The 69092-nt window shown below is 39.4% G+C and overlaps 7 protein-coding genes and 1 pseudogene across 13 annotated transcripts; 6 read left to right on the plus strand and 2 right to left on the minus strand.

The window, feature by feature from the left end:
- The first annotated feature begins 3158 nt into the window (after positions 1-3158).
- Positions 3159-5925, plus strand: LOC125472902. Its single transcript, XM_048574978.1, has 6 exons — positions 3159-3347; positions 3483-4038; positions 4296-5008; positions 5143-5211; positions 5331-5367; positions 5474-5925. Exons 1-6 carry the CDS (start codon positions 3159-3161, stop codon positions 5923-5925), a joined length of 2016 nt encoding a protein of 671 aa, XP_048430935.1.
- Positions 5926-8181: 2256 nt separating this feature from the next.
- Positions 8182-12796, minus strand: LOC103961796 (uncharacterized protein At1g76660). Of its 3 annotated transcripts, none has more exons than XM_048574940.1 (4): positions 12310-12796; positions 10500-11676; positions 9677-9893; positions 8182-8318 (listed from the first exon to the last, which is right to left on the minus strand). In XM_048574940.1, the coding sequence occupies exons 1-3, from the start codon at positions 12346-12348 to the stop codon at positions 9679-9681; spliced, it is 1431 nt and encodes a 476-aa protein (XP_048430897.1). In that variant the 5' UTR covers positions 12349-12796; the 3' UTR covers positions 8182-8318; positions 9677-9678. The 3 variants fall into 3 exon arrangements, with proteins under 3 accessions (XP_048430897.1, XP_009372683.2, XP_009372682.2); XM_009374408.3 differs by lacking the exon at positions 8182-8318 and adding an exon at positions 9467-9586; XM_009374407.3 differs by lacking the exon at positions 8182-8318 and having other exon boundaries at positions 9467-9893.
- A 1333-nt stretch (positions 12797-14129) lies between these two features.
- On the plus strand, positions 14130-19923 carry LOC103961795 (probable cellulose synthase A catalytic subunit 3 [UDP-forming]). Of its 4 annotated transcripts, none has more exons than XM_048574965.1 (14): positions 14130-14470; positions 14709-14895; positions 15033-15271; positions 15382-15493; positions 15621-15801; positions 15986-16252; positions 16345-16690; positions 16774-16911; positions 16999-17124; positions 17325-17537; positions 17635-17926; positions 18451-18647; positions 18735-19085; positions 19193-19923. In XM_048574965.1, exons 1-14 carry the CDS (start codon positions 14360-14362, stop codon positions 19775-19777), a joined length of 3345 nt encoding a protein of 1114 aa, XP_048430922.1. In that variant the 5' UTR covers positions 14130-14359; the 3' UTR covers positions 19778-19923. The 4 variants fall into 4 exon arrangements, with proteins under 4 accessions (XP_048430922.1, XP_009372681.2, XP_048430923.1 ...); XM_009374406.3 differs by having other exon boundaries at positions 15033-15229; XM_048574966.1 differs by having other exon boundaries at positions 14724-14895; positions 15033-15229.
- Positions 19924-23808: 3885 nt separating this feature from the next.
- LOC125472879 lies at positions 23809-31101 on the plus strand (annotated as a pseudogene).
- Positions 31102-39747: 8646 nt separating this feature from the next.
- LOC125472880 lies at positions 39748-40533 on the minus strand. Its single transcript, XM_048574902.1, has 3 exons — positions 40456-40533; positions 40076-40344; positions 39748-39979 (listed from the first exon to the last, which is right to left on the minus strand). The coding sequence occupies exons 1-3, from the start codon at positions 40531-40533 to the stop codon at positions 39748-39750; spliced, it is 579 nt and encodes a 192-aa protein (XP_048430859.1).
- Positions 40534-42924: 2391 nt separating this feature from the next.
- Positions 42925-47228, plus strand: LOC103961794. Of its 2 annotated transcripts, XM_009374404.3 has the most exons (12): positions 42928-43264; positions 43379-43462; positions 43576-43670; positions 43792-43840; positions 44216-44332; positions 44533-44808; positions 44968-45347; positions 45533-45632; positions 45943-45996; positions 46088-46174; positions 46586-46714; positions 46798-47228. In XM_009374404.3, exons 3-12 carry the CDS (start codon positions 43663-43665, stop codon positions 47098-47100), a joined length of 1503 nt encoding a protein of 500 aa, XP_009372679.2. In that variant the 5' UTR covers positions 42928-43264; positions 43379-43462; positions 43576-43662; the 3' UTR covers positions 47101-47228. The 2 variants fall into 2 exon arrangements, with proteins under 2 accessions (XP_048430826.1, XP_009372679.2); XM_048574869.1 differs by lacking the exon at positions 45943-45996 and having other exon boundaries at positions 42925-43264.
- Positions 47229-47966: 738 nt separating this feature from the next.
- LOC103961810 (AP-1 complex subunit sigma-1-like) lies at positions 47967-49589 on the plus strand. The gene is made up of 6 exons (XM_048574859.1): positions 47967-48222; positions 48419-48510; positions 48590-48698; positions 48781-48816; positions 48945-49031; positions 49425-49589. Exons 1-6 carry the CDS (start codon positions 48049-48051, stop codon positions 49494-49496), a joined length of 570 nt encoding a protein of 189 aa, XP_048430816.1. The 5' UTR covers positions 47967-48048; the 3' UTR covers positions 49497-49589.
- A 7871-nt stretch (positions 49590-57460) lies between these two features.
- LOC103927546 (tetratricopeptide repeat protein SKI3) lies at positions 57461-66441 on the plus strand. Its single transcript, XM_048574897.1, has 20 exons — positions 57461-57604; positions 57689-57772; positions 57945-58364; positions 58471-58521; positions 58829-58921; positions 59331-59471; positions 59547-59627; positions 59828-60075; positions 60153-60324; positions 60700-60815; positions 60921-60978; positions 61273-61338; positions 61482-61694; positions 62140-62191; positions 62450-62823; positions 62922-63016; positions 63336-63575; positions 63935-64578; positions 64929-65132; positions 65909-66441. Exons 1-20 carry the CDS (start codon positions 57593-57595, stop codon positions 66085-66087), a joined length of 3543 nt encoding a protein of 1180 aa, XP_048430854.1. The 5' UTR covers positions 57461-57592; the 3' UTR covers positions 66088-66441.
- Positions 66442-69092: the final 2651 nt, after the last annotated feature.

The raw sequence follows: 69092 nt of genomic DNA on the forward strand, positions 1-69092 counted from the left end.
ACGTTTTTTGTTCCAGCTCCCTCAAGGTGCTCTTGTACCTGTCTTGGGTGCGAGAAGGCTCACCTTTCTTTGTCTCCTTTGCTTTCTTCTTGGAGGAGATCTTGATGGGCGCTGAAGAGGTCTTGATGGGGGAAGTGTTGACGATGAAAGCTTCCTTAGCGGGTTTCTTCCCAATCTTGTCTATATTTGGGGCAAACACTTTATCCTTCTTGAAGCTAGTGATTGGCTCATTCTTCCCGTGATTGGCGATACTCAGCTCCATGTCGTGGGAACGAGTTGCCAATTCCTCAAATGTTCTCGGTTTTATGCCTTAGAGGATGTAATGTAACCCCCAGTGCATGCCTTGAACGCACATCTCAGTGGCGGAGGTTTCAAAAAGACGATCTTTGCAATCCAGACTTAAGGAACGCCATCTATTGATGTAGTCGACAACAGGTTCATCCTTCCCTTATTTCGTACTGGTCAACTCTAACATGCTTACAGTGCGGCGAGTGTTGTAGAAGCGGTTGAGGAATTCCCTTTCTAGCTTATCCCAACTGTTGATAGACTCGGGTTCGAGGTCGGTGTACTAGTCAAAAGCATTACTTTTCAGCGAATGCACGAACTGTTTGACGAGGTAGTCTCCCTCTGTCCCAGCATTGTTGCAAGTTTCAAAGAAATGAGCGACATGTTGCTTTGGGTTGCCTTTTCCATCGAACTGCATGAATTTTAAGGGCTGATAACCCCTTGGCATCTTCAAAGCATCAATATTCTTGGAGTAAGACTTTGAGTACAATACGGAGTCAAGTGAACTTCCTTCGTATTGTGTCTTAATGGTGATTGCGATCATCTCCTGTAGTTGCTGGATAGAGAGAGATCCTATGAATACCGTTGCTTGGTCTAGCCTCAGCTTCTCTTCGACTTTCTCCACTCTAGGCTCCTCTTCTTCATCGACTTCTTTCTTCAATGGACTAACATTTCGACTTTCACGTCAAGCCGCGCATCTAGTTGGTTGATGAGTGCGGCGATCTGCAAGTCCTTCTCTTCCACAGTCCGTGTGAGATTTGTGATTGCTTCATTCATCTAAGCTAGCTACTCATCAATTGAAGTTGCTCCAGTGGTCATGACTTGCATAGTTATACTGCCACTCGAGTTGGCATCGGAGAGTAGGGATTCTGGGTATTTCCTCAGGTTCTCCCTCCTTGGCGCCCTTAGCAAGGCTAGGGTGATCACAGGCTCGTGCCTCATGTGCTCTTGTTCCTTTGATAGAGTTAATGCAAGGTCGGAAGCCACGGCAAGAGAGCTCTTGCCTTGCTTCAGGTTGTGATGCCCGAAATATCACCACTTGCGGCAATGATGTTCTTGTTCTTTGCTTTGATTGCTGGAACAGCTTGATCTTTTCTTGATGCCATTTGCGCTTTTTGATGATTTGAGGATAAAGATGAGAGGTACATAGGTCCCACTGGGCATGCCAAATTTGTAAACACGAATTTTCCTGAAACAAGAATACGTGTACAAAAATAATATTTTATATTAATGATTTTGGGGTTACAATCTCTTTGTAATTTGGTCCTCTGATTCTATCTTCGTAAGGTGTGGGTTTGTGGATGAGTTGTTGATCCAAAGGGCCTTCGGGGCTTGATATAGGGATGAACCGTTGATGAATGGATCTTCAAGGAGGGCTTTTGGGCTTGATCTTGAATAATGGTTGTGCGGATTTCTTCAAGGGCCTTTTGGGCTTAATCTTAAAGGTTGATGGATGAGAGAATCTTCAATGGCTTTTGGGCTTAATCTTGAAGAATGATTGGATGTGTGGATTTGTTAAGGTTGTTGATCCAAAAGGCCGTTAGGGCTTGATCTTAGGATGAACGGATGATGAACACTTTCTTCAAGGGTCCGTCAGGGCTTGATCTTGAAGGAGAATTTGACGAAGAACGAATAGAACTTTCTTAATCCTTCAGGATTTGCTTGAGAGCTTTAGAGTTCCAAAGCTTCAAGGTTTTGGTGTGATGTCAATTCCTTTTTCTTTTTCTCTTGATGGAGAAGCCTATTTATAGGCTTTGAAAGTGAATCACCACCATCCATTTTTTTGGTGAAGTGAGTGGATGTTGTAGGTGAAATAAATGGAGTTGGTAGGTGAAGTAAGTGTGTGATGTAGGTGAAATAAGTGTGTGAGGTTGGTGAAGTAAGTGGAAGTTGTAGGTGAAATGAGTGTGTGATGTAGGTGAAATAAGTGTGTGATATAGGTGAAAAAAGTGTGTGAGGTTGGTGAAGTTAGTGGAAATTGTATGTGAAATGAGTGTGTGATGTAGGTGAAATGAATAAAGGTTGTAATTTTAATACATTGATCAATATTTATTTCACTGAAATTTCAATGTCTATCATCGTTGCATTGTTGCTTCCACATTGCAACAATGCAATGTGTGTGTGTGTTTGAAGTGAAAGTAGTCGTGAATGCCATTTTATTACCAGTTCAATTCGATCACCCAAAATGGCAATCAGAAAGCCAAACCAAGACCCTTTTTTGTGATGTTATCAGCAAAAACCCTGCGTGCATACTTAACACTCTATCATTACATTACTCTTCTACGCGTGCTTTTAAATTGGCGTTCAATTTCAGTCGTCCAAGTCGATCTTACCGGATCAAATCCCATTTATAAATATTTAGTCTTTGTTTGTAGGTAGTCCCTTGTCTCTAGCTAATTTATTAAAAGACTTTCTTTCTTATTGTGAATTGTGATACTCAATATGCTTACAATCACTCTCGATGCACAAAATAACATCCACTTCGGAATTCATGGAAGAAGGAGCCTTATTCCCCTATTCATTGTTATGATCTTGTAATTGTTTGGGGTTTCATTGCAATTTGCATTTCTTTCTAATTCTATTTTTAATAGTTGATTGTTATTGCCTATGTGGCTGCTCACATCAGTATATCGGGCTATTATATAAAGCTCCACTTTCCATTCCAACGATATGAGGAATTAAAAATATACTTTTACAATAACAAAGTACTCATCTTCTCCATTTCACCATTCTCCATTGCTACACCCTGCATCTGTGGTTAAGGTTGAATAGGTTTCTGGAATTGGAACCTATCATTAGTATCACCCATTTCCTCGATCCCGGTTCCCTTCCGTTGTATGCCCCGCCATACTAGCAATTCCCAACTCTCCATCATGGATAGTCGTGTCACTGCCCTTGAGGCCTCCATGGCCAACCTTGATTCCAAAATCGATTCAGCGGTGTCTAACCCCTTCGATCATAAACTCCCTCTTTACTTCGAGCAACTTCGCCGCGAACTTCAATTCGGTGTTCCTGGTGCCGGTCCTTCTGTTTCTGTCGTCTCTTCCAACACCGATCTGCAGGCGATTGAGCATCTCCATCCACCTCCTGACTAGATCCTTGCTTCTGGGGTCTCCAATCCTTGACCACCGTGGTCTCCTCGTTGTGATTTCCCTCGTTTTGTGAACGGTGACGACCCGTTGGCTTGGATCTATAAGGCTGAGCAGTTCTTCGCCTTCTATCAAACCCCTGATGCCCAGCGCATCCTCACTACTTCTTTTCACTTGGAGGGTGAGGTTTTGCAATGGTTTCGCTGGATAGATTGCACCCCTTCCACTCCACATTGGGAGGATTTCACAAAGGCCTTCTGTCGTGAATTCGGACCTCTGGAATTTGAGGACAGTGCTGAATCCCTCTTCAAATTACGCCAAACAGGTACTTTTAAGGATTATATCAGTGAATTTCACCGTTTGGCCACTCGTACTTGTGATTTAGGTCCTGTGTTACTCAAGAGTTGTTTCTTAAGGGGCCTAAAGAAGGAATTGAAATTCGATGTGAAATTGTTAAAACCAATGACTGTTCATGACGCTATTTCAATTGCTGTTCAGCTTGATGCCAAGCTTACTGAGTTGAAACCTTTTATCCCAAAACCCTTCCAACCCCCTAAACCTCCTCCACTGTTACCCACTCCGTCACTCCATCCACCACCTAAGCCGGGTAACTTCGGTGTCAAGAAATTGTCTCCTGCGGAAATACAACAAAAACGAGAGAGAGGTGAGTGTTGGTTCTGCCTTGATAAATGGATTCCGGGTCATAAATGTGGGCTTAAACAGTTGTTGATGCTTGATGTGGACGATAATTGCTATGTTCAGGGTGACACTGATGGGGAATTGAGGAGCTCCCCCCCGAATTGCTTCATATGCAACTAAGTGAATACGCCTTCTATGGCACTACTGCTAAACGAACATTCCACATAATGAAAGTGCAAGGAGTTATCCATGGCCACTATGTTACCATTCTTATGGACTCAGGCAGTATTCATAACTTTATTGATTCTAAATTGCTTAAACAATGGGGATATCTTGCTCTGCCAACAAAACCTTTTGAGGTTATGATAGCTGATGGTGGCAAGTTTAAAAGTTCAGGTTGTTGCAGGGCAATGGACTTGAATGTTAGGGGTTATTACTGTGTTGTTGACTTGTATTCTTTACCATTAGGGGGTTGTGACATTGTGCTCGGGGTTCACTGGTTATCTACAATTAGTCCTATACTTTGGGACTTCCAATCCCTTACCATGGAATTTACTAAGCATCATCAACACTACAAATTGTGTCATAATGCACCTGCCACTCCATTGATTCAGGAGGTATCCTTACAACACATCGATAAAGACCTCTCGAATTCCAACTTGGGGCTGTTTCTATATTCTATGGCGGGTCCGCCACTTGATGCTGGCAATCTCAACGCTCACCAGTTGCAGGATTTGCATACCTTATTAGATGCATTTGGGGACATTTTCGCATTACCATCTCAACCTCCACCCTCATGGCCTCACAACCATCATATACCTCTATGTCATGGAGCAAAAACCCCAAATATCAGGCCCTACCATTATAGACCCTTGCAGAAGTCGGAGATTGAAAAAGTTGTGCATGAACTACTCACGGCAGGGTTTATTCGACCCAGTCACAATCCGTTTCTTTTCCTGTTTTGTTGGTTAAGAAGGAGGGCATATGGAGGATGTGTATTAATTACCGAGAGTTAAATGCATTGACAATCAAGGATAAATATCATATTCCCCTTATTGATGATTTATTGGATGAGCTTTTTGGTGCCACTTATTTCTCCAAACTTGACTTAAGATCTGGATACCATCAGATTCTAATGCAGCCACAAGATGTTGAGAAAACTGCTTTTAGGACTCATGAGGGTCACTACGAGTTCTTGGTGATGCCTTTTAGTCTTACTAATGCCCCTGCCACCTTCCAAAATCTGATGAATGACATATTCAAACCTCATTTTAGGAAATTTGTACTTGTTTTCTTTGATGATATATTGGTTTACAGTCAATCATGGGAGGCTTATTTAAGTCACTTGCAGAAGGTTTTCTCAATTCTAAGGCACCAACAATTATTTCTTAAGAAGTCAAAATGTTCTTTTGGCCAAGGGAGTGTTGAATACCTTGGTCACATTGTGTTTGGGCAATAAGTGGTTGCTGATCCCTCCAAACTACACGTCATCAAAGAATGGCCCCAACCTAGAACTGTTAAGGAGCTAAGAGGCTTCCTTCGTCTCACTGGGTACTATCGCAAATTTGTATCTGGTTATGGGAGGATTTGTCAACCTCTTTATAACCTTACCAAGAAAACTGGATTTCTTTGGAATGATGAAGCCAACACTACCTTTACCAGCCTTAAATCAATCATGTCCTCACCACAAGTATTGGCTTTGCCAAATTGTTCCCAACCTTTTACACTAGAGTGTGATGCTTCAAATGGGGGCATTGGCGCAGTGTTGCAGCAACATAACAGGCCTATTGCTTTTTCAAGCAAAGCCTTAGGTCCCAAGAATCAAGCTCTTTCTACTTATGAAAAGGAGCTTATTGCCATAGTCTATGCAATCAGGAAGTGGCAGCACTATCTCCAAGGAGACATTTTATAATCAAAACTGATCATAGCAGCCTCAAATATTTTTTGGGACAAAGGGCAAATACACCATTCCAACAGAAATGGGTCTCCAAGTTGTTAGGATTCGACTATGAGATTCAGTACAAAAGAGGGGCTGAGAACTTGGTGGTAGATGCATTATCAAAAGTTCATGTTAGTGAGGGGAAAAACACTGATGATGGTACCGTGGAGCTTTCGGCCATTTCTTACCCCTATTTTGGGTGGATAGATGAGCTTCGAAGACATAATGAGAAGGATGAATGGGTGAAGGAAAAATTCAAAGAAGTTTCAGATTGCATTTCTAGGGGCAACACCACTCCTAGCCTTGCCAAATACTCAATTGACAATGGGTTTATATGTTACAAGAGAATAATGGTTTTAAGCCCTTCATCGCAATGGAAACACAAGATTCTGGAAGAACATCACTCCACACCAGTTGCAGGCCATCAAGGGGTGGTGAAAGCTTACCATCAAATCAAGAAAGGTTTCTATTGGCAGGGACTGAAAAAAATGTCGAAGTCTTCATCAGTGAGTGTGCTATGTGTCAACAGAACAAATTCGAAACCATTTCATCACCAGGTCTCTTACAACCCTTACCAATTCCACAGCAAGTATGACATGATGTGAGTATGGACTTTGTAGTGGGACTGCCTAATTATCACGGAAAAACTGTTATTATGGTGGTTGTTGATAGATTAACCAAATATGCACACTTCATTGCACTCTCTCACCCTTACACTACCACTAGTGTTGCCCAAGTGTTCATTGACAATGTCTTAAAACTGCATGGGTTGCCTAGCTCTATTATGAGTGATAGAGATCTTATTTTTGTGAGTGCTTTTTGGAAGGAGCTCTTCAAATTGCAAGGGACAAAGCTATGCATGAGCCCTGGATATCATCCTCAGAGTGATGGCCAATCTGAGGTCATGAATAGATGTTTGGAGATTTACCTAAGATGCTTTGTGGGAAGGCAACCTTGAAAATGGGTTCAGTGGCTTCCCTGGGCTGAGTGGTGCTTTAACCCTCTTATCACACTTCAACCAAGACTTCCCCATTTGAACTGGTCTATGGATACCCCACCCCCAACAACACCCCCCCCTCCCCCACCACAAAACCACCACTTATGCAACCTTATGAAGGCACTGCAAGGCTGGAATCAGTGGAGCAAAAACTCAGAGAAAGGGATAATGTATTGTCTGTGCTCAAGAGTAATCTGGAAATGGCTCAAAATAGGATGAAATTGCAGGCAGATAAGAAGAGGACTGAGAGACATTTTGAGGTAGGAGATATGGTGTACTTAAGATTGGTACCTTACCAACTTCAGTCACTAGCTCCCCACAGTTACCACAAGTTACAACCTCGTTTCTTTGGGCCTTATAAGGTGCTGGAAAAAGTGGGAACCGTAGCCTACAAGCTCCAATTACCCCCAGAGACCAAGGTTCACTCAGTTTTCCATGTGAGTTGCCTTAAAAAGCAACTAGGGGACAATGTGATCCCAAGTCCCACACTACCAGTGAGCACTGAGGATGGTCTTCAATTGGTGGAACCTGTTGCAATTTTAAATCGCAGGATGTATAAGAAAGGGATGGTTGCTGGGGTACAACTCTTGGTGCAGTGGAAAGGACAAGATGCTGTCGATGCTACTTGGGAGGATTATGAGGCATTTAAAGCTCGATTTCCAGAATGTGCAGTGTAATCTTGAGGACAAGATAAGTTTTGAAGGAGAAAGTATTGTTATGATCTTGTAATTGTTTGGGGTTTCATTGCAATTTGCATTTCCTTCTAGTTCTATTTTTAATAGTTGATTGTTATTGCCTACGTGGCTGCTCACATCAGTGTATCGGGCTATCATATAAAGCTCCACTTTCCATTCCAACGATATGAGGAATTAAAAATATACTTCTACAAAAACAAAATACTCGTCTTCTCCATTTCGCGATTCTCCATTGCTGCACCCTGCTTCTGTGGTTAAGGTTGAATAGGTTTCTGGAATTGGAACCTATCATTCATCTATATATGAGATCTACGAGGGACCAGAGGACAACTCACATTAGTTGCAACAAGGAAAGGATAGAGTGTATGGTCCTGACTCCCGAGTCCTCCATGTCCATATAGGAAATTTGGAATTCTTTAGCCCCAAATCTTAATACCCTCGACAACCAAGGAGTCAGAGATACTAGATAAGGATTCCAAACGAAACTCTTTCTATTTCCTCCAACTATCGTTGACACCTGCAAGTGGACGTGGTGCAAGTGTCAACAAGGTCGGGACAAGTGTCGATATGGCAGAGCTATTGCAGCCGTAGGCTCCTCTGAATAACTCCGAGACCACCCAACACCATTACCAGAAATCATAAGCTCCTTCAAAATTCAATTTCTGATTCAAACCCTTCAGAACACCAATCAGGAAGAACAAATTGGTTGAGATTGTTGTAATAGCCAAACAAAATAGTTATTAGTTACATAGGAAAATGATCGTAGGTCGAGCCAGACAAACAGTAGAAGCATGAGAATCAATATTGCATAATCAAGACACTTGAACAAAATATTGGAATCGTCTTTGATGCATAACTACACGGGAAACACTATATAGCTGATAATCTTCCTAATCTGTATGCCGTTTGATTCGGCCCTCCCAGCTTACTTTAGCAAGTTTTCTCTGTTTTTGGACCTTGGGCAAGGAAAAAAAAACACAGCACTCAAAGCGAAAAGACCTTATATCTCCCATTATCTGACCACGTACATCGAAATGGTTTAGGGTAGAACAATAGCTAAATTGACTTTAAGTTTTAATTACAAAATAAAGGATAAAGTGAATAGTATTAGGATTAACTTTTTCGTGTAAAAATATAATTTTTTGTTAAAATAAACAATATCAAAAGTTTTTCGTTAAAGTTTCCTATAATATAATTATATATAGGAAGCCTTTAAGAAAAGAAAAGGATCATCTCCAGATTCCTTCCACCAAATCAATCCAATCACCTAATCGAAGCCCTTGAAATTTAATCTAATGGTTAAAGCTATTATAACTTATAAATGAATCTCCTATTTGTAACCGTTGAATCAAATTTCAAAAGTTCGAATTGATTGATTGAATATATTTGATGGAAGGGATCTTTCCTTTAAGAAAAGGGATTTCCATTTGTTTTTAAATAGGGATTAATTATGAGATCCACACCACATCAAACTTTAATGATCCTGTGTATTTTTCAAGTTACATCTTATACATCATCCTTGCAAAATATTAGCTAAATCAGAAATATTTAAAACATCTAATTGGGTTCAAAAAATTAACAAATACTTTGTTATATAAGAAACAATGAAATTTTATCTTAATAATTAAATAGCCAAATGGTTTTGGATTAAATTGAATTTTTGCAAGGATGATCTATGAATCAAGAATTACAAAATAGACAATTCGGATCGTTAAAGTTCGATGTGACATGGGTCCCACACCTAATCCCCTTTTGTTTTTTTTTAAATTGGGATCCCTTTGCATAAAGGGTTTGTGTGTGTGTGCGTGTGTGTCTAACCACATTTCACCAAACACATATACCATTTGTTTCATTCACATACAGCAACAGCATTCATCAATCACAGAGACCGGATTACACACCATTGAAATAACAGGTTACATAATCGGTTAGATCATTCCACCTATCACACAACACCAAACAGAAACGTAAGCAAAAACACAACATCAAATTAACACACGTGAAACAACTAATAATGCGCTTTATTGCTTACTCTTAGTCATTCCACGCAAATTCTCCTTTCCTCTCTCGTAAGCTTCTTCCCCTTCTATAATCAATTTCTGCATCTGAGCTAGATTGACCCATCTGATACTTTCTGCTCAATTTAGAAGACCCCATCTTTGAAAAAATTTCCTCTTCATTGGCCATGATGCGGATTCCAGGCGTACTTGATCGAGAGACATCACCAGACTGCCTCCATGATTTGTGATCTGAGTCATACAAGAAAGGAACATTACTATCTAAAATAAAAGAGGAACCAGAGGGGGAAGAGAGAGACTTCAAGTGAGATGAAACACTCATTCATCCCACAGAACTCTCGCCCTGATTACTTTTCTATGTCTGCCCTTGACTTTCTTCCATTTCAAAAGCACCCATGACAACAACAGGCGCTTTGGAAAAAAAATAAAAAAAATAAAAAAAATAAAAAAAAATATTGCAAAATGAATAGGGTAAATGCTAGTCCCCTCCAAAATCTCGATAAAGAAGCGTGAAAGGCACCAACAGCATAAATTCCAGTTCTTTTGGCGAAAATGAAATCAATCAATGAATAGGACTTATTTAGATGTACATGAATGAAGCTGAAAGAGATATACTAGAATCACACTTAAACGAGATTAATACCTCATCCGGTGCTTAGAAAACATGTATAGATTAGAGGCTTGTGATTAATTCAGGTTGAAAAAGCAGTACCAGCAGTCAAACAGTGACTTTTCTTAATTGAGAACTTTGTTTATTTAGTTGTTTACTTCATTACCTACTTGATTTTAAAACTAGAGAAAAATAGAGACATTTAAATAAAAGTTATAACAGTTCACCTTCGGATCCAGTACACGACATGAGCGAGTCACAACGTCCACCCTCATCAAGATCTGATTCAGATTTATGACTCTCCTGACTCTGCAAGTTTGTTTTTGTCTTATGTGCCTTTAGTCCTTCAATGACAGATGTCGGTTCCATACTTTCTTCTGTAGGTAATTTATGAGAGGGAAAAGGTGTCATGGTAAACGAGTCCTCCATCACATCAGAAATCTCCACATATTGTGTTGTAGTGATAATTTCATCAGCACTGAACCCAAAGGATGCTCTATACGCTTCTATTTCTTCCACATCTTGCTTGGGACTTCTATTGTGTCTGTTCTGACTTCCATTCCCACCAGTAGAGTAAACATCTGAATCCTTGGACACGCTTAACCTTCCAACAGCATGAGGAAATGGCGGATTATCCAGATAGAATTGTGCAAATGTAGCAGGACAAAAGAAATTTGAGTCTTGAGATGCCACAGAAGCTCCAGCTGTGTCATGCCCAAACATCCTGGCAGAACCACCCCTTGGATATGTACCATTTTGGGGAGAAGCTGACGGATCCCAATGTGGGGGGAAATCACGCTCAGGAAAAGATGATGATGAACAATCGTTTGATGCCCTTGAAATTGGTGATCTGAGACTACTAGCAGGACTTCCAGGATAGAGTGAATATGTTGAATGAAGATCATTTGCAGCAATGTAATTGGCCTTCTCAGCACTTTTAATGTCTGCAGAAGATGAGAGGAAACGAGCAAATGGCACATCTGGAGAAGATGGAGTAGTTAGGTGAGCCAACTCTGGTGGGGGAGTGAGAGGAGCAGTGGACGGCTCAGTTGTGAAGGTTGAGAAAACAGGAGGAGAGACAAGTTGTGTTTCGTTGGCATATGGCCCAGTGGCATACATGGTGGATGAAGGACCTCCAGGTGAGTTGGCAGACAAGAAACAACTAGGAGACTGCGCTGTTGAAGGAAGGGCCGAATTTGTAAATGATGCTGGAGAAGAAGGCGGAGCAAGAAGAGAAGGAGCCAGCGACGTTGTTTGGTTGGTCAGGCCAACTGTTTGGGGTCCATTTGGCTGATTTGCTGATGCATTGCCTTCAGGAATGCGAGTTGCAGGCACTATGCGCTTTCCTCCTTTCTGTGAGGCAAAGCAAGAAAATGCACCCCAACATCCTCCCCATCTCTTTCTCTGTAAAAATGCAAATGGGCATTATCAGTTAGATTTAAAATTGGTCTCAAATATAAAAAAACAAACTCAGAAACATTCTGGATGTTATGCATCCGTTCCATTTAACTACGCAAAGCAACCAACATCTAAATGCATAAGGAAAATCAAACTTTGTAGGGCCCTTTTTTGGGGATAATGCATTGGTATAGATTGTGATCCAAGCAACAAACTATGGGAGAAATTATTTCGAAATTGATGAATAACAACACTCAGAAATTGGAAGCACGCACTAGCATTATATGAGAGATAATGACAACCGCAGCTAGATAAAATTGGGTATGATGTTGTAACTGGAAAATGATTGGCAAGCAAGAAACATGCACATCCTAACTTATATTTTACTAAAGCAGATCCGTCCACACAATGCAAATCAAGTCAAGTCATCCCCAGATCTGACACTGACACCCACAAAACAAAACCCAAACACTGCAAAATGGCCCCAGATCTAACACTCTTCTCTCCTCTCCTCACTCCCCCATCCATCAAAGAGCAGCACCAGCGTCAAGACAGTATCTATCTATTCTCTCTTAATCAAACAGAACATAGAGTCTAGAGAGAGAAAGAGGTAATAGGGGAGAAAGAGAGAAGCATTACCAGCTCCTGCTGAGGGAATCTGTGCTGCTCGGACCCCATTAAAGCAGTGTGTGTTGTGCTCTTTCAACTACAAGCTCATTACTCTTGCGCGACTCCAGCACTCCTTGTGCCAGCTAATCAGGAGCAGCAGACGCCGCTGACTGCCACCAGGAACCACCGACCGCCCACCACCACCGCTTCTGTTTGTTTCACTCCCACTCTCACTCTCAAGTGACCAATATATTGTCTCTTTAAAATTGGATAAATATAAGGAAAAGATGAAGTCTCAAAGAAAAGGATGAAACAATCAATCAAGGATGCGATCCCGATGCCATTCCCATTCCCATTCCCATTCCCAATTGTAAATGGAAAATGGGAAATGGAAGAAAAAGGGAGAATTGCAGTGCAGATCAAAGACAGGGAAAGACAAAAGCGAAAGCAAAGCAAAGATCCAAGTGAAGTGATAGGGAAAGAGGGACGACTGAGACTGCCTGCGAGTCTTTTGACAATTCACACCTCTCATCTTCTGTTTTTCTCTTCTTTTTTTATATTTTATAATATGCTAACAAAATAAAAAGAAAAGAAAACCAAACGGTGCGTTCTAGTTTTTAGTTACGAGGGATAAGGGATTAATAAGACAAGGAAGGAATTATACGACAAGAATGGCATGACGGAAAGAGAAAGACGCCACCAAAGTTAGACCTGCTGCTTAACATTATTTGAACGAGGATTGTGGGGATCCTAAGGATCCTTGTATTTGTTTATCGTATATCATGAAATTAAAAATTATTTTAAATATGAACAATACCTAACGAAAACTGATTGTACAATATACGATTTGAAGATCTCCGGGATCTCCACGAAGAGTATCCGGAGAGAATTCTCGTTCTTTAGATAGGATTCCTAATTGATATTAATCCCACGTAATCTCGTGTAATCCCGTTAATCTCATGTAATTTCATGTAATTAACATGTCTTCCTTTTTACGTTAGGGTTGTAAACCTATAAATATTATGTTGTCTTGGGCCAATTTCAAAGATTTTTTATAATAAAAACGAATTACATACACCAACAATACAGCGAAATATGTCTTAACGACACTGCAATTTTTGCAATTGTCAATATATTTACATTAATTTGAACACACTCATTGTAGTTTACTTGGGTGTGATTCCTATTGTCATTGGAATTTCTTCTATTTTTCATATTTCTTGTAATTGTTCTTTACTATTTTAATTTACTCTATTGACAGACGAAGAATGAGAACTTGAAATACTGTGACATTAAAGAGAAAAACTCTAGCAATCAGAGCAAATATTTGTTATTTATTATTGTTCTTGACCTCTTGTTATACTTTTTTTAAAATTTCTTTAATATCTGTAAAAATAAAATTAATAAAAAAAGACGAGAACGATGAAAATGGTTGTTGAGTTGTGGCTGATTTCTTAAAGTCATGAAATAATAGGCCTTGGTTTAATCGGTGATTAGTCATCTGTCGTTGTTGATCCCGCCGTTGTCCGTTTTGTGTTTGGTTTATTAATGTTGCAGCTGATGCCGGGCGAATGCGATTATCAATATTCACTCACGCTCACAGTTTCGTTTAGTTTTGAACAGGCAGACTCAGTTGTTAGTTGTTACCGTTAGGAATAGTACTACTGTAGAAGTATGAGTGTATGAGGCTCGCTATGGGCTGTGTGTGGCGGCTGAGATATTGATAAGACGATGAAGACAACTTATCCCACAACAATTAACATGATCCACCAAGACCATCCAAGGAGAAGAAGAGATTGAGTTCATGTCTTCATGGTTGCTAACTGGTTGAGTAACCATGTATAAGGATCTGAGGGAGGGAGATTTTGTTTGTTTATTTAATTTTTATATGATTTCTTTCTGATTAAGTCACTTCAAAAAGGATGAGCGGTTGATTATTACTGCATTTATAATTGAAATGCAGACATCAACTAAAGTAGCTATCTATAGTTAGCTACCATCGGCCTGATAGTATAGTGCGTAATAGTGTAGCAGCAGAGCAGCAATATTTCAATTTTCAAATTCTAAATTTCGATCTGAAATGGAGGTAAGTGGTGGTTTAGTTGCGGGATCTCACAACCTGAATAAACTTGTGGTCATCTGCGGTGATCGTGATCGTGAACGTCATGATGGGGAATCATCTTCTCTAAATGTAAATAATGCTCTTTGCCCTCCCTCCCTCTTCCTACCTGCTACCTCCTACTTCACTTTCATATTTATACATGCATGTTTTCATTGCTAATTTATGACTTAATCATTTCTTTCGTTCACTGATGAACTATGTTATTGTCAAATTAATATGACCTATAGATGAATGAACGAATGACTCGTTGTATTTGTACTATTTGGTCGGCAATCAACCGGCATGTGTTGGTTCTGCTATTGTACAGGCCAAAGTGTTGAAGGGGCAGATTTGCCAGATTTGTGAAGACGATGTAGGCCTAACTGCAGACGGGGAGCTGTTCGTCGCCTGTAACGAGTGTGCCTTTCCCATATGCCCAACTTGCTATGAATACGAGCGCAGTGAGGGTACCCAACTCTGTCCTAAGTGCAAGACCCGCTTCAAAAGGCTTAAGGGTGGATACCTATTACCTAAACGCTAAACCAGTTCTATTACTACTTCTAGTACTATACCATTGCTGAATAATTAAATCATTTATACAACTTTATCAGTTTATTTAATTAGTCTCACCGATGTTCTTTTTGGCCGGCAGGGTGTGCCAGGGTCCAAGGTGATGAAGAAGAAGATGGCATCGATGACCTCGAGTACGAATTCACTTTTGATGCAAGGAGCAGACAAGATATGCAACATGCGCTTTCTGCAGACGGCCACATGAGCTATGGTTGCGCTTCTGACTCTGGTTTCTCTCATCCCATGTCCCAACTTCCACTCCTTACTAACAGTCAAATGGTACTCACAAATTCAATTGAATTCGCTCAATTGTGTAAAATTGCTTTCTTAATTCATTGATCCATACTTCACGGCTGTACCACTCTTTTTTCTTTCCTTGTTTCTTTAGTTGTTTGCTTTTTTCTTTTAATGGTTGTGAGTTTTTCACGCAGGCTGATCATGATATCCCTCTTGAACAACATGCTTTGATCCCTTCTTTCATGGGAACTGCTGCTGGAGGAAAAAGGAACCACCCCATTCTTTCCTCAGACCATGTCCTTCTAGGTAAATATCTTACTCCTCACGAAATTCACATGCCCCAAATTAATCACCTTACTCTCACACTTACCCATCTTGGGTACTCATCCTCTATTTGTTAGCTTGAATGGGTTCACATCTACCTTTTTTGCAGTACAACCCAGAGCCATGGATCCTTCCAAAGACATGGCTGCTTATGGCTACGGTAGTGTTGCTTGGAAGGAGAGGATGGAGAGTTGGAACCAAAAACAAGAGAAATTACAGATGATGAAACATGAAAATGGTGCCAAAGATTGGGACTATGACGGGAATGACAATGGCCCTGATCTACCACTGTAAGTGCTCCTATGCATGCAGCATTGCTCATGTCTTTTGAGGTTGTGACTTGCTGCATTTAAACATTTTAGTTACGCGATTTTCTCTACTATAAAGTTAGTTTTAATATTTCCAATACCGTAGTGTTTGAAATATCCAAGGATTGCTGATCAATGAAAATTCTTTGTGCCACTCATGGATCAGAATGGATGAGGCAAGACAGCCCTTGTCAAGAAAGTTGCCTATTCCATCGGGACAAATCAACCCTTATCGAATGATCATCATTATTCGACTTGTTGCTCTTGGATTCTTCTTTCATTATCGGGTCATGCATCCTGTAAATGATGCATATGCATTGTGGCTCATCTCAGTAATTTGTGAGATTTGGTTTGCTGTTTCATGGATTCTTGATCAGTTCCCAAAGTGGTTTCCCATTGATAGAGAAACTTATCTGGATAGATTATCCCTAAGGTAAGCCATTTGATTATCACATGTTAATGTAACTTTCCTTTTGGTCCGACTGTGAACGTTATCACAATTCATGCTAATTCTCCTTTTTCCAGGTACGAGAAGGAAGGCCAACCTTCACAACTTTGTCCAGTTGATATTTATGTCAGTACAGTTGATCCACTGAAGGAGCCTCCTTTGGTGACTGCAAACACTGTACTTTCTATTCTAGCAGTGGACTACCCTGTTGACAAGGTGTCATGTTATGTTTCGGATGATGGTGCATCTATGTTGACATTCGAGGCACTGTCAGAAACATCAGAATTTGCTAGGAAGTGGGTCCCTTTCTGCAAGAAGTTTAGCATAGAACCACGGGCACCTGAATGGTATTTTGCAGAAAAGATAGATTATCTAAAAGATAAGGTGCTTCCATCATTTGTGAAAGAACGAAGAGCAATGAAGGTAATGAGGGTTACTAACAGTGGATACTTCCTCATCACTCATTGCAGAGAACATAGTATATATTCTTGTCACTATCTTTGCAGAGAGAGTATGAAGAGTTCAAAGTTCGAATAAATGCATTGGTTGTTAAAGCTCAGAAGGTTCCAGAAGAAGGATGGACAATGCAGGATGGAACTCCATGGCCTGGAAATAATGTTCGTGATCATCCTGGGATGATTCAGGTATGTCACATGGGAATTTGATTTCTTTATTGTGCATGTAAAGTTGTAATGCACTTTGGCATATAACAGTTATATGCACCTTTTTAGGTTTTTCTTGGCCAAAGTGGAAGACATGAGACAGATAAGAAAGAATTACCACGCCTGGTATATGTTTCTAGAGAAAAAAGACATGGGTTTAATCACCACAAAAAGGCTGGAGCAATGAATGCTTTGGTAAGTAAATTGAAAGGGAGAAAGAGAGGCTTCTTGAGCTCCACATCGATAGCAGTTGATAGAACTATGTGCTCTCTCTCTCTCTCTCTCTCTCTCTCTCTCTCTCTCTCTCTCTCTCTCTCTCTCTCTCTCTCTCCCGCCCCCCCCCTTTTTTTTTACTCTGGAGTTTCATTTTCTTGTCATCTTGTATGTCAAAACAGGTAAGAGTCTCTGCTGTTCTAACAAATGCACCTTACTTGCTGAACTTGGATTGTGATCACTACATCAATAATAGTAAGGCTCTTAGAGAATCAATGTGTTTCATGATGGATCCGTTGCTAGGAAAGAGAGTGTGCTATGTCCAGTTCCCACAAAGATTCGATGGTATTGATAGGCATGACAGATATGCCAACAGAAACAGAGTGTTCTTTGATGTAAGTATCTGTAGACAGTGAGATTGCTTTGTTGCTTTTTCCATTCATTTTTCTTCTATTTCAAAGTTAACATCTAAGTCATCATCACCAATAACAGATTAACATGAAAGGTTTGGATGGGATCCAAGGGCCTATCTATGTTGGGACTGGATGTGTCTTCAGAAGGCAGGCTCTCTATGGTTATGATGCTCCAAAAACAAAAAAGCCACCAACTAGGACATGCAACTGCTTGCCAAAATGGTGCTGTTGCGGAAACTGTTTTTCTGGAAAAAGGAAGCAGAAGGCCAATAAACCCAAGACTGAAAAGAAGAAGAGAAATTCCAGGAAGGAAGATACAATAGTTTTGATAAATGTCTCTGATCAGGAGGGTGTCGAAGAGAACAATAAACGTAATCCCTTGCCTTCCACAGTATGAGGGAAAATAAATAAGTTCTTTTTAATGGCATACTTTATACTGTGGATGCGTACTGCACTAGACTCCTTTGTGAAAATATCTCACCATTGCAAAAGCATAGATTTTTAACTCTGTTTTCAATTGGTTACTTACAATCTGCACTTTTCACCAAGCTTCAAATCCGTCTTTGGTATTTACTTGTCTGTTTTTATACTTCAGGATTATGAAATGCAATGTGTGTACATCCAGCATGTGCAAATGCAAAGGACAAACTTCAGTACTGCTCACTTAGGAAAATGTGTGTGAAAATCTACTTTATAAGTCATGATTGATTTGTATTCCTTAAACTAGGGAAGGTTTGATATTATCTTTTCTGCCAGCGTTGTTGGCAGATGAACACTTGCTACCTTTGTGGAGATAGGTTCTTTATTATGTATTATGGATATAGATAAACCTAAGTTTTCCTTGTTTCCCACCAATCTCGGTTTTCCTTTTGACTTGAGAACATCTTATCTTCAGGTGTTGAAGTTGAAAACTTGACTCTAATGTCTGATGATGAGCTGAAAAAGAAATTTGGGCAGTCTCCGGTGTTTGTTGCATCCACCTTGCTGGAGGATGGCGGGACTCTGAAAAGCACTAGGCCAGCATCTCTGCTTAAAGAAGCCATCCATGTAATTAGTTGTGGCTATGAAGATAAAACAGAATGGGGAAAGGAGGTAAGATGGTGATCCAATTCATGAGTTGATTAACCGTATAGCCCTTTTTTTCTCTTTGCTTGCTCAATACGCTTCCTCCCAATCCAGGTCGGCTGGATATACGGTTCAGTTACAGAGGATATCCTGATAGGCTTTAAAATGCATTGTCACGGTTGGAGATCGATATACTGTATCCCTGCAAGGCCGGCATTTAAGGGATCAGCCCCCATTAATATTTCCGATCGTTTGCACCAAGTCCTTCGGTGGGCCCTTGGATCAATTGAAATATTCTTGAGCAGGCATTGCCCTCTCTGGTATGGGTATGGACGGGGTCTGAAGTGGTTGGAGCGTCTGTCTTACATAAACGCTACTGTGTACCCATGGACATCAATTCCACTTCTTGCTTATTGCACTCTACCTGCTGTATGTCTGCTAACAGGAAAGTTCATCACTCCAGAGGTATAAACATACAGTTTGATGGATCAAACCGACCTCATCTACTTGTTGGCTTGCCTGCCTAGGCGATGATATATGCATCTAATGTTGATTTTTTTACTTGTGTGCAGCTCAACAATGTGGCTAGCTTGTGGTTTCTGTCTCTTTTTATCTGCATTTTTACAACGAGCGTATTGGAAATGAGATGGAGTGGAGTTGGCATCGACGAATGGTGGAGAAATGAGCAGTTTTGGGTGATTGGTGGGGTGTCGGCGCATTTGTTTGCCGTGTTTCAAGGGATTCTAAAGGTGCTAGCCGGCGTTGATACAAACTTTACGGTGACATCAAAAGCTGGGGACGACGCAGATTTCTCAGAGCTGTATGCATTTAAGTGGACCACATTGCTCATCCCACCAACGACGTTGCTTATTATAAACTTGATCGGAGTAGTTGCCGGAGTGTCGAATGCAATAAACAACGGTTATGAGTCATGGGGGCCACTGTTAGGTAAGCTCTTGTTTGCGTTCTGGGTGATCATTCACCTCTATCCTTTCCTCAAGGGTCTGCTTGGTAGGCAGAACAGGACTCCTACAATCATTATAGTGTGGTCAATAATGCTGGCTTCCATCTTTTCGCTTTTATGGGTTCGGGTTAATCCGTTCTTGGCCAAGTCAGATGACCCAACCCTGGAGGAATGCGGATTAGACTGCAATTAACAGCACACACCCAGGTCCCAGTCCAATCCAATCCAATCCTTGTGTACCGGCCAAGTCCACAGTGACTATTTTTTTGGTAAATTGATAATGAACCATACAAATTATAAATGGATGAAACACACCTCGTTTGTGTATTATTGTTCTCATTTGCAACTGCGAAAACCATTTTTGTGGAATGGTACGATGGGTTTTACCTTTTTGCCCTTCTCATTTGATATCTAGGATTTAATTGAATTGGATAACTAATTAGAGTTAATGAAATAATGAATGAAAAAATGAGTATCAATCTGCATATTTTATTTAAATTTGAGGCGATAGATTAGTCATGAAGAAAACACATTCTTCCCAAACTTGTATATAACTTGTCATTTATGGAAATTTTGACACACCTCAATCCCGGTTTCCAATGACACCGAGATGGCCACGTGTAGTGGCGGATCCAGAATTTTAAACTCAAGGGGTCCCAATTATAAAGGTCAAAAAATTTATAGACAAAAATAACATTGAAAATTTAAATATAATACATTTCATTCAAAAATCATATGCAAAGCAATATTACAAATTATAAAAACATAATTCAGGCGTCCATTACGAGGTTTCATAAGTTACTAGGGAGTACCTAAGTTATTGATTATCTAATATGAACCACTAAATTTAAAACACCGGTCAAATAAAACTCTCCCCAAACTCTCACTATCTTTCTAACCAAACACACCATTTTTCTCTTTTACTAGTTTCCAAACATCCACTTTCTCTCTCACTAAGAATAAAGTGTCATACCTCCACCAACCGCCTCCCTCCCCATTCTCTCGAAGCCATGGCAGCTCCACCTCCAAAATTCACCAACCCATTATAGATCATATCCATCTTACTAACCTTATGAAGGAAATTTCACCCATAAGAAAAATTACTAAGATGGTTGAAATAATTTGGAAAAATTTGGGCTTATGTACTGCCCCCGCTAGACGATAGAGAAAGGTTGGAGGAGAAGTGGGTGGCACTGATGAATGAGACCATGGTAGAAGCAAGGAGGAGAGAGGCAGGAAAGGTCCCTATTTTCTTTCTTCTCCGTGTGCGGTCATTTTCTCCGAGAAGAAGATAACCACTGCAACTTGCAACCTACAACCTGCACAGACCTCATGCTCGAGTATAAGGGGTCCCCGGAAAATTTATAGCAGCGATTTAGGATTGGCGATGGGTCCTGGGACCTCCCAGGTCCTTATGTGAATCCGCCCTTGGCCACGTGCTGACCGACACCCAAGGGTGACAAAAGCTATTTAATTATAGGAAAATTAATGAAAATTGCTTGAAAACTTTGAATTTTAACGATAATAACAAAATAAAGGGTAAAGTGAATAGTATCAGGATTAGCTTTTTAGTGTAAAAATGTGGTTTTTTGTTTAAATGAACAGTACCGAGAGCTTTTCGTTAAAGTTCCCTTTAATTATACATATGCCAAGAACATGTAAACCATGCATATAAAATTTTCGCCGAAACCACCCAATGATAAAATGAATACAAACTTTAACGAAATAATAATAATGTACTAATCACTAATAGAAAGGGAATATTCAACTGTCAACATTTAAAAGAAGTGATGATGCACGAACATTGTGACATCCCGTCCCGGGATTTTTAGATCGCACGTGTGAAATTACTTATTTGCCCCTAGTTCATTTTCGTCACGTGTGTTGGTTGTTTTGTGTATTGTGGCATGTGTTGGGCCACACACACACCTGCACATTCATTGTCTCTCTCTACCCTTTCTCTGTCTCTGTCTCTCATCTCTCTCTCTCCCTTCTCGTTCTCACCTTATTACGTACGGACAAACCCATAACCCACCAAATCCTCACATATCGAAGAAACTAAGGGTACCATTGGACTCGTGAGGTCGAGGCGAGCACAGCCATACCATTTTCAGGTAAGGTTGTAGCCGTTTTCACGTCGATTCGACGAAGTCCGTTTTAGTTACTATTCATGCAAACTTATTCTAGCATGTTTTTGGACTTTTGAAGCTTGTAGTTGTGTTTGTGAGGTCCCAAGGAACCTCGGAGTGTATCGTTGGACGGAAGTGGACGTCAGAATAGCCTGGTTCGAGCTTGGCCGATTTTGGAGTTTTTGGACAGGTATAATCTTGTAGTTTTAGACCTTAAAACTTGTTTGGACGTGTTCTACTAGTTCTAAGGTTTAATTTGGTGCAAGAAACGTGAAAAATGGTGGAAAAATGAGCGAGAAAACCCAAGTTGCAGGTTTTTCCAATTTCCGGCGCCGGCGACGTCGCCGGAGACTGAACGGAGAAGGTGACGGAATATTTCGTCAATTCTGACGGAATATTCCTGATGCCGTTAATGGAATCTGTCAGTTTTGACGGAATATTCCTAACGGCGTCAGTTGACGCCGTCAGTGTGCGCCACACGTGCCTGCGCGTGGCCGGCGCGTGTGGCCGTGCCTTGGCCGGCGCGTGGGGGCGCGTGCGGCGGAGGAAAATTTTTCTAAAAATATGGTTATGATCCTGAGGTTGTGTAGAGCGCGTTGGTATATTCAATTGTCTATTTTGAGCAATGTATGAGAAGTTATTACGAGAAGTTGATTATGTGCTTTAAAGTTAACATTTTTATAGTTATTTCGCATATAGGTGACACGTACCCCGAGGAAGAGCGTTCGCACTCGAGGCAGGGGGGCTACGACCCTTCCACGTACCAGTGAGTGGGCTTTTGTTTTCCATATATACCTATATACTATATTTTTCCCAGAATTTAATAAATGTTTATTAGTTTATGCCATGCATTACTTCATCATTATTCTTGCATCGATGGTTATATTAGTAGTTGCATATATTTATACATATGCATATTGGGTGCTGTGGACGCACAGGTAAGTGTCAGGTAAGTGGTATTTATATTTACATTCAGCAGTAGTTTGAGATGATTAGAGAGCTCATAACCTGCACCCCCGGTGTTAGTGCTCCCGCCCAGAGTAGGGCACAGTCCTTCACGTGATGTTCACCTCCCGCACCACACGCTCAGCTTGGATCCAAGTTAGGTGCACAGTCCTGTCGTACAGACCACTTTAGGTGGTTCCGACTCGTAGGTGACCCGCGATTATTCGCACAGCCTTCACATGATCGTAGCACTAGAGCGTATATATATGTTACACCCAGGCCTGTCGTACAGACCACTTTAGGTGGTTCTGACTCGTGGGCAGGTTCAGATATTGAGATTGAGATTTGAGCTCTAGATGCAGCCGTACAGGTCACGCTAGGTGACTCCGGCTGCCAGATGTTATGATATTGATATGTTTATACCTGGGCACTTGCATATCGTTGTGAGATTTCGGCATGGCATATTATCGATCATGATTGACATACCTTTGAGCATGTTTGGCATATTTATACATACGTATACATGTTTATTTTCTAGGAAGTATACAGGTTTTACGGCGAGGGGTTAGAAAGTATTTCTATAAATGGTTTTCGAAAGATTTGTTTTTGCCCACTCACGCTTTTGTTTTGCGCCCCTCCAGGTTCTAGTAGATTAGCAGTTTCGGTGGTATTCCCAGAGGATTCTTCCGGCTTTTCTGACAGATACTCACCAGCGTAGGGTCACCTTCGAGTGTACTTTTATTCGCAACTTTTCCTTTGGGCTGCTGTAGACCTGCTTTGAAATTGTATCTCACTTACTAGCACTTGTTTTAGTACTTTGTATGCTAGTTTTATTTTATTTCGTACTTTTAAATTACTACTTTATTAGCTTCCGCACGTGCACATGGCTACGTCACCTTAGTGTGACGGCCAGCACGCTCCGACCTCGGTCGGGGTGTGTCAGTTTGGTATCAGAGCTTAGGTTTGGCAGTCCTGTGTCCTTGTGAGTATTCTAATGGTTTTGGTGTCTTCTGTCAGAATTATGCCGCCTCGTCGGGAACCACGTCGTACTTCTGAGTCTAGCTTCCCCGATGTTGCTTAGTTGGGGGAGGTTTTTGCTACAGCCCTTCAGTCAGTGATGCGCCCTCCCCAGAGGACTCCTCTGGAGACTATGTACAATCTGAAGTTAGATAAGTTTAAGGGCAGTGAGGGGCATGAGGGCGCAGAGCGCTGGCTGGAACACATAGAGAAGACTTTCCGTGTGCTGCATAATCAGGGGAACTTGCCTATGGAGAGGTGGGTCGAGACGACCTCGTGGTTTCTGGATACGGAGTCTGCAGCTTGGTGGGAGCAGAAGCTTTGTAGGTTGACTCCAGATCAGAGGACGGATTGGAATGCCTTTACGGATTTGTTCAAGAGGAGATATGTGCCCCCTGAGTACATCGATAGGAAGAAGCAGGAGTTTACCGAACTGAAGCAGCGGAAGATGTCGGCGAATGAGTACTACCGTAAGTTTACTGATCTGTCCCGCTACCATCCTGATGTTGCTGGTAATCCAGCAAAAATGCTCCGTCGTTTCCGTTTGGGCACCAGGAAGAGATGGCGTTCTATGGCGACTGCTGTCCACAGCGAGACTTACCAGGACTTCTATGAGATACTGTTGAGGATCGAGGACTCTGAGAATATGTCGAGCGACAGTGATGAAGAGAAGGACGGCAACCAGAAGAAGGATGACAAGGGTAAGGGTCAGGCATCGCTCGGGCCCCGTCAGACCCAGAACTTCAAGAGAGGTGGAGCTAGTTCTAGTTCTTCGAGTGGTGGCTTCAGTGCCACTGGACAGGGTCGTGGAGGTAGATTTTCTGGTGGCGCCAGAGGCCAGAGGCAGGGCGATGGTGGGCGAGGCAGAGCCCCAGTTTGCCGTAGGTGTAACAACCGGCATTTCGGCGAGTGTAGACGTGGTAGCAGTGGTTGCTTCACGTGTGGACAGGTGGGACATAGAGCGGCGAATTGTCCCCAGGGTCAGCAGCAGCAGAAACCGCAGCAGGCCTTTATGCCACCACCTGCACCACTCCAGCAGATCCAGGGTCCTAGTAGCTACGGCCAGAAGGGTCGAGGTGGTGCTTACCAATATCAGGGTGATGCTGTCCCTTATGCTCCGGGGCAGTATCAGTACCCTCAGGACCCCTATTCTCAGGGTGGCTATCCTCAGTATTCGGGCGGCTATATGCCGTATCCTCCAGCTCCAGTGGGTGGCTCTCAGTGGTACCAGGGAGGACAGTATCAGCAAGGTAAGATTGCCACTAGCAGTGCAGGGTCTTCGAGACAGTCGGGTCAGCCCAGTCAGAGGCGTGGTGCTCAGGGACGCGGTGTTCGGGCGAGCGGAGGCCGTGGCGGGCGTCAGCAGGGACAGGGGCGTCTTCACAATATTTCTCTGCAGGACGCTCAGAACAACCCAGACTTGATTATGGGTACGTTGAACATTCTTGGTTGTTTTGCTAGAGTCTTAATCGATTGTGGAGCTACACATTCCGTAATTTCTCATACATTTGCTCAAGTGACGCAACCTCGCCCCACACCTCTAGGGTACGATTTAGAGTTCGCTATGCCTAGAGGAGAGAGATGTGTTGTAGATTGTGTGTACCCAGGATGTCCAGTGATCGTAGAGGGTGTTGCTTTGTCAGCTGATCTTATCCCGTTAGATATTGTGGACTTTGATGTGATTCTGGGCACGGATTGGTTACACTTCTATCGTGCCAACATTGACTGTTACGGGAAAGTAGTTACATTTCACCGACCTGGACTACCTGTGGTTACTTTTGTGGGTGAGCAGAGTGGGGTGAGACACGGCGTTATTTCGGCGCTGCGAGCGAAAAAGTTGTTGTCGAAAGGTTGTCAGGGTTATCTAGCTCACGTGGTGCTAGATAAGGCTGTTCTTAACAGAGTTGAGGATGTGAGAGTGGTCAGACACTTTCCTGATGTTTTTCCCGAGGATTGACCTAGTCTACCCCCAGATCGAGACGTGGAGTTCACCATTGAGTTGCTTCCAGGTACTAATCCTATTTCTCTAACTCCTTATCGTATGGCTCCCGCAGAGTTGAGGGAATTGAAGGTTCAGTTGCAGGAGTTAGTGGATAAGGGATTTATCCAGCCTAGTACTTCGCCTTGGGGCGCTCCAGTTCTGTTTGTGAGGAAGAAGGATGAAACTTTGAGGTTGTGCATCGATTACAGGCAATTAAATCGGGTGACGATTAAAAACCGTTATCCATTGCCTCGTATCGATGATTTGTTCGATCAGCTGAGAGGTGCTTGTGTGTTTTCCAAAATAGACTTGAGGTCTGGTTACTATCAGTTGAAGATCAGTAGGGATGATGTCCTTAAGATGGCATTCAAGACTCGTTATGGTCATTACGAGTTTCTGGTTATGCCATTTGGGTTGACGAATGCACCAGCCGCCTTCATGGATTTGATGAACCGGGTGTTCCAGCCTTACTTGGATAGATTTGTCATTATCTTCATTGACGATATTCTGGTGTATTCTAAGTCGAAAGCGGAGCATGTTCGACATCTTACCTTGGTGTTGAAGAGGTTGAGGGAACACCAGTTATATGCTAAGTTTAGCAAGTGCCAGTTCTGGTTAGATCAAGTTGCGTTTTTGGGGCACATCATTTCTGCTGAGGGTATTTTGGTGGACCCTCAGAAGGTCACAGCTGTGGAGAGTTGGGAGTAACCACGAACCGTCACAGAGGTGAGAAGTTTCCTTGGCTTGGCGGGGTATTATCGGAGATTCGTTAAGGATTTTTCGGTAATTGCCTCGCCACTGACGAGATTAAAGAGGAAGGATGTTAAATTTGAGTGGGATGATAGATGTGAGCAGAGTTTCCAGCAGTTGAAGCATTGTCTCACTCATGCACCTGTTTTGGCACTCCCAGACGATAGTGGTGATTTCGAGGTTTATAGCGATGCTTCCTTGAATGGTCTGGGATGTGTATTGATGCAGCATGGTAGGGTGATTGCTTATGCTTCGCGGCAGTTGAAACCCCATGAGTTGAATTACCCTACACATGATTTAGAGTTGGCTGCTATCATCTTTGCGTTGAAGTTGTGGAGACACTATCTTTACGGAGAGAAGTGTAGAATCTTTACAGATCACAAGAGTCTCCAATATCTTTTTACTCAGAAGGAACTTAATCTTCGTCAACGGAGGTGGTTGGAGTTGCTCAGCGATTACGATTGCACGATTGATTATCATCCTGGTCGTGCAAACGTAGTGGCTGATGCACTTAGCAGGAAGTCACAAGGCCGCATTAATGCGTTGTACGCTAGTCGTGTTCCTCTTTTGGCAAACTTGCGTGCTACGGGAGTGACGTTAGAAGCAGAAGATCGAGAAGTGGCGTTACTTGCTAATTTTCAAGTTAGGCCAATTTTTATTGATCGGGTACTTGAAGCTCAAGTAGCTGATCAGGAGACTCAAGAACTAATCCAAGCTCGAGATCAAGGAAGGAGGCGAGACCTCAGAGTACGTGATTCGGATGGCATGTTGATGCTTGAGGGTAGAATGTTCGTGCCTAATAGTGTGGAGTTGAAGAAAGAAATCCTCGATGAAGCACATATCTCGGCTTATGCCATGCATCCAGGAGCTACTAAAATGTATCATACCATTCGACCCTTTTATTATTGGCCGGGTATGAAGAGGGAGATAGCCGAGTATGTAAGCAGGTGTGCTGTGTGTCAGCAGGTTAAAGCAGAGAGGAAGAAGCCGTTTGGGTTGTCGCAGCCGCTTCCCGTTCCAGAGTGGAAATGGGAAAATATCACCATGGATTTTGTGTACAAGTTGCCGCGTACACAAAATGGCTTTGACGGCATTTGGGTGATCGTTGATCGACTCACTAAGTCGACTCATTTTATTCCTGTAAGAGAGAAGTATTCTTTGAGCCGTTTAGCGGAGTTGTTTATCTCGAAGGTGGTGAAGTATCATGGTGTCCCAGTGAGTATTGTCTCGGATCGTGATCCACGATTCACATCGAAGTTTTGGGTGGCTTTTCAGGAAGCTTTGGGCACGAGATTACTTTACAGTACAGCGTATCATCCACAGACTGACGGACAGTCAGAGAGAACTATTCAGACTTTGGAGGATATGCTGCGAGCTTCGGTGTTACAGTTTGGTGATGCTTGGCACCAGCGGTTGGATTTGATGGAATTCGCTTACAACAACAGTTTTCACTCGAGTATTGGCATGACGCCATTTGAGGCATTGTATGGCAGAGCTTGTCGCACACCGTTGTGTTGGTCAGAGGTTGGCGAAAGAGTCTTAGTGGGTCCGGAGATTGTCGAGGAGACTACCCAGAATGTTCAGGTAATTAAGTCTAACCTGAAAGCAGCTCAGGACAGACAGAAGAGTCTAGCGGATCGGCATGCTACGGACAGAGTGTATGAGGTCGGAGACTGGGTATTTCTGAAGCTCTCACCGTGGAGAGGTGTCGTGCGGTTTGGAAAGAAGGGGAAGTTGAGCCCCAGGTACATCGGACCATACGTGGTCACAGAACGAGTTGGCGAGGTAGCTTACAGGTTGGAGTTGCCTCCGGAGTTGGCCAGAGTGCATAACGTTTTTCACGTGTCCATGCTCCGACATTATGTTGCTGATCCATCTCAAAAGATACCTCCTCAACCGTTAGAGATTAATCCAGATTTGACGTATGACGAGGAACCGGTGACGATCATCGATTGGAAAGAGAAGGTTCTGAGGTACAAGACGGTGAACTTAGTGAAAGTTTTGTGGAGGAATCATTCAGTCGAGGAAGCTACGTGGGAGACAGAAGATCGGATAAGGGATTTGTATCCTCGTTTGTTCTATGACCACTAGGGGTTGCTGCTTTGTTGTCTTGAATTTCGGGACGAAATTCTTTTAAGGTGGGAAGGTTGTGACATCCCGTCCCGGGATTTTTAGATCGCACGTGTGAAATTACTTATTTGCCCCTAGTTCATTTTCGTCACGTGTGTTGGTTGTTTTGTTTATTGTGGCATGTGTTGGGCCACACACACACCTGCACATTCACTGTCTCTCTCTACCCTTTCTCTGTCTCTCATCTCTCTCTCTCCCTTCCCGTTCTCACCTTATTACGTACGGACAAACCCATAACCCACCAAATCCTCACATATCGAAGAAACTAAGGGTACCATTGGACTCGTGAGGTCGAGGCGAGCACAGCCATACCATTTTCAGGTAAGGTTGTAGCCGTTTTCACGTCGATTCGACGAAGTCCGTTTTAGTTACTATTCATGCAAACTTATTCTAGCATGTTTTTGGACTTTTGAAGCTTGTAGTTGTGTTTGTGAGGTCCCAAGGAACCTCGGAGTGTATCGTTGGACGGAAGTGGACGTCAGAATAGCCTGGTTCGAGCTTGGCCGATTTTGGAGTTTTTGGACAGGTATAATCTTGTAGTTTTAGACCTTAAAACTTGTTTGGACGTGTTCTACTAGTTCTAAGGTTTAATTTGGTGCAAGAAACGTGAAAAATGTTGGAAAAATGAGCGAGAAAACCCAAGTTGCAGGTTTTTCCAATTTCCGGCACCGGCGACGTCGCCGGAGACTGAACGGAGAAGGTGACGGAATATTCCGTCAATTCTGACGGAATATTCCGTCAATTCTGACGGAATATTCCTGACGCCGTTAATGGAATCTGTCAGTTTTGACGGAATATTCCTAACGGCATCAGTTGACGCCGTCTGTGACATCCCACATCGCCCAGGGGAGTGATCCTTATATGTATATTCCAATCCCTACTTAGCACAAGGCCTTTTGGGAGCTCACTGGCTTCGGGTTCCGTAGGAACTCCAAAGTTAAGCGAGTAGTGCGCGAGAGCATTCCCAGGATGGGTGACCCATCGGGAAGTTCTCGTGTGAGTTCCCAAAAACAAAACCGTGAGGGCGTGGTCGGGGCCCAAAGCGGACAATATCGTGCTACGGTGGTGGAGCGGGCCCGGGAAGTGGTCCCGCCCGGGCCAGGATGTGACAATTGGTATCAGAGCCTAACCCTGGCCGCGTATGTGCCGACGAGGACGTCGGGCCCCTAAGGGGGGTGGATTGTGACATCCCACATCGCCCAGGGGAGTGATCCTTATATGTATATTCCAATCCCTACTTAGCACAAGGCCTTTTGGGAGCTCACTGGCTTCGGGTTCCGTAGGAACTCCAAAGTTAAGCGAGTAGTGCGCGAGAGCATTCCCAGGATGGGTGGCCCATCGGGAAGTTCTCGTGTGAGTTCCCAAAAACAAAACCATGAAGGCGTGGTCGGGGCCCAAAGCGGACAATATCGTGCTACGGTGGTGGCGTGGGGGCGCGTGCGGCGGAGGAAAATTTTTCTAAAAATATGGTTGTGATCCTGAGGTTGTGTAGAGCGCGTTGGTATATTCAATTGTCCATTTTGAGCAATGTATGAGAAGTTATTACGAGAAGTTGGTTATGTGCTTTAAAGTTAACGTTTTTATAGTTATTTCGCATATAGGTGACACGTACCCCGAGGAAGAGCGTTCGCACTCGAGGCAGGGGGGCTACGACCCTTCCACGTACCAATGAGTGGGCTTTTGTTTTCCGTATATACCTATATACTATATTTTTCCCAGAATTTAATAAATGTTTATTAGTTTATGCCATGCATTACTTCATCATTATTCTTGCATCGATGGTTATATTAGTAGTTGCATATATTTATACATATGCATATTGGGTGCTGTGGACGCACAGGTAAGTGCCAGGTAAGTGGTATTTATATTTACATTCAGCAGTAGTTTGAGATGATTAGAGAGCTCATAACCTGCACCCCCGGTGTTAGTGCTCCCGCCCAGAGTAGGGCACAGTCCTTCACATGATGTTCACCTCCCGCACCACACGCTCAGCTTGGATCCAAGTTAGGTGCACAGTCCTGTCGTACAGACCACTTTAGGTGGTTCTGACTCGTAGGTGACCCGCGATTATTCGCACAGCCTTCACGTGATCGTAGCACTAGAGCGTATATATATGTTAAACCCAGGCCTGTTGTACAGACCACTTTAGGTGGTTCCGACTCGTGGGCAGGTTCAGATATTGAGATTGAGATTTGAGCTCTAGATGCAGCCGTACAGGTCACGCTAGGTGACTCCGTCTGCCAGATGTTATGATATTGATATGTTTATACCTGGGCACTTGCATATCGTTGTGAGATTTCGGCATGGCATATTAGCGATCATGATTGACATACCTTTGAGCATGTTTGGCATATTTATACATACGTATACATGTTTATTTTCTGGGAAGTATACAGGTTTTACGGCGAGGGGTTAGAAAGTATTTCTATAAATGGTTTTCGAAAGATTTGTTTTTGCCCACTCACGCTTTTGTTTTGCGCCCCTCCAGGTTCTAGTAGATTAGCAGTTTCGGTGGTATTCCCAGAGGATTCTTCCGGCTTTTCTGACAGATACTCACCAGCGTAGGGTCACCTTCGGGTGTACTTTTATTCGCAACTTTTCCTTTGGGCTGCTGTAGACCTGCTCTGAAATTGTAGCTCACTTACTAGCACTTGTTTTAGTACTTTGTATGCTAGTTTTATTTTATTTCGTACTTTTAAATTACTACTTTATTAGCTTCCGCACGTGCACATGGCTACGTCACCTTAGTGTGACGGCCAGCACGCTCCGACCTCGGTCGAGGTGTGTCAAACATGTTCAAAGCATACTACTAATCCGGAAATACAAGCAGAATGGATAATATAAAAGTGTGATTACAAGAGAGCTTCACACAGAGAGGAGGACATAAATTCATTGATATGGGAATGCCTCAAAGTTCAGATCATATGCCTCGTTCATAGGTCGAGGGCGCAAAACAAAAGGTGAGTGAGCCAAGTTTAATATAAATAATAACTAAAACCAACTTTTCTTCAAACGTACTAACCCCCAGTTTTAGAAAACTCATATAGTATATTATGTAGTAGGTTTTCTAAAAACCTTAGCATGTCATAAAACCTTCGTAAAACATATACAATATATAATGTGCTCAGTAGTGGTATCATAGTCGCCCAAAGGCATATCCATCACCTGAAGGTGAATATGTACGACATTGGGTTAGGCCAGTGGAGAAAGTATAGTCCATCACGCGAAGGTGAAGCTGTACGACTCTACGTTATGCTAGTGAAGAAATACGACACCGAGTTACGCCAATGAAGAAAATATGGTCCATCACCCGAAGGTAAAATTGTACGACTCTGGGTTAAGCCAGAGAAGAAAACATAACACACCAACACTAGTCGTGGCTAGTGAAGCTTGAAGTCTTGTAAATGAATGCCAAGACTTCTGGTTTTTCATCAAGTTTTGGCTTGAACTCTTGTATTAGTTCTGCAAAGGCCAAAAGATTCAGTTTTATTTGAACATACTTATCATTTGTTGCCCGACACTTTATAGCATGAGATTTTGGAGCTGATTTATTTTTTGTTGCAAAATGTTTTACTTTTGGTGTCATCTTCATAAAAAAAATGAAATGATAATGAGTATAATTTTTAATCAAATAATATGAAGTCATATAAACGACAAACTAAAAGAAAAAGGGCAGATGCTAGGCACACAAGCTAGATATAGCATCACTTAGCGCACAAGTAGATGCAGCGTCATTTAGTTCACAAGTAGATGCAACATCAATTAGCAAACAAGGTAGATGCAAAATTGGTTGTTTACGCACAATGTAGATGCATAATTGTTTTAACACAAGCTTGATGCAAATTCTTTTTTTTTTCTTTTTCTACAACATATTTATGTGCAAAACCAATTTACAAACAGAAAGTAGAACCATAATTAATTTACAAAGTGCAGCATCAGTTCAAAGTGCAGCATCGAAACTAGACGGTTAATGTTTTTATTCACAAAATTTAGACGCATATTCATTTTCTTTTTCAGATGTTATTGAAGAGTCAGTATACATATAAACTAAAAAAATGAAACCGAAACATCTAAAACACTGAATTTTTTGTAAAATCAAGTGCAAAAAACACTTGATAATGCATGCGTTTTTTATAGTTTTGAAAATTGTCTTTTGCAAAAACAAGTGCAAAAACACTTGATAATGCATTCGTTTTTGATAGAGTTCGAAATATAATTATGCAAAAGGATGATTTTGAGTAGTAGGAAAACCTTTGAAACACTGATCTTTCTCGAAATCCGGTTGAACTTTGTGAATCACTTACTGAAAATCCGGCTTGAAAGTGTCAGAAACTATGGATATTTTAGGGTTTTATTTTTTTTTTCTTTTCTGGAGAAGTATCTTTTGCGTGATAGGAATTTGAAATGATAGGTTTGGGGAAGATGAAATTGCGGGTATTGAATAAGGGAAAAGGGAAATCAGTTAGTTTTTATGATTTTTTGTCGTGTAGTGGTTAACGTGTTCGTTTATTAACAGTTATAGTCGAGAGGCATAAGCCGTAATTTAGTTGGTCCGTTTCTTTTTTAGTTAGGCTTGGTTTTCTGTTATTGGATTTTTTATCCCTCCTTGTAAAGTTTTAAAAATTGTGGAGTTGTGTGAAATATGGTATATATTTATGTCTCTATAAGTAAGGCTCCCTAAATCTTTTTTTTTTAACAAATAATATTAGGAAAGTAGACTAAACCTCACAATGAGCGATCAATAAAGTAGTTTAATTTTACTTTTGATAAGAATCGAACACTCTTACTTACAATTGAAGAGAATAACACTCGATCATAATAATAGTGGTTATAGTATTCCCTATTTTGAGAGAAGAAAACGTGTCGAGAAGCAATTGAGAAAAATGTTGGGCAAAAGAATTTTCGTGCTGCATACCTCTAGGGTGCGTTTGTTGTATTAGATTATTTTGGACTGGCCTAACTTATGGGACTAAGCCGGACTGGCTTGGCTTGGACTAAAGTGGATAAAAATATTGAGGTGTTTCATGTAGCGCCAGACTAAACTATGGACTAAATTATTTTTTGAATCCAAGTTAGTTTTTTATCAATTTTAATTTACAGTTTTTTATCATTTTTAATTTACTTTTGCCTTGAAAATGAAAAACAAACAAATATTATAGTTATAAAATATTATTATGTAGCTATTTAACTTTTAGAACCCTAATTAATGTTTCATCCAGAAGCCTGCAAAAGCTTTCAGAAGAAGAGAACCAAATATTTTGCAAATCTCTCTCTTCCTCTTCACTGCAAATCTCTCTCTGCCTCTTCTATTCCTCTCACAAAATCCCTTGCAAATCTTAAAATCAAACCAAAGAGCAAGAAAAAAAAAATGAAAATTTAGGAGTTGGATGCAGGATGCATGTGCGAATGGCTCAAAGGTGGGATATGGTGTTGAATCTGCTTTCGGTTTCTGAGTTTTCTGGATTTTTGGATTTTTTGGGTTTTTTGGGTCTTTGACTTTTTGGGTTTTCTGGTTTTCTGGTTGAAATTTTGGGAGTTGGATCTGGTATTGAAAAGGGAAAGGCTGTAGAAATCCACAAGATGAATTTACAAAACTCCACGAAATAGGTTTCTCAGAGAATCGAGTTTCTTACCACATATCCATGGTGGCTTCGCTGGAAGATAAGTCTTATGGAAAAAAAAATAGCAATCGGGTGGGGGAAAGCAGAGAATTGACGAAGAGTGAAGCGGAAAGGGGCGAAAGGGAGCTGGTCTTAGCAATCCACCCAATTTCGGGGGACCTCGTTAAGACCGCCTAGACGAGTCGCCTTTAATCCCATTAAACATAGTCCCAACTGCTAACAAACATGGGATTTCACTCACTATTAATCCTAGCTAGTCCAATAAAATTTAACGAGGCCAAACAAACACTCCCCTAAAGTCTAAATTATACACAGAACACAACACATTCTGAAATTGACATTTGACAGCACGTGACCTAATATTCGTAATTGATTAGGGGCTCATGCAACTTCTCCTATATTTATTTATTTAGTTGTGTGCCCTTCCTTTTTTCCCCCAATTTCATAAAGCCTTTTGTTGAAGAATGTAGAGTGTAGACATTTTAACAACTCTACAGAAATTGAATTTTTTTTTTTTTTAATGTAGAGTGTAGACATTTTAACAACCTACTGAAATTGATTTTGTTTTTATTTGTACAACGATATATTACACTAAAGGAAATGAGGAGTTCAACTAAATTACACAATAGACAATTTAATTTGACTTCACCGTCTACAAGATTCGTACCTAAGACATTTCACTTATATGCAAAAAGGAATACCACCAGACTGTAGTACTGAATGATTATGAAAATTGATTGTTTGAAAATGTAGAATTTTCATTCATTGAATAAGTGCAATTACAAAAATATATTGGGCCGTCTCCGACATATCAACTTAAAATTAGCCTCCACTTTGACTTGGTCTAAGAATAGCCCAAGTTAAAACCAGGCCCATACAGCTTTAGCCTATAAACTTTACTCTAGGCCGCATCGCATACTCCAAACTTAGAGCATTTTCCATTACTGTCTTTCAATATCTCAATCTCTCTATTCAATTGAAGATGGCAATCAACTCTCATGAGGTCTTGCAATTCGAAGTAATCATATTGAGACCTAAAATGGTAGGCTTTGATTTTGACTTCGTGACATAAAGAATTAAGCTTAATAGACCTATTTAGAACTGTGGCTTTACTTTAAAAGGCATCGACAAAATTAAAAAAATAAAAGCTAACTACCACTTTTGTCATACTTCTTCGTAGACAATCGTTTACATTTTTCCTCTTATATGGGGTTGTATACATAAGTGATGCCGTATTTGTATTCTCCTTCATTTTATGAGGTCGTCGTTTTTTAAGCAAGTGAGAGATTTTTGTACGATACCATTTTTAATTTTGTTATGAAAAAAATCTCTAATTTGTTATAAATAGACAAAAATTAGAGAGATAACCTTTCTAAGGACAGGAGCGAAGCAGGTGCAAAATATCACACTACAACTTTAGTAGCTATAACACAAAAAAGGATGGCAGATAAAGAGAGAGAGGGATATTGATATTATTTCTCTTGCTTTCTTTCGCAGTGCATTTGATAACAAATCGAATGCTCTATTTATAGAGTGACTCTCGTAACTACAACCATCAAAATACAATGATGATACTTTTGAAAGTATCAAACACTATTACTCACAATCATTAAGTCTTTGAGCATTCTTTTGAGTGGGCATTCACTCACTAATTCTATAACACTCCCCCTTGGATACCCACATATCAACATCAGTTGCCTCGTTAAAACCTTGCTCGGAAAAACCCAGTGGGAAAAAACCATAGCAAAGGAAAAAGAATACAACTTTACTTGGATTGTTGATATAGTGTTAAGTATGCTTATGTTGCCTTGTTAAAATCTTGATATGAAAAACCCTGTGAGAAAAATCCTAGTCGAAAGAAAAAGAACACAACAAGCATGTATCATGGATGCTTCCCCTGATTTCGCATTTTTCAAATTTAGCTGATTGGTAAGTCGACGTAATCTGATACTCTGCACTAACTTCTAAAACGTGCACTTTGGTAGAGACTTGGTGAACAGGTCTGCCAGATTTTCATTGGAACAGATTTGTCTGATTTCAATAACTTTAGCCTTCTGAAGCTCATGTGCACTGAAAAACTTTGGCGATATGTGTTTAGTCTTATCGCCCTTAATGAATCATTCCTTCATTTGGACAACACATGCTGCATTATCTTCATGGATGACAGTTGAATTGTCAGTCTTCGAAGGTAGACCATATGAATTTCGGATATGATGGATCATTGATCTTAACCAGGAACATTCACGACTTGCTTCATGTAAAGCAAGTATTTATGAGTGATTTGAAGATGTAGTAACTAATGTTTGCTTTGTTGAGCGCCGTGAGATTGATGTATCTTCATTAGTGAACACATATCCAGTTTGTAAGCGGGCTTTATACGAATTAGAGAGGAAACCTTCATCTGTATATCCAGCAAGGATCTGGTCATTTGTGGATTTTCCTGAGTAGAAGAGACTCATGTCTGTTGTCCCACGAAGGTATCACAAAACATCTTTGACTCCTTTCCAATGACGCATTGTTGGAGCAGAGCTATACCTTACTAACAAGTTAACTGAAAAAGCTATATGTGGTCTAGTACATTGCGCTAAGTACAATAAAGCACCTATTGCACTCAGATATGGTACTTCTGGACCAAGGACCATTTCATCATCTTCTTTTGGATGGAATGGATCTTTCTTAATGTCCAAAGAATAAACGACCATTGGCGTGCTGAGTGGATAAGCCTTGTTCATGCCAAATCGCTTTAGGATTTTTTCAATGTAAGATGATTAGTGGACCAAAATTCCATTAGCACAATGCTTGATCTGCAGGCCAAGACAATATTTTGTTTTCCCGAGGTCTTTCATTTAAAATTTGCTTTTCAGATATTCAGCAGTTTTATTGAGCTCTCCAAGAGTTCTAACTAGGTTCATATCATTAACATATACTACCATTATAGCAAATCCATAATTGGATTTCTGAATAAACACACAAGGGTAAATGACATTGTTGATATATTCTTCTTTGATCAAATATTCACTGAGACGATTATACCACATTCGTCCAGATTGTTTCAGCCCATACAATGATCGTCTTAATTTGATTGAGAGCATACCTCGTGGTTTGTTAGTTGTTTCAAGCAACTTAAGTCCTTTTGGGACCTTCATGTATATGTCAGTATCTAATTCTCCATATAAATACGCAGTGATGACATCCATAAGTCACATGTTAAGCTTTTCTGAAACCACTAAACTTATTAAGTAACGGAACGTAGTTGCATCCATTATAAGAGAATATGTCTCCTTATAATCAATTCTAGGTCTGTGTGAAAAGCCTTATGCAACGAGTCGTGCTTTGTATCTTGCATTCTTATTTTTCTCATTGCGTTTTCTTGTGAATACCCATTTGTAACCCACAGGATTTACATCAGGCAGAGTTTGGACTACCGGTCCAAAAACACTCTGCCTTTCCAAGGAATTTAATTTTGCCTGGATTGCATCTTTTCACTTAGGCCAATTGTCTTTGTTTGCATTCATCAACAGAGCGAGGCTCAATATCATCACTTAATATGATTTAAGTGGTTACTGTGAATGCAAACATATCATCAATGATTATTTCATTCTAATCCCACAATTCATTTGTACATGCATAATTTATGGACATTTCTTTGCTTTCATGTACTGCTGTCTCTTCAGGAACATGTGTCTCATCAATGACATTTTCTTTTTCTGGAAGTACAGAATCATGAATTGCAAATTTTTCATTCACTTTCTTTTCCTGAATGATTTCATTTGGATTCAGATGTGCCCTTGTCTTTCTCTTTCGAGGGGCTGAATCTTTTGAACCTAGGGGTCTACCACGCTTCAGGTGTGCACTAGATGAATCATTTGCTGCCACTTTATTTTGTCAAATAGGGACATCAATTCTTGCAGGTGCATTTGCAGTTAGTATATGTGATTTTGTCACTTTCATAGCATCATTAAATGCATCTGGCATTTGATTGGCAATACTTTGAAGATGAACGATCATTTTCACTTCATTTTCACATTGAGTGTTACGTGAATCAAAATGAGACAAGGTAGGTACAACCCATGTCAGCTCTTGCTGTTCTTCTGGAACGATCTTTTCTCCTCCTAACGACGGGAAGACTGTCTCATCAAAGTGACAATTAGCAAAACGAGCTGTAAATATATCACCTGTCAGGGGTTCCAAATATATAATGATAGATGATGAATCAAACTCACATAAATTCCCAATCTACGCTGAGGTCCCATTTTAGTGCATTGTGGCTGTGCAATAGGCACATAAATAGTACAACCAAAAACTCATAAATGTGAAATGTTTGGCTGATGTTCAAACACGAGTTATAGTGAAAAGTATTAATGGTTGGCTATAGGTCTCAATCAAACCAATGATGTAGCATGTAAGATGGCATATCCCTATGCAGAAACTGACAATTTTGTTTTCATGAGCAGAGTGCGAGCTATTAACTGAAGCTGCTTGATCAATGCTTCTGCTAAACCATTTTGAGTATGGACATGAGGAACAGGGTGTTCAACATCAATGCCCAATGTCATGCAGTAATCATCAAAGGTTTGAGACGTAAATTCACCAGTGTTATCGAGTCGAATTGACTTAATAGGATAATCTGGGAACTATGTTCGCAACTTGATTATCTGAGCAAGAAGTCTCGCAAAAGCTACATTCCGAGTAGATAAGAGACAAACATGTGACCATCGGGTAAATGCATCAACCAAAACCATAAAATATTGAAATGGTCCACAAGATGGTTGAAGATATCCATAAATATCCCCTTGAATTCTTTGCAAAAATGATGGGGATTCAGCATCAACCTTTAGTTGTGATCGTCTAATTACTAATTTCCCTTGAGAACAAGCCTTGCAATGGTTATCATTTGAGATAGCAATGTCTCTGGTCAATAATAGATGTCCATTAGAGCTGGTAATGATCATATGTATCATGGTGGATCCTGGATGACCCAAACGGTCATGCCAAAGCATGTAATCTTTTGAATCAATGAACTTCTGGTTCATGACATCATATGATTCAATTGTCCTTATGTATGTATAATACAATCCACTCGACAAACCACGCAACTTCTCCAATATACGCTTCTGGGTATCATTGGAGGTAATGTATAGATACTCCACATTTTCTGCACTTTTCGTTTCAATGTGGTATCCATTTAAACGTATGTCTTTGATACTCAACAAATTTCGAGTAGATCGAGTAGCATACCATGCATTTTGTATAGACAATATTGTTCCATTTGGTAACATAATCTGGGTTTTCCCTGAGCCTTCAATTATATCTGATTGACCTAATATTGTTGTTACCCTTACTTTTGTAAGTATCAAGCTTGAGAAATACTTTCGATCACGAAGTATTGTATATGTGGTTGCGCTGTTTGCAAGACAAATATCTTTGCCATTTCTCATGTTTTGAGAATAACCATAACTTTTATCCATACTTTCTAAGTAAAAGGGATCACAGTTAAAAACAACTTAGAAAGTTAAATGCCTCTTTTATTGAAATGCGAGTTTTTAAACTGCAAGTTCAGAATAATAAAAGTACATCAAATATAAATGATTCAATCAGACCGATACACTTCATTCCCCCTTTCCACAATGAAGTCTGAGACATTTAGGTGGGTTGTGTTCAACTGTCCTGATAAGTCGAACATTGGATCAGGTATATCCATTAGTCTAGCCTGGTCGAGGAAATTAGTCTTGACACTCTTCTCCTTGAGTGAGGCTTGATATAGATCCATCAGATGTTTTGGGGTATGATAGGTACGCGTCCAGTGCCCATCGCCACCACACCTATGACAGGCTCCATCAGAGTTTATAAGAGCATTGTTTATACGAGCTTTGCCTTTATGGCAATTTCCATTTTTAAAGCTCGGGCCTGAATTTTACCTTGGAATCTGGTTGTGAAACTGACCACCATGATTCTTGCCTTTCCTGTTCCACCAGCCTAGCTTATGGCCACGTCCTCGTTTATGATTATCGCCACCAGAGGATGTGGTGTTCACTTCGAGGGAAGCAACATTCACTTCTGAGAATGGTGCAGATCCAGTAGGTCGGGACTGATGATTTTTCATCAGGATCTCATTGCTTTGTTCAGCTACCAAGAGCACAAATATCAGCTGGTTGTATTCAGTGAAGCATCGCGTTCTATACTGCTGCTGCAGGAGCACATTAGAGGCATGAAATGTGCTGAAAGTCTTTTCCAGCATATCTTCCTCGGTAATGGTATCCCCATAGAGCTTCATCTGAGAGGTAATTCTAAACAACGCAGAATTGTACTCAGCCGCTGACTTGAAATCCTGGATCATTAGGTGAGTCCATGCATAGCGAGCCCTTGGAAGATTCATCGTTGCATGGTTATTGTATTTGTTTCTCAATGCTAGAGAGTTAACGGATCTTCAACCGTTAAGTACTCGTTTTTTAGTCCCTCATCAAGATGGCGACGAATAAAGACATGGTCTTCGCCCAATCTTCAGAGAATGAGCTGTTTTCTTCCCTAATGGTATCTTCAAGATTCCCTGCTTCCAGATGGATCTTGGTATCCAGTACCCAGGTAAGGTAATTCTTCCCAATAATGTCTAGGGCAGCAAAATTAAGTTTTGCCAAGTTCACCATTTTCTTTTCTTTCTAAAAGAAAAATGAGATGCGTAAGAACTTGTAATAATATGTATTCCTAGAGGAATATAACGTTAGAACTTTTGGTTCTTACAAATTTTTCATTTTGATCTTCAGGCTAAAAATGCTAAGCACTCGAAACTTCAGGCTTGAGATTTTCATGATTAATGAGAAGGGCGACTGTACCGCACCATTCTCATCGAAACAAGCATAGGATGGGTGATTATTCCGCACCACTTGAATATGTAAAGCAAGGTGGATGATTATACTGCACCACCTAAAATTGCAGTAAAATTAAATTTGCAGCTCAAGATGGGCGATTGTACTGCACCATCTTTGATCGCAATGAAAATTAAATTTGCAGTTCAAGATGGGCGATTATACTACACCATCTTTGATTACAGTAAAATTAACATAAATAAACACTGGGTTAGAAACCAGGAACTACACTAAACAAGAAATCAAAGATATAAGTAACTGTTAAATCTAGAACGAGAAACAGGCATGGTGCTAGCAGTTCATCGTGAGGGTGCATCACGCAGATGAAGCAGAAGAAGAAGAAAAACAGGAAAAACCTTAAAGGAAGCATTTTTTTTTTCTTCTTTCTTATGGTGAAGGGAGATGTGAACTATTTAAGGTTAGAGAGCCGAGCTGATAACGTGTTATAAATAGATAAAAGTTAGAGAGATAACCTTTCTAAGAACAGGAGCGAAGCAGGTGCAAAATATCACACTATGACTTTAGTAGCTATAACACAAAAAAGGATGGTAGATAAAGAGAGGGAGGGATACTGATTAGGGGTGGGCATAAAAACCGACAAACCGCAAAACCGCATCGAACCGTAAGAAAAAAAATCGAAAAAAATCGTGTTGACCGGAAAAGTCAACTTTGAGTGAAAAACCGAACCGAACCGTTCAAACCGGTTCCGGTTCCGGTTTCGAATGACCAAGAACCGGCCGAACCGAACCGAACCGTTTTATTAATAATAAATAAATAAATTATATATACACACACATGTCATAGTATAATAGGTTGAAAAATAGGTTGAAAAATTGTGTACAGGAGCTGCTGCTTCTTGCTTGCTCTCTGAAGTCTGAAAACTTGCAATTTGTTTCATCATTTTTTTGTTTGTTGACTGATTGACCAGTGCATATGTGTTTTAGTTGTCTCTTTTTGTTGACTTGGTACCACTACCAAAGACATTTGCATTAAAAAAGATGTGTTGTATGCAACTTTATGTAATCAGTTTTAGAAGATGTATTTGAATGCATAATGATTTGGTGTTCAAATAATTTATTATTAGGAACCGTAAAGCGGCAAGAACCGAATCGGAACCGGTGTAGACCGAACCGTAATGTTCTAGTCATAAATTTAAGTGGAACCGCACCGAATCGAACCGTTAATATATTTCGGTTCCGGTTCCAATTTAGGGGTGGAACCGCACCGAACCGCACCGTGCCCACCCCTAATACTGATATTATTTTTCTTGCTTTCTTTTGCAGTGCATTTGATAACAGACGAAGTGCTCTATTTATAGAGCGACTCTCGTAACTACAACCATCAAAATACAATGATGATACTTTTGAAAGTATCAAACACTATTACTCACTATTACTAAGTCTTTGGGCATTCTTTTGAGTGTATTCACCCACTAATTCTATAACATAATTGACCAAAAAAAATCATTTTTTTTTCTTCTCCAATAGGGAGACAATTCTATATGATCACAGTTGCTAAGATGAATAATGTTCCTTTAAGAAATGGTAAGAAGGATGTCATCCGATTTATACAATAATTAAGGTGGTTTGACTCGAAATTAGAATGCATTTGATAGGATTGGAACAATTGGTGAAGTAATGGAATGAGAAATGAGCATGCGAACTGCGAGAGTTTAATAAGAGCAACATACGACGATGGACTGATGCTCCACCAAAATCAATCATCATAACTAGTACTTAATTGTGTCGGTCTTCTTTTCACCTTTACTTTCTGTTTTGTTATTTTCTGTTTTGTTTTGTTATTAGCATACTTAATTAGTGTTAATCATTATCTTTTAGAGACTTGATCGTGAATCATAATATTGGTATGTGAGACCAAGAAAAGGAATCATGATTCATTATTGTCTGCTGTTTTGGAATGCCCTCCTCCTCCGGTCTCTCTCATCTGCCTGCCTGCGTGGGCTGTCCAGGGTCCCACGTCTCATTTCATATTAATTAATTAGCTATTAATGTATTTGTTTACTTGACTGACTTATGAGCTAGATCCCAACCCCCGCCATATCTTGTGGTGGATCATCTGCCTTCATTTCATTGCATCATCTATTTCTAGTTAATTAATTAATAAGTTAATTGACTCATTATTTTATAATCAATTTTATCCTCACCCCGTGGAGGAGTTGAAGGTTTAGTTGTCTACTCTTCTCTGCTCCTCTCTACGCATCTCATGATTCATCCCTCGTGCAATGTCAGCTTCTTGACCCCTTTTTTCGTTTCTTCTTCTTCTTCTTCATATATATATATATATATATATATATATATATCTCTCTCTCTCTCAATACATATATTTCTGGAAATACAGGTGCTTGCTTACTTTCTTGAGTTTGAAGTGTCCAGCACTTGACAGACAGACAAAAGCCGACTAGACTAGACTAGACTATACTAGGTAAATGAACCATTCTACATTTATTTAATTAATTGTCTCGCTCCTTAATTTGTTGTCTTGTTTTTGTTTCTCAAATGCTAATTGACTCTCTGATATTGTTACTGTGGTGGTAGGAGGAGGAGGAGGAGGAGGAGGAGTGCGATAGTGTATCTGCAGTGAGAGAGGGAGACAGAGAACTTGTTCCTCCCATCCCATATGATATGAAGAGGTAAATTAAATTAAATTTAAATTAATTTAATTTTGCAAGATTGGATTGAGATTAATGAGCAACTCGTTCTTTTCTTTTCTGATATTAATGAATGATGAATGTTGGCCTGGTTAAATTGCAGCGCTACTTCTGACGAGATTAATGGACTCCTCTCCTTGTTTAACCCTGTTGTAAGTCTTACATTACAAATCTTAATTTGTTAATTCCCGCTAGTTTTTCTCTCTCATTTTCTTTCACCTGATGCATCAGCATTGCTCCTGATCCACCATCCATTATTCATTCATTTGTTCGTTCATTCTAAATTTGTTTCAATTTCGGCCAATAAATTTGGAATTTACCACTTAATTTCATGAGTTAAAGCTTTATTTCTCGATTTCATCGTCGAATTCTATGGATTCAGCATAACATGTTGAGGATATTGAAGAGACTTGAAGATTGTATATATCGCTCAATATACACACTAGCTAACTAGGTATTCATGGTTGATCTCATCCTCTAGTCTAGACCAACATTCACACATGCTTTGCATCTATCTTTTGACACAGACTGCACAGTTGGATAGGATTTCGCGTGATCAGGCTTCCCTTTGGTGGGATTCTGACAAGGCGCTGGGTTCTAGTTCCATCAACTCTTTTGCTTCCCTTGCATCTCCAACACCAAAGGTTTGTTTCTTGTATTCTACCATTCACTTTAGTAGTTTCACTGTAGTGATTCTTACTATCCCCCCATTCCCAAAAACTCTTCCACACACCTTTTAGATTTTCTTACATTCGGTAATACCTCACCTTTTTTTTTAATTATTGAAAAAAAAATTGCTTTAGTTTGTTTCAATTTTTAATTTGGCATTTGGGCTCTACAACAGTCTTGTACAGAGCTGAAGGAGGAGATTGACACACTTGAGCTTGAAATTATGCATTTAGAGCGTCATCTTCTTTCACTGTATCGAACAGCTTTTCAAGGATGCTCTTTGCCAGGTACTCCAGAAAGCCATTTACAATTTAAAACAGGACGTTCCAAATTGGAGCTGCAAATGCACAGAGATGAATTGACCTATCATGATCAAACTTCCCCCGCATATCGCCAGGCTAGCTCAGATAATCAAAGTAGTGCGACTGGCATAAAAGCACCATCTAAAAAGGTGAATAACTAAATGAATTTGTTTATTAACATTAAAATTCCTGATTGCAGGGCTAAAGGGGTTTTTACAATATTGTGCCGACTTTTATTTTCTGCTCAGTTTCTAGAGAAAGCAATTCGAGCTATGATTTGTCTATAACTAGAGTTTATGCATTTGTAGGACAGCAAAATTGCTAATTCTCGTCATCGCAGCCTAGCGGATCATCTTGGTGATTCTCTTAATGATAGTACCCTTAATACTCCGGATAGACTTTCTGAAGATATTGTGAGATGCATCTCTTCTATATACTGCAAACTCGCCAATCCCCAAAACCATGCACGCCTGTCAGCTTCTCCTACTTCATCCTTATCCTCCTCAAGTATATTTTCTTCTAAGAATCCTTGTGATAGTTGGAGTCCACATTGCAATGAGGAAGCTACAATGCATCCTCAAGGGTTGAAAGAAAAAAGTGAACCTTGTGCTACAATGACCAAAGTTTCAAAGATCTGTTTAGATGAAGACAGCTTCAATTGTGCTGCTATGATGCTGCAAAATTTCAGGTTATGCACATTGAACCTCAATCTGATAAATATAAGTTTAGATTTTATTTTCCCCCTTGGTAAAACTAGATCTGTTAACTACATGATTATATCATGTGTCTTACCCTTTTTCTGGTTGATATTTCAAAAATTCCGTAGATATGTGAGATTTTTTTGAGTTTGACATGCTTGAATGCTCTATATAGGTCATTGGTTCGAAGTCTAGAGAAGGTTGACGTCCTGAAGATGAAACGTGAGCAGAAGCTTGTGTTCTGGATTAACATTCACAATGCCTTGGTGATGCATGTATGGCTTCTAAACCATAATTTTTAATCCTTTACGATCTTTCTTTCTCTTCACAGTAAAACTTTAGGTTCATAGTCAAAACTTTACTCTGAAAGTTATTTGTTCTATATGCTTATGATTATGGAATATGGGATGCTCCAGTAACAGTATGATTACTTTTCTAAGACATTGATGCATATAATACGTTAAGAAAATCATTTGTATTTTTTTAACTCTTTCAGAGAAATTGCAAACGGATGAATATTGCCAAAAGATATTTGTCATAGAAGTAAATGCATGTCTAATGGGGTTTATGACATAATCTTTGCAGGCATACCTGGCATATGGAACTCATAATCGTGCGAAAAGTAGTTCAATTTTAAATGTACGTAAAAGTGCATCCTATAGACTATTGTTTAAATGTTATTGGAACTCACCCATATGGACACTTGTGTCCTTTACAATCCTATTTTCAGGCAGCGTATAATATAGGTGGACATAGCATAAATGCGTATATCATTCAGACCTCCATCTTAGGAATCCGAGCACACCGCTCAGCACCGGTATGTGTACTTTTCTCTTATACCTTATTAAACCTTGTATGGTCTTTAGGACTCTACATATCCTGCAAGCCAACCATGTAATTTTGTGACAAGATTAGGCCTATGAGCTTTAGGAACATTAGGCGTTCTTCTGCAATGCCATTGTGAACAATGGCCCAAGAAACTCAGCTGTGCTGCGTATTCTGCATCATCTGACTCTAATTTGATGCCTAGAAACTCAGAATATGTGGACTAACCGTCATAATGTTAACCTCAGAGTATGTGCAAAATGGCTCATAGTATGCTGAGCAACCATCATTTGAAGCTAATTTGATGCATATCCAGCATTCACAATGTTCATTGCATACCTTTTATATTAGTATTATATGTTGTGCTCATTGTAATGCCTTTCTTCATACTATGTGAATGCAGTGGCGACAAACATTGTTTCATTCAGGAAAGAAGTTGAAGGCGGGGAGCATTAGACATGTATACGCATTAGAATACCCTGAGCCTCTAGTCCATTTTGCTCTATGTTCAGGGGCATACTCTGACCCAGCGGTAACAATTTCTTCTTTCTATAACTATTTTTAGTTTACCTGTTTCTAGCTTTGTCTGAAACGGTGCCACTTTACTGGATGTAGGTTCGAGCATACACAGCAAAGAGCGTATTTCAGGATCTGAAACTTGCTCAAACAGATTTCATTCGAGCTGGTGTCTCATGCAAGGAGACAAAAGTTTTCCTCCCTAAAATACTTGACTACTATGCAAAAGACATGTCGCTGGGTACTGTAGGCCTCTTGGAGGAAATAAATGATTGTCTTTCGGATACTCAAAAGAAAGCTTTCAGAAGCTGCATGCAAGGAAAACTTGACAATTACATACATTGGCTACCTCAGAGTTCAACCTTTCGGTACGTGGTCCATGAGGATGTAACCAATGTATAAATAACTTTGTAATTATTCAACTCGTAGTTGTGTTTCTTTGTCATAGGAGCCAAATAAAGGGCAAGTGTTAATCATCTGTACAGGCAGAGTTGGACTGATGAAATTAAAGTAGAAAATATTCAACTGAATTGCTTTGTTCCAAATGTAAGTTAACCAGGAATGGTTGTTATGTCATGGATAGCTAGCTTTCTGGATTTTGTACAAAAACCAGGAACGTGCCATCTCCAACCCTCGAAAGAATGTCGCCTTCCTCAGATGGCTGGGAACTGGGGAGGAGGGAGGGAGTTGTGGTTCCTCCGGTTGACTTGAAAGAAGAAGTTAATTGGAATGGTGAATTATGCTGTCTCTCTGTTAAAACAAAAACATCAAGGATTTAAATTGAACACAAAAAGAAAATAAAAAAAGCTAAACACAAATTTTGTAATACGTGACGCCAAAAATTTGTTTTTCTTTCACTGTATTTACAGGAGGGATTTTTAGGTCTCAAGCGGTTTTTCAACAGGCGCTTGCCACTGCGAATTTGAAAACCCATCAGTCCGTCCATTTGGAAATTATGATTAATTAGTGTAAATCATTCGCAGGGTTCAAATAAAATACCTCTAATCCAGTATTTAAAAAATAAACCAAAAATCCTCTAATCCTTTTACTTTGGTAGAAAGACAAGTGCCAAGTGGTGGTGTAACCGTGTTCCGTTGAATGGGTTGTCTTTGAACCCAAATTTGTAGCACAACGACCACTCATTTTGTTGCGTTACTCCGAGTGAGTCTAAAAATGAGATGACATCTCTCTCGTATATTTTATTCAAGAATTTAAAATTGTAATAATTAAGAAGATATCCAATCATCCAAAAGCATCAATAGCTCAATTTCATCAGCAATAATGGTAATTTCTATCTTCATTTATGTTAATTGAATCAACATCTCAAAAAATTTCATTGGTACGCTGCGCATGATCAGATGTAGAGCTTTGGGCATTAATAATTGCAATGAAATTAATATTGTTTGTTGGCGCATGATGGCATGCATGCATATGCAGATTCATTTCGTGATTCTTGTTAGCCGACAAGGAAAAGTGAGGCTGACCAAATGGTTTTCAACCTATCCCCAGAAGGAACGATCTAAGGTAATAAGTTTTCAATCCTCCACTTTCGATTATAAACGGTATTTTACACTAATATACACTAACAAAATGAAGAAGAATTTAAACTCAGAATGCAATGAATCGGTAAGAAAGATTCTAATTCGTTCATTTTGTGATTGCACGATAAATTTGTAATTAACTTTTTCTCCTATTAACAAAAAAAAAAAAAAAAAAAAAGGTAATGCGGGAACTGAGTGGCATAATACTGAATCGGGGTCCCAAGTTGTGCAACTTTGTGGAGTGGAGGGGATTCAAAGTTGTTTACAAAAGGTAAACTGGCTACTCATGGTTCATACGTTGAAGATGCATAACAATTGATGTTTAATTAGTGGTTTATTATTGTGTTCAGATATGCGAGCCTCTATTTCTGCATGTGTGTTGATGAGGATGACAACGAATTGGAAATTCTTGAAATAATTCACCATTACGTTGAGATACTCGATCGCTATTTCGGCAGCGTAAGTAGTGAGCTTTCATTAATTCTTCAATTTTAATCCCTCTTGCAATTGTTATATAAGATCTGCTTTCTTGTGTAAATAGGTTTGTGAATTGGACTTGATTTTTAACTTCCACAAGGTATCATTATTTTCTGTGTATTATATTCTTCTCCATTGCACGATAGTAACTAGTATATAGTATATTCCTTTCAATATTTATGTATTTTTAAAATTTTAATGGAAGTTAGGTGGCATGTATATTTGCAGGCCTACTTTATATTGGACGAGCTTCTACTTGCAGGGGAGCTTCAAGAGTCGAGCAAGAGAACGGTCGGACGCATGATAGCTACACATGTATGCTATTTATTATGGAGGAGGTTTTCTTCCATTCTAATCTCTCTCCTCCTTTATTTTCTTTTATTTGAACAGTTACGATTAAATCATGTCAACAACTTATATTGATTTTTTTTATTTTTTATTTATAGACAATAAAACAAAAAACAAAGTGTGAAAGAAAGGTAGGGAAGATGATAGAAATAGAAGGGGAGAGAGAGAATCCTACTTCATTTATTATATTCGAAGATGTAGTACAAAACTGCACAGACTCTCTAATACAATTGAATCCCATGTATAATACAATAAGAGAGTGTGTATTAGTAACGTTATCAAATTTGTGTGTCTTTATACTATTACTAGCTTGCATTATGGATTAGAATATCTCTAATGAGGATTTGAATTTCATAACAGGATCGATTTGTGGAGGCTGCTAAAGAGGAGACCAGTTCCATAGGCACTTTGATCGCACAAGTTCGCATGTAGGAGGGATTTATATGAAATGGTCAAAATGGAACTAATATTGACACTTTAAGAATTTAATTGTGCTTTACAAACTTTTTAAATTTAAAAAGAAAAATATCTTATAAAGAATGCATAATTAGATTTTTGAAATGACAACAACAATTTTCAATATATATACATTAATTGGATATTCAGAAGTACTCCTACCTTGCATAATATTCCTTTGCCTAATCAAAAATGTTTGACACATCCAAATGTTTAATTTATCTTCCACGATCGAGAGCATTCGTATTTGAAGTTCAACGATATGCAATGTTTATATTGAAGCATTCAAAATGTATGATAAATCCCACAATAAAATGCCCCAACTTCCTAAAGATGCGGCAATTGATTGTAATAATGCCGACCAAAATATTTAGCATTGTAAACTTAAACAACGATAATGTTAAGCTTCAGTTAATAACAAATTCTACTAACTTTCACATTACTCTAACATAATGAGTAATAAAGTAATAATTTAAACAATTGCTTAATCGAATCCCAATTTGATTCTTAAGCATCAAAATGAATTATGGTAAAATCAGATTTTACTCTTGCAGTTCAATTGGTTCCAAATACAAAAGTGAATAATCACCATCTGGGAAGTTTAGTACTAAATTGTCGTGCCCTTGTGCATTAAAGGTGGTCTTGTTAAATTCGTCATATCTATCGTGACAAGAATTTTGTTACTGATGATTTGGCTCGCTTTGGTTTGTCATGCAGTTTGGATCCAGTCTTTTTTGAGCAAGCTCCTCTTTCTTGTCATTGGTTGCTAGTTGCAAATATAGACGGAGTCTCGTAGCCTCATGATATTCTTATGTGATCTTTTTTTTCTTTCGGGGTTATGCGTTGTTGTTAAAAAAAAAAAATATATATATATATATAACTTCAACAGGGACATAAACCAACCGGCAAAACAAAGCCAAAATTGTTTGCTCTCACTCATCTATACCGAACTCATTATTAACAAACAATATGGCCTCGTTTGGCAGCTCGGACTGTACTGACTATTTCTGTCGGATAGGATAAATAGTCACCGGATAGTACTGACTAAATTGGTCGGGTGTTTGGTGCAGTATCGGACTAGTGACCGTATTATTTATACTATGTTTGGTATTATACTAGATAGGAGGAATCAAACTTAAAAAAAAAAAAAATTTAAAAAGTGAAATCATTTTTTTGTTCCCAGATCTCTCCGCACCCCCCAAACACCTTCCCTCTCTCTCCCTTCTTCTTCCCCAACTACAGAAGAATCCCAAATAATTGTTCCCCAGCTCTCTCCGCCACACCCCCCAAACTCCCTCCCTTTCTCTCCCATATTCTTCTTCCCCGACTAAATAATCCGGACGTTTTGATTGGTTTTATTAAGTGGGTGTATACCGTGTTATTCTATCCGACCGGTTAAATTAATCCGGCGCTTATTTAGTACGAGTGAACGCCAAACACCCGAGTCTGTATAACTAATCATATCCGATCCTTTATCCGATCTGCCAAACAGGGCCTGCAAGTTCCAACCATCTTATTCATCAAACATAATAAATAACATGATCATCCCTCAACCAATTGCTTAAATAAAAATCTTTAAAAAAAATCTATAAGCAACACTATGAAGGATTATATTACAATTTCACCAACAACCTTATCAAATAAAAAACGATTTTAAACATCATAAGAATTATAATTCAAAACTAGCCAACTTAAATACTCTTATACTTATTCTCACATTCGAAAACTTGATTCCCCCACTTGGGGATCAGTTGAAGGTATTGCAATGATAGTGCATATTCACATTTTAAAATAAACAAATCGCACACTAGTATGCATCCAGTTTATGCATGTATAGTCTCAATCAATTCAGAAAAAAAATTCTCACATAAAAACCATAATCTTTAAAAACTTTAAAAACTAAAATACAATACGTCATGAATACGACAATAAAAATATATAATTTTAAACATATTTTAACATAAAAACATCGAAATATTCAAGTTCATTCTAATTCATTGTCTCAATTAGAGGCAAGCCCTTTGTTTGTTTGTTTTTTTTTTTTTTTTGTCAAAGAGGCAAGCTCTCTGTATTCATCAACTTTCAAGTAAATTTTTATTTCCTATTAATTTTCTCCTTTAATTTCTCATTTGAAAGTGTAACTATATCTTAAAAGTCAAATACTTGTATCCGGTGAGTATACAAAATTATCGCACTTGATAACGTATCAAATACGAGATACGCTATCAAACTAAAGTATCCGTGCTTCATTGATGTAGACTGTAATAGATTGAACAATAATGATTGGTTTGGTTTGGGTTTAAAGGTGTTTCAATTATTTCAGTCCTATAAAGTAAAAAAGAATGAATGGTGTGGCTCTACTTGATTTTTTTTTTTTTTTTTTTTTGTAACAACCGATATTATTCACACTAAGAAGAGAGGTGGACTTAACCTCACAATAAACTAGTAATAATGTGGTTCAAAATTTGCATTTGACGAAAATCGAACCTAAAACACCTCACTTATTAATAAAGAGAAATACCACTAAACCATAGTACTAAGTGAAGATTCAACTTAATTATTAACAACTCCAAAACACGTACATTTCGATCATGATTTGCTCAACCACGCGGTTTGATTTATCTCGGATGACCAATTTTTTTTGGTTCATTATCATAATCAATCTTAACTCAATTCACTAATAAAGCAGCCCCGCAAATTTATCCAATTTTTTTTTTCTTAGGTCCACTCTTTGGGGAGATAATTGTCCAGGCGATTGGGCAATTGGAAATTAGTACTTAGTGAATAGTAATCGCCCAATGGTATCTTCAGCTCTAAAAGTAAATAGGTTTTTTAGCTAAATATACTAATTGTCACATTCCCGTCCGGGGTCCACCACATTCCCGGCCCACTCTACCACCGTAGCACTATATTGTCCGTTTTGAGCACTGACCACGTCTTCACAGTTTTGTTTCTGGGAACTCACACGAGAACTTCCCAGTGGGTCACAGTTTTGTTTCTGGGAACTCACACGAGAACTTCCCAGTGGGTCACCCATCATGGGAATGCTCTCGCGCACCACTCGCTTAACTTCAGAGTTCCTATAGAACCCAAAGCCAGTGAGCTCCCAAAAGGCCTCGTGCTAGATATGGATAGGAATATACATATAAGGATCACATGATCCACTCCCTTGGGTGATGTGAGATGTTACAATCCACCCCCCTTAGGGGCCCGACGTCCTCGTTGGCACACCACGGCCAGGGTTAGGCTCTGATACCAAATTGTCACATCCCGGCCCGGGGTCCACCATATCCCGGGCCCGCTCCACCACTGTAGCACGATATTGTCCGCTTTGGGCCCTGACCACGCCCTCACGGTTTTGTTTCTGGGAACTCACACGAAAATTTCCCAGTGGCTCACCCATCATTGGAGTGCTCTCGCTCGCTACTCGCTTAACTTCAGAGTTCCCATGGAACCCAAAGCCAGTGAGCTCCCAAAAGGCCTCGAGGCCTCGTGCTAGGTAGGGATGAGAATGTACATATAAGGATCACATGATCCACTCCCCTGGACAATGTGGGATGTTACATCAATGGTCAAACGTTTTTTGTACATAATCAATAAAATATTTAAAATAATTATGAATAGATCAATGAAGCACACCACATAGGTTTAAGCTAGTTACAAAATAATTATTATACTATTCTCTCTTTACTTTATTCCTTTCTTTATCTCCTCATCTTTCTCATCCTTATCTAGTCTATTCTAAGGGTGTGTGGATAGCACATCCTTTTTTACTTCTCACACGTCCCTTGTTGATTTATGTCCCTTGATCTTCTTCGATTTATTCGATCCGATGGTCAAAAATTAGAAGAATGTGTGAGAAGTATAAAAATGTGTGTGAATATCACGCCCCCTATTCTAACTTGGCTTTTCCTCCATTCTTTCTCTCCACTTTCTCCCGTCCTTCTCTTCTCTTCTTTCCATCTTTCTCTCTAATTCTACCTCCAACATATTATTCACTCTCTTCATGCAACCTAAATCTTCATAGATTTAATTAGGCAATTAGCAACATCACTAGTAGCTGTTATTTTCTTTGTTTCATCTGCAAATTTTGGAGTCATGGGAACTGTTGCTTCTGAGATTCCAATGCCATTGCTTCAAACTTAATGAGCCTTCATGTATGTATATTTAAACGGTTTAGCAAATACAATATCCAAGCGGACATATTTTTTATATCTGTAATTTTGCATTCCTCATTGCACGTCTCTTTGTCGGTTAGCAAGGTTCAGTTGTGGTCGGATATATTCAAATTTTGGTTCTCTTGGACTGGCTCCTTCCCAGTTAATCAAATAATTGAATATACATATATTTAGAGACAACAAAAGGTCCTAGGTGGCTCATACCTCGCCAATGGCTTAGTTGATCAACAACTATGACATCATGGTTGACACGATTCCTTCCAGAACCATCAATGAAGTTCACGAGATCATAAAGCAGATGGTAGCGATGGGGTTCGGGAAGGAATGGTTGCAAGTGTACATAAGCTTTTAGAGAATCAGGAAATGAACACTGCAAAGGAGTGTCTAAATCCAAATGATAAAAACAGGAGTCGTGCAAGGTGTGAAGCATAGGAGGTGTGTGAATGATGGGAAAAAAAAAAAACCATGGAACGCACAATGCAACGCAGTGTCTGAATCCAAATGTAAAAAAAGAACCAGGAAATGAAAATTTTGTTGCAGTATATGGATCCAAATGTAAAAACTGAATAAGAAAAATGGCATTGCGTTGCCTGAATCCAAATGTAAAAAAAAAAAAGAAAAAAAAAATGAGTTGCGCAAGGTGTGAAGTGTATGAGGCATGTGAGGGATGGAAAAACAAACTAGAAAATAGACAGCATGTGAGGGATGGAAAAACAAACTAGAAAATAGACATTGGAACACAGAGTCTGAATCCATATGTAAAGAGTAGAACCAGGAAACAGACACTGCATTGAAGTGTCTGAATTCAAATGAAAGACCAAAGATTCGTGGGAGGTGGAAAGCGTAGGAGATGTGTAAGTGATGGAAAATATATATCCAGAAGAAGTATTTGTCAGTTTGCCCCCTAAACTTGTATAGAGCTGTCAATTTCCCTTTGAACTTTAAATTTAGCTAATTACCCCCTAAAATTTTATTAGCCAATTTCCCCCCTAACGTTATATTTTTAAATTTGTCATCCAATTTTCATCCATCTAATTTTCTATTCTTTTTTCCCCATACATTTGTCATGCGCTGTCCGCATGATCAAAATGGATGGAATTTGGATAAAAATTTCAAAATCTAGTGTTAGCAGGGAAATTGGCTATTTATAAAAGTTCAGGAGGGTGTTGGCTAAAATTAAAGGTCAAGGGAGAAATTGGCTAATTTTAAAAGTTCAGGGGGTTAATCAGCTAACATTAAAGTTCAGAGGGGAAATTAACAGGTCTATACAAGTTCTGGGGGCAAATGGACAAATATGCTTAATTAGAAAATGGACATTGTAACGCAGCGTCTGAATCCAAATGTAAAAAATAGAAACAAGAAATGGACACTGCGTTGAAATGTATGGATCTGTATTAACCTATTCCAAAATAAAAGGGGTTTCAGTTGAAATGGATGTTAGCTGTAGTGGCATATTTTGTAATTTTTATTTTTTTAAATGCATTTAAGTATCACAATACATGATTGATCTATTTATAATTAACATAACTGTTGCCACTTAGTACTACGGTCTAGTGATATTCCTCTTCACTTGTAAGTGAGAGGTTTTAAGTTCGATTCTCGCCAAAGGCGAATTTGAACCACATTATTTCTAACTCATTGTGAGACTAAGTCCAGACCCTTTCCATTAGTGTAGATAATATCGTTTGTTCAAAAATAATAATTAACCTTTTCCATTAGTATAGATAATATCATTTGTTCAAAAATAATAATTAACAGAACTATTGTTAATATTCAAACTTTTGATTGATTTTATACAAAACCACTCAAAATAAATCACCGAGGCAATCATTATTAAAAATTTATATAAAAAATAAAAATAAAAATATTATAATATTATAGTATTATTATATAATCTTCTTTTTTTAAAGTAATCCTCTCTAGAAACCTCCCATTTCCCACTCTCTTCCCATTTCTATCTCATCGTCATCTCTGCCCATCATTTTCTCCCCCGCCTCTATTTTCCCACACCAAACCAACCACAAAAATTTTAATCACCCAATTCATCCACAGAACGCTGATGCAGGATAGAACCAAGGGTATTGAGGAGATGGAGATAGATAATCTAGGATTCGCTCAACTATGGGCAACAGAGCTCGCTTACGTTGCTAATTGTGGATTTGCTCACACGCAAATGCTTGATTAAGAAAGAAGAAATCACTTGCTTCAATTGCACAAAGAAAAATATATTTTAATTCATTCAACTCTAACCCAAAGGCCTTTGATACATCAATATTTAAAGGAACTCAAGATAAGGGAACATAAATATACTACAACTTCCTAAGAAACTCTCTAAAAATGACTTAACAAATTCCTATGTCATTAAAATACACAACCTATTATTCCAATGCATACTAATGGTCTTCAAATTGTTTTCTTCAAGGTCTGCCTCTGGCATCATGAGCCTTGCATCCCCATCTACGACTCTTCAGAGAATAAAGAGTTTGCTCAAGATCATACTCTTAAGCATGAGGAATCGTGTAGCAGCTCGTCGTCTTCAGTTGGAAAGAATAGCGACTCGTCTGATGGGTCTTTGGAAGGGGATGAATTTGATGTTGTATTTGAGTTTCCAAAGCTTAGGTCGTCTTCAGTTGGAAGGAAGGTCGTTAGAAGGGGAGAAATCCGATGTCAAAAAAATATTTAACGTGTTACGTTAGCCTGATGTCAAATTCACCGAGGCGCTAAGGCAGGTGGGAATGGGCTAAGCCCTTGGTCCGTGGTTGTTGGCCCCACATGATAGCTCGACTGATATGTATGGCTAAAGGAACGAGGATCCTCTCTGAATCCTCTTTGTGAGGATTCTGAAGATTCTCCAATCACATTCATTCATCGTATATTGTGCGATAAAAAATTATTGTAAATTTTTTAATTAAAAATTAAATATAAACAGTATCTAACGAAAACTGACCATACGATGAACGATGAACGAATGTGATTGGAGTATCATTGGAATTCTAACAAAGAGGAGCAGGAGATGATCCTCATTCGGGCTAGAGCTCATTTTATTGGTTTTGGTGGACATAATCACCCAAATTTCCCTTTCAATTGGATAGAGTGGAAATGCTCTTAGAGCATGTTTAATTCACAGCAAAGAAAATAATAAGATGCTATTTAATAATACGGTCTGGTTACATTTTTTTTTCATTTATGTTTGAACTTCGAGAATAATAAGTTTTAACCAATTTATTTCTATTGTATCAAAAATAAAAGAGTCGGAATCCTTATTTTTATATGTGTTTTAATAAAATTTTCCAATTTTCCAATTTGTTTATATGTAATTAACGCGTGCGAAAATTAAAAGCTTACTTATTATATTTTAGTAAAGGGAAAAGTAATGAAAATGACTTGAAAACTTTGAGTTTTAATTAAAAGGACAAAAAAATGTTGTAAGTAAATAGTATTAGGAGTGACTTTTTAAAATAAAAATATCATTTTCGTTAAAAATAAATAGTAGCAGGATGTTTGATTAAAATTTCTTTTAGTAAATGCAACAAAGGCAAAAATCAAAATAAATCAGAAGTCGTATTAACATGCCCTTAACGCAGCACCTCCAAATTATCCAAACGAAAGGGTTTGAGAAGACACCAGCGACCGGCTGGGTACTTTGTATGTGCAATTGAGAGAGAGAAACAAAATACTTGAACCGAAAATCAGCACAGCAGTAGAAGGAAGCAAAGTCTCAAGGAAAAGAATCCACAGTAGTGAGTAGTCACTAGTTCGTTCGGACTGATTCTGTCCAGTTCCAGTATCACTTTTAGTCCCGTCGCCGGAGCCGACGCGAGTGACTGACTGTGTAGGGTTAAAAGATCATCGACGGACGAAATTCCTTCCAAGACTTTCCTAAATCTAAATGCAATGCAACACACGGTCTCTCTCTCTCTTTCTATGCAAATTTAAATTTATTTACTGAAAAAGGAAAAGGAAAATTGAGTGAAATTGGTTGTTGTGCAGGACCCAGAAAAGGAAGGGAAGCTCCGACGGTTGCAGGAGAGCGTAGAGGCCCATCCAGATGACCCCTCCCTTCGCTTCCAACTGGTTCGTAATCATCCCTCCAATTCACTAATTAATTTGCTCTTTATTTTCAAAAATTGGCTGATGTGATTTCTCTCCTCTTCTATTTATTATTTAATTCTAATATGTAAATCACTAGATATGAATTTGGCATTTTCGATTGATACTTGAATAATGAATAATGGAAACATGTTAGGGAGTGTTGTTGTGGAAAGAGTGGGATGACAAGGAGAAAGCGGCAGAGCAGTTCCTAGTCGCGGCAAAATTGAAGCCTGAGATTGAAAAGGGAGGGGCATTCACATATCTAGGGCTTTATTACGCGGGTCTTGGCTCCGAGTCCCACACCCAGAGAGCTCTCAAGTGTTTCCAAAAAGCTGTCTCTCTCAATCCCGATGACTCCCTTTCTGGGGAAGCCTTGTGTGATTTGTTGGACCAACAAGGAAAGGAGAGCTTGGAGGTGGCCGTGTGCCGGGAGGCTTCCCAAAATTCACCCAGGGCCTTTTGGGCTTTTCAGAGACTGGGTTACTTGCAGCTCCATCAAAACAAATGCTCTGATGCTGTCCACAGTCTTCAACATGCCATTCGAGGCTATCCTACCTCCGCACATCTCTGGGAGGTACTTATTCATGCACATTTTGTTGTCATTGTTTATCTTTCTTTTGCTTCTGCTTCTAATATACTCAATACTCAGTTATCTCACCCTTCCCGAATTTTATTTGTAGGCTCTTGGCCTTGCGTACCAGCGACTAGGCAGGTTCACTGCTGCTTTAAAGGTGCTTTTCCCTTTATCTTTCCTTTTTCTTTACTTCTTAGGACTTGGGATCACGTATGTGTTTCTGGTGATGTTCTCTTCTTATGAGTTAGGACTTATTCTTGTTGTGTTAACTGATGTTTGAATAGACATCTACATTTGCAGCTCCTTTCATTATATCTATATTCACAAGCACAAAGAACCTTTTCACATTCTTCTTGGGCAAAACATTATGTGATGCTGTCTTCTAAATTTCAAATTGAAACTTTTCAAGCAATACTTCTCTTTTGAATATAATATTTATGATTGATATCATGACCATCTAACAGTCCTATGGAAGAGCCATCGAATTGGAGGGTACAAGAATATTTGCGTTGCTTGAAAGCGGAAACACCTTTTTGATGCTTGGTTGCTATAAAAAGGTCAGGTTCTGTTATGTCTATGTCGCTGCATTGATTCTCCAACCATTTTTTCCTCATTCGTTTATAATTTCATCAATGACAATGCTGTAAGCTACATCTTTGCATTTAAGTTAGTTATTTAACACAGGTATAGTTGTTTTTGAGCCCTTACATCCTATGTTTTTTCTTTCTATCAAGAGCTGTTACATTTTTTTGGTCGACTTCTCCTCTCAGTAGTTTTATATATAATGGATTAAATTCTTAGTAGAGTTGTCCACGAGCAATTAGTTAGACTTGCAAGTGTAGTTATGCAATTTCCAACATATTATTTGCATCAAATAATATTATACTGGGTTCCTCCCTTTATGTTCAAAGTGCCATTTCTACGGAGATGAAAATAATTTCCATTTGGTGGTGTTTCTCTGCAAAGGGAGTTGAGACATTTCAGCAAGCTTTAGAGATCTCCCCCAAAAGTGTCTCTGCACACTATGGGCTTGCTGCTGGGATGCTTGGTTTGGCCAAGGAATGCAATAAATTGGGAGCATATAGATGGGGAGCTACAGTGCTAGAGGTAAGCTGTCTTGAAGTTTATAAATATTACTATTTGTTGAAACGTTAGAAGATGAACTGTATGATTTGATTTCAGGAGGCATCTAGAGTTGCCTGGATTAGCACTCAATTAGCTGGAAATTTGTCATCTATTTGGAAACTGCATGGTGACATACAGGTATGATCACCGTCCCTGAAAAAAAAGTCTCATAGCAGATTGACTTATTGTCAATCTTTCATGTTACCTCAACTTCTACTTAAGTTTCTAGTGTTTAGAAACCTTGTTTCTAATTCATTGCCTGTCCAACTTTCTGTTTAAAACACCATAATTTGACCCAAACCAAAACTAATTTGAGATACGCTTTTCATCTTTTCTAGCTTACTTATGCAAAGTGTTATCCATGGATGGAGGAGGGAAATGGTTTAGAATTTGATATGGAATCTTTTGATAATTCCATCCTTTCATGGAAACGTACCTGCTGTTTGGCTGCGAAAACTGCCAGGTGCTCTTATCAACGAGCTTTACACTTGGCCCCATGGCAAGCTAATATGTATACTGACATTGCAGTAACTTCAGATCTCATAGACTCTTTAGACAACAGTTCTGGACATGACTTAAGTGCTTGGTATGATGTAGTATAATCTTTTAATCAACTTATTTAGCTGTTTATGGCTCTCTTAGTTTACCTTCTTTTTTTAACAGGCAGCAATCAGAGAAGATGGCTTTGGGAGCCTTGTTACTTGAGGGTGACAATTCTGAGTTTTGGGTAGCCTTGGGATGTTTGTCTGATCATAAAGCATTGAAACAACATGCTCTAATCAGGGGATTGCAATTGAATGTATCTCTAGCTGTTGCTTGGGCATACCTAGGGAAGGTACTGTCCATTTGTATTACTCAATTTTTTTTCCTTGTCCTATTAGTATTTTCTTGGACTTTTTGTATGGTTTCTCTTTTAATATTAATTTCTTACGGGGAAATTAGAAAACATAAGAATACTGAGAGTTTTCCATGCTCACTCATGGGGAATTCTGGATCTTTAATGTGGTTGCATTTGGTATATTTGCTGTCTTAGTTACTTGAATTAGACTAATCCTTACTTATCGACATTGTATTTATGAACTTCATTATCATGCCACTGGCTTGGTCCATTATATAATTTGAAACATCCAGGAGGTAATAACAATGCTTGTTGGAAAATTATAGCTTGCAGAATTTGCCTGTGGTGTCTGAGTTTTTGTTCTTTTTGCAGCTTTATAGAAAACAAGGTGAGAAACAATTTGCTAGACAATCATTTGATTGTGCCAGAAGTATAGATCCTTCACTTGCTTTACCATGGGCAGGCATGTCAGCTGATTTTCATGCTGGGTAAATTTTTTTTTGGGATTTGTAACTTTGGACCTGGCCCATAAAATATGTGATGTACGTGAAGTCATCTGTCAGCATTATTAACAGTTAGTTGTACTTTTACAGAGAGTCTGCAGTCGGAGAAGCTTACGAGAGCTGCTTACGAGCTGCACAGATATTGCCTGTAATTTTCTATCTCCTTGCCCTTGTTATGTTGTTTCATTGTGGTTTATATGGAAAAAAATGTTTAATGCATTTATTTTTACTTTCCATTCCAACTGATGGTCTGTTCTAATTTAATATTGTTAGATTTTATGACCTCCTTTAAAGCAGGATCTGACTGCTTATTCTCTCTTTTCTTTCCAATTATTGATCTTTGCTTTCTTGTTTTTAACTTTGGAGCCTGTGCTCTTAATTTCATAAAGACTTGATCTATAATTCTCTATTTTTAATTTAATGTTTCTAACTTTCTATGCAGCTTGCCGAATTCCAAATTGGTCTTGCAAAGCTTGCTCTTGCTTCAGGGAATCTTTCATCTTCACAGGTTTAGTCATGCCTATGTGATAGTTGAGCAATCAGAGATTAGTATTACATGTTTTCTTTCGTCTCTTCTGTAAAAGGGCGAGGAAGAGACATCAAAGTCTCATTTAAGTTTTCTCATGGTAGTGCTGCTTATCACTGCCACAGGTCTTTGAAGCCATCAGGCAGGCCATGCAGCGTGCACCTCACTATCCTGAATGCCATAATTTGAACGGGCTAGTTTCTGAGGCACAATGCAATTATCAGTCTGCTGCCGTTTCTTATAGACTAGCACGCTGTGCAATCACCAATTTGTCAGGCAGTGACAGAAAGTCGCATATGACGGATATATCTGTCAATTTGGCCCGATCCCTTAGTAAGGTAACATATATGATGTCTTTTTTAAGACCTGTTTCTGATCTGTAAGGGTATAATCTTACATTTAATGTGTATACACACTATACAATATACATGTAGGGAGCTGTTATTGGCACTGCTAAAAAGTAATATGCACTCCTTTATAAAAAGTTAAAAACATAGGGACAAAATTACAATGGAGGCATGCAGGATGACTTTTTTCTTTTTGAAGTGCTAATGCATACATGTGTGTGTGTGTGTGTTTGTGTGGAGGCATGCAGGATGACTTTTTTCTTTTTGAAGTGCTAATACATACATATGTGTGTGTGTGTGTGTGTGTGTGTGTGTGGAGGCATGCAGGAAGACTTTTTTCTTTTTGAAGTGCTAATAAATACATATGTGTGTGTGTGTGTGTGTGTGTGTGTGTATCACATGTATCTTATCTAAAAAATGCTCGTCTGTGATGTAGGCAGGGAATGCTCTAGATGCTTTGCACGAATGTGAAGATTTGAAGAAAGAAGGTTTGTGTGAATATAATGTATTAGTAGCTTGCTTTTATATCAAACAATCATTTTCTTACAATAGGAGATGCTTAACATTTTCTTTCTATTACTTGTTCCTTTTCTCCAAAGATATCTATAATTAACTGCTCAACAATTTAGAATTTGTACAAGCTGCCTTAAAAGAAGAGGGGAGGGGGATGTTTGTGATTATATATTGGAACCTTTGATATATTCTTCACTTTGCTGATTTTTTACTTGACATCTTTCATATTTAAGGGTTGCTCGACGTGGAAGGTTTGCAAATATATGCTTTCTCCTTGTGGCAACTTGGTGAGACTAACCTGGCTCTTTCTGTGGTAAGAAGTCTGGCTGTGAGCGTTTCTACAATGGAGCAAAAATCTGCAGCTGGCCCTGTTGTTTTTATCTGTAGACTCCTTTATTATATTTCTGGACTGGATTCAGCCATCAATAGCATTCTGAAGATGCCAAAGCAACTATTTCGGAGTTCGAAGATCAGTTTCATAGTATCTGCTATTCATGCTCTAGATCAAAGTAATCGTCTTCAGTCTATTGTGTCAAGCGCCCGTGACTATCTTAAGTCTCATGAAGAGATAACTGGAATGCACTTTTTGATAGCACTTGGTAAACTAGTAAGTTTACTAGTCCAGTAACCTTTCGTGTTTGATTGGGGTTTGTTTATTTATGGAGTTTATATGAAAACTGATATTGTTGTGGTTTGGGTATGCAGGTAAAACATGGATCAGAATGCTGTCTTGGATATCAAAGCGGAGTTAATCACCTTAGGAAAGCTCTTCATATGTATCCTAACAGTAGCTTATTAAGGTAACTCCAATGATCAAGGTCTCATGGACAAATCCTGATTTCTGGATAACTTCTGACAGTGCCAGTAGGAACAGCTGAAAAGGATTAACCAATAGAATTAGAATGACAGTGAAACTGCAACTTGATGGACTGACGAAGAGATTTCATAGGTCAAAATAAAACCTTCTGTATTTTGACCTATGAAATCTCTTGTTATGGTTATCACAGACCTGCCATTTAGTTTCTAGAATGTTTTGGTTGTAACTTAATGCTTCGTAGTGCATTGGTGCTAGTGATTTTTAGCCTTAAAACATTCTTCTGACGCACTTTCTTGGAACAGGAATTTTCTTGGTTATCTTTTGTTGTCCACTGAAGAATGGAATGATACCCACATTGCAACTAGGTGTTGCAATGTTGATACTATGAATCCAATTGAAGGTGGCTTAAAATCAGCATATGAAATTCTTGCTGCAGGAGCAGTTGCTTGCTATGCTGTTGGCACTTGCAATCCCAAGTTCTCTTACCCAACATGCACATACCAGTGCCTGAATGAACCTGGAACCATCCAGCAACTACAGAAGTATTGTAACTTATGCCTCTCTCTGAATTTGAACTCATTAGCCAAACCTAAAACTGTCATGGTTTATATAACTTCTAAGTAAAACCTATGTGCTTTTTGGATTTTAAAGATCAGTTTCTCCTCCAACTAAAAAGAGAAAAGAATTATAATTATTCCTTATCCCATTTAAGTGTTTTTGTTGGTTTATCCTTTCATAGTTTCCTTTGTGCTTGTTACTATTGGCTGCATAAGAAGATGATGAACTAGACAGGGTTTTCCTTCAAAAGAGTTTTGTTTCGTTTTGTGACGGAAAATATGGAATTGCTTGTTCTAAACTCTATACATAGGGGTTACAGCTTATGCATGTTTTAAATCTGCAGATGTTTACGCAGAGAACCATGGAACCAGAACATAAGGTATTTGCTTGTTCTCAATTTACTGCAGAAGGCACGTGAAGAGAGATTTCCTTGCCATCTTTGTATTATACTTGAGCGGCTAATAACTGTAGCTCTTTCCGATGAATTTTATCATAATGATGACTCATCTTATGAATATAAGAAATTCCAGCTTCTACTTTGTGCTTCTGAGATCTGTTTGCAAGGTGGTAATTTGACTGGCTGTATCAACCATGCCACAAATGCTTCATCGATTATGCTCCCTGATGGCTATCTTTTCTTTGCACACTTGCTACTACTCCGTGCCTATGCCTCAGAAGGTAATATGGTAAACCTTCAAAAAGAGTATATAAGATGCTTGCAGCCCAAGACAGATCTTCATATTGGTTGGATATGTCTAAAACTCATGGAGTCTCGTTATGAAGTGCAAACTGACTTGGATATGTTAGAACTGAGCTTCAGAGAATGCCCAACAGAGTCAATGAATTCACGGAATATGTGGGGGGCTATATTCAGTCTGGTGAAAGGCTTGATTTGTATATGGAACCAGGACATTGTTTCTGCAGAAGAGTTTCTTGCACAAGCTTGTTCATTGGCGGGTGCTGAGTGCAGCCTCCTGCTTTGTCATGGTATGTGTCCATTAGTAGATGGGATTTTTGGAGTTCTTTCTTTTCTTTTTCCTCTTGTAGGTCCTACTGATCATTAAATGTAAGATTTCAAGCTTTAGTTTAAGCTTGACATGACATGCTCCAACTGAATTAGATGACGTAAAATTGAATAGACTTGTTTTCCATTAACTAATAAATGTGTGAGGGTTTGTACTTCATATCACACATATTCTCTTAGGCAGGTGCTATGCGGACTTGATTCCTGATCATTCTCTATGTATGCCTGATTTTTTACAATAGCAAGATTGATAGATGTTTTGTGTGTGTGTGTGTGTATTTTCATTCAATAATTAAATCTTCGATGGGTCCAGGTGCCACCTGTATGGAGCTTTCCCGCCGGGGGTGTGCTTCACAGTTCTTATCACTTGCCATAAGGAGTCTTGTTAAAGCTCAAGAAGCTTCTCTCATTCCCTTACCAATTGTCTCAGCATTACTAGCGCAAGCAGTAGCAAGTCTTGGCTCAAAAGAGAAGTGGGAGAAGAACCTCCGTCTTGAATGGCCCACTTGGCCGCCAGGTATGAAATTATATGACATATCAGTGTTCATGTGTCCTGATGAATTATTGTTTTGTTTTTTTCAATCCATCTAGAAATAGATGACCAATTTAGCAACTTCCACACTTGCACATCAGTTGTCATGTTGAGTGTAATTTGGATTTGTTTGTCCTTTTCCTTAAATGTCTAGGTGGTACAATTATGAGAAACCACTAAGGTCATCTCTAACCGAAAGGGCTAAACATAGCTCCGTCCAGAATTATAGCGTTGCAAAAAATTATTTTTAAATGAATAGTGTGAGGCCGTATTCATATACCATCTCCAACCGAAGATGCTAAATGTAGCACCCTCAATAATTTATTAGTTTTAAGTTTATACTTTAAATTTATTGGTTAATTTAGTTAAACTACTGTTGAATGTTTTCAAATCTAGTCGTTGAATTTGAATTAATTATTGCAACTGAAGAGGTGGATCCTAAAAAAGGGGCTAAGAGGGGCTACATTTGGCCAGCCTAATGCCCTTTTGGCCAAATAACAGGCCAGCCTAATGCCCTTTTGGCCAAATAACAGCCTGGTGGGCTCCATAAAATTATAGCCTAGGCATCGGTTGGAGATGAGTTTTTGGGCAAATCATGTCATTTTCTGGCTTTTGGACCTTTAGCCCTCTCCATTGGAGATGGCCTAAGGTTTTCTTAATGGCGTACCAGTTTCCCTCTGATTGGCTGCCTGCCTTTGTCTGTGATATGTATTATTTGATGTATACTCCATGATGTGTCGATGTTTTTAAATCTTGTACAGAAATGAGGCCTGCTGAGCTGTTCTTCCAGATGCATTTGCTTGCAAAACAGTCAAAAGCTAGTCCACAATCTTCTAGTGTGGAGTTTTGTCAGAGTCCGCAAAGATGGGTTCTTCGAGCAATTCATACAAACCCTTCTTGTATGAGATATTGGACGGTTTTGCAGAAGTTTGTGGAATGAGTTGCAAAGGGCAGAGACAAGATATGCTTTTCGTATCCCGGACCATATATAGTACGCCTCCTACTGCAGTGTAACCTTGATATAAAATTTTAGTCAGCTAATCTATTCTCGATTGCGTACCATATCGAGAGCCACCTGCATCCTGAGAGCTCTCTGGTTTTCCAACTAGGTACATTATGCCACCATGCTTGCATGTAAATTATGGAAATTTTTGGTAGCTTGTCGCTACAAATTTAGGTTGATTCAGTCATACAGGAATATCATACTGTTTCATAACATCTAATTAGATATAGAATTGTATGGACCTTGGATCATACTCTGGCTCTTGTAATATTATGGAATTCCGTTTGTGTTTGTTGTTTCTGCATCTTTATAGTTTGTTTTCCTTGCACAATGCGCAATTTCTGAAAACTTTGAACGGTGTTGCAATTGCTCGCTTATTGGTTTCTTCGTGTTCCAATCTAATAAGCAAACATGTTCAAATCCTACTTTTGGTTCTGGCTAATAGACTCCGTATATTTGTTCTAAAAATTTAAGCGGGTCAATACCTCAAGGTTATGCAGCTCATGAAAGTTGGGACCCCTCTGTTTTGTTGACAATGACATAGATGATAGAGCAATGCCGTATGCATGAACACTACTATGCGGAGTGCAATACAATAACTAAATCAGTAGGTACTCCGCATTTTAGTCTTTTTTTATATTTTTTTTTTACTTTTTAGCAACGAAACTTGGATGCTGGTGGAGTTGAAGTTGATCATTATCAGATGGATCCCAGTCGAGCGTAGACAAAAGAATCTTGGAGAGTGTGAGGAAGGCTTCAGCCATGGTTGGGGGAGAGTTGATTTGAGGAGCAACACAGCATTGAGCCAACTGGGCCATGGAAAAAGCGAGGTCCAAGGGGTACTCACTCTAGAGGGAAGGATGCATGAAGCCTTGTAGTCTGTCTCTCACATGGTCTCCTTCCAACACCCCATTTATGGATGCAGATAGCAATACCTCTTCATTGTTCTTCTCAATGTCATCGGCAGCAGCAGCGGCTGCGGCTTCTTCCAGATAATAGGTCCAACAAGACAACCCCGACAGCAAAGGCATCTAGTTTGGTAGTATTGACTCTGTTCTGGATGGACTCTGGGGCCATGTAGCCACGAGTGCCCACCACATGTCTGCTGAACTGGAGTCCTTGTTCTTGCTGGGAGTCTTGATCAATGCGGTGGTTTTCCAAGTCGACAGCTCTTGCCGAGCCAAAATTGGAAACCTTGGCCCTCAAGGTGGCATCCAAGAGGATGTTGCTGGCCTTCAAGTTGTTGTGGATGCAGGGAGGGTGGGAGAAGTTGTGGAGATAGTTGAGAGCATCCGCCATATTGTGGGCAATTTGAACCCTCTGCTTCCATGACAAGGACATATTATATGATGAATGCAATCGGTGAGAGAGCCAGAGGGAGCGTACTCGTAGACAAGATAAGATCATGCATAGGCCTTTTCTTAAGTTTTCATCAACGCTAGCTTTTAACTTGAAAGAGAACGGGAGTGAGGCAATTAATAAACCAAAAATTCTGTTTCCGTTCCATCCTTGTTTGGCTTTCTAATAAACCAAAGTTTTTGAACTTTTGGTGTGTTACAGCTTATGGAATATTGTATAATTTTTCCTTGTCTTAATGCTGCTTCAGGGAATATGGTTGTGGACTGAGCATCGTGACTATCCTACAGCACGGGAAGTTGTGGTTTCCCTTAAATTAATGGAATATGAGATGCCAAGATTTGGATTTCTTCCATCCAAGTCTGCAAATGAAGTCGTATTTGTTAATGAAGTCGTAGCTGTTTTCCGCATCGCCCCTGGCTGAGCGAATATCTGGTACCTTGTTTGGGTATCATGTTTATCCGCTGTGTAACTGTGTTACTTATTAGCCAGTCCAATACCAAGCAGCTACTTTACCTACTATCTTGTAAGAAGTTACTTACATCTCAAGTTTTGTGGCAGATTGATTGACCCAAACCCCAGAGCATATTTGAGTAGCGTTTAAAGATGAGGATACTCTTGTTTATTTATTTATATTTATATTTATTGTTATTTATTTATTTTTAAGAATTAAAATTGGCATTGCAAAAAATATGGCCACTGTGCACAATAAGTTATTTGTGCCCTATGACGCCAAAGAGCACCAACATATGTGCCCATATAACAATAGTAACAGTGCAACAACTACTATTCCATGTGGGCTCTCTATGGACGTGTCCTTTGCTGATAGCGCACAATTGGGTGTTTTGTGCTTAAAAAGGTAAGCACAAATACAACCCCTTTTTGTGTATCACTTCCGACAAAGACTATTGACTGCGTGGACATGTGTACAGTGAAAGATGAGCACAATTGATGTTGGGAATTGTTATTGGCACTCCAAAAATCTTATTCTACACTCCAAACTTTCTATATTTGGAAAGAAAAATACACTTGTTAGGAGTATAAAATGAGATTTTTGGAGTGTTAATAACACTTCCTTTGATATTTTGATGGCTGATTTCTTACAAATTGCTTTATGGGTGTAAAAGCAAGAGGAGGATTCCCTCCCCTCCTCTCACATATTGTTTTTTGTCTTATTTTCTTTATAAAAAAAATCAATATAAGATGTTGACATGGATAAACCGTATCCGTTCAAATAGGAGGGAATGGAAATGGAGAACAATTAGGAGGGAAGAGATTCCTCACCTGTACAAGCAAGATCAACAAAACTTTAAAAATTGTGGCGCTGTCTATTATATTTTAGTATAAATAAATTGAATCAAGCTTAAACTCAATTGCAAAAATGTGGCCACCTTTATTTTTAAATATAGAAGTCATTTTCGATCACAGCTGGCTCACAAGCTCGCACAGATACTGTAATACAACCAATTTCGGCCTAATTCCTGTAATACAACTAATTTTGACCTAATTCCTGAAAACTAATTTTCAAATCATCTATTACAAACAAAAAATAAATCAACATTAGCTTCATTAACATTAGCACTAAG

Source organism: the organism of the source record quoted next, unplaced genomic scaffold, assembly GCF_019419815.1.
Source record: "Pyrus x bretschneideri cultivar Hongxiangsu unplaced genomic scaffold, Pyrus_bretschneideri_v1 Contig76, whole genome shotgun sequence".
Classification (NCBI taxonomy): domain Eukaryota; kingdom Viridiplantae; phylum Streptophyta; class Magnoliopsida; order Rosales; family Rosaceae; genus Pyrus; species Pyrus x bretschneideri.

Excerpts from the sequence above, each read along its gene's own strand:
- LOC103961796 (XM_048574940.1), bottom strand. The coding sequence starts at position 12,348 with ATGGGGTCCGAGCAGCACAGATTCCCTCAGCAGGAGCTG. Across the intron at positions 11,677-12,309 it reads GATTCCCTCAGCAGGAGCTG|AGAAAGAGATGGGGAGGATG; the intron begins GTAATGCTTCTC and ends GCATTTTTACAG. Across the intron at positions 9,894-10,499 it reads GTCGTGTACTGGATCCGAAG|ATCACAAATCATGGAGGCAG; the intron begins GTGAACTGTTAT and ends TGTATGACTCAG.
- LOC103927546 (XM_048574897.1), top strand. Across the intron at positions 61,339-61,481 it reads GGAATCTTTCATCTTCACAG|GTCTTTGAAGCCATCAGGCA; the intron begins GTTTAGTCATGC and ends TCACTGCCACAG. Across the intron at positions 64,579-64,928 it reads CAGCCTCCTGCTTTGTCATG|GTGCCACCTGTATGGAGCTT; the intron begins GTATGTGTCCAT and ends CGATGGGTCCAG.
- LOC125472880 (XM_048574902.1), bottom strand. The coding sequence starts at position 40,533 with ATGAATCTTCCAAGGGCTCGCTATGCATGGACTCACCTAATGATCCAG. Across the intron at positions 40,345-40,455 it reads CAGCGGCTGAGTACAATTCT|CAGCAGTATAGAACGCGATG; the intron begins GCGTTGTTTAGA and ends GTGCTCCTGCAG. Across the intron at positions 39,980-40,075 it reads TTTCACAACCAGATTCCAAG|GTGTGGTGGCGATGGGCACT; the intron begins GTAAAATTCAGG and ends AGCCTGTCATAG.
- LOC125472902 (XM_048574978.1), top strand. The coding sequence starts at position 3,159 with ATGGATAGTCGTGTCACTGCCCTTGAGGCCTCCATGGCCAACCTTGAT. Across the intron at positions 5,009-5,142 it reads GGAGGGCATATGGAGGATGT|ATTCTAATGCAGCCACAAGA; the intron begins GTATTAATTACC and ends GGATACCATCAG. Across the intron at positions 5,212-5,330 it reads AGGGTCACTACGAGTTCTTG|TCAATCATGGGAGGCTTATT; the intron begins GTGATGCCTTTT and ends ATTGGTTTACAG.
- LOC103961794 (XM_009374404.3), top strand. Across the intron at positions 45,348-45,532 it reads ATGATGCTGCAAAATTTCAG|GTCATTGGTTCGAAGTCTAG; the intron begins GTTATGCACATT and ends TGCTCTATATAG. Across the intron at positions 45,997-46,087 it reads AAAGTAGTTCAATTTTAAAT|GCAGCGTATAATATAGGTGG; the intron begins GTACGTAAAAGT and ends TCCTATTTTCAG.
- LOC103961810 (XM_048574859.1), top strand. The coding sequence starts at position 48,049 with ATGATCAGATGTAGAGCTTTGGGCATTAATAATTGCAATGAAATTAAT. Across the intron at positions 48,223-48,418 it reads CCCAGAAGGAACGATCTAAG|GTAATGCGGGAACTGAGTGG; the intron begins GTAATAAGTTTT and ends AAAAAAAAAAAG. Across the intron at positions 48,699-48,780 it reads TCGATCGCTATTTCGGCAGC|GTTTGTGAATTGGACTTGAT; the intron begins GTAAGTAGTGAG and ends TTGTGTAAATAG.
- LOC103961795 (XM_048574965.1), top strand. The coding sequence starts at position 14,360 with ATGGAGGTAAGTGGTGGTTTAGTTGCGGGATCTCACAACCTGAATAAA. Across the intron at positions 15,494-15,620 it reads CTCAGACCATGTCCTTCTAG|TACAACCCAGAGCCATGGAT; the intron begins GTAAATATCTTA and ends CCTTTTTTGCAG. Across the intron at positions 18,648-18,734 it reads AAACAGAATGGGGAAAGGAG|GTCGGCTGGATATACGGTTC; the intron begins GTAAGATGGTGA and ends CTCCCAATCCAG.